Source organism: Dermacentor andersoni, chromosome 3 (genome assembly GCF_023375885.2).
Source record: "Dermacentor andersoni chromosome 3, qqDerAnde1_hic_scaffold, whole genome shotgun sequence".
Classification (NCBI taxonomy): Eukaryota; Metazoa; Arthropoda; class Arachnida; order Ixodida; family Ixodidae; genus Dermacentor; species Dermacentor andersoni.
Genome location: NC_092816.1, coordinates 162188905 through 162260277, shown reverse-complemented (window position 1 = coordinate 162260277; position 71373 = coordinate 162188905). Strand labels below are relative to the sequence as shown.

At 49.1% G+C, this 71373-nt stretch overlaps 3 protein-coding genes across 3 annotated transcripts; 1 reads left to right on the top strand and 2 right to left on the bottom strand.

The window, feature by feature from the left end:
* Window positions 1–24661: 24661 nt before the first annotated feature.
* Window positions 24662–49602, bottom strand: LOC126524537 (uncharacterized). Its single transcript, XM_050172836.3, has 4 exons — window positions 48624–49602; window positions 35937–36084; window positions 30833–30963; window positions 24662–27394 (listed from the first exon to the last, which is right to left on the bottom strand). The coding sequence occupies exons 1-4, from the start codon at window positions 49308–49310 to the stop codon at window positions 25337–25339; spliced, it is 3024 nt and encodes a 1007-aa protein (XP_050028793.3). The 5' UTR covers window positions 49311–49602; the 3' UTR covers window positions 24662–25336.
* On the top strand, window positions 40235–43189 carry LOC140216795 (putative nuclease HARBI1). Its single transcript, XM_072287345.1, has 3 exons — window positions 40235–41006; window positions 41097–41238; window positions 41750–43189. Exons 1-3 carry the CDS (start codon window positions 40461–40463, stop codon window positions 42247–42249), a joined length of 1188 nt encoding a protein of 395 aa, XP_072143446.1. The 5' UTR covers window positions 40235–40460; the 3' UTR covers window positions 42250–43189.
* On the bottom strand, window positions 43180–46516 carry LOC140216796 (uncharacterized). Its single transcript, XM_072287346.1, has 5 exons — window positions 46107–46516; window positions 45935–46043; window positions 45603–45720; window positions 44896–45239; window positions 43180–44500 (listed from the first exon to the last, which is right to left on the bottom strand). Exons 1-5 carry the CDS (start codon window positions 46370–46372, stop codon window positions 44252–44254), a joined length of 1086 nt encoding a protein of 361 aa, XP_072143447.1. The 5' UTR covers window positions 46373–46516; the 3' UTR covers window positions 43180–44251.
* Window positions 49603–71373: the final 21771 nt, after the last annotated feature.

The window sequence follows — 71373 nt, the reverse complement described above, 5'->3', positions numbered from 1 at the left end:
CCTGACAGCTGGATGGACGGACGGACACGTTTCCTCGTTGGGTGGGCACCTAAATGCTTACGCATTTAAAAGTCTCTGTGGTCGTTAGAGCGTGCGCATTCCGAACGTTCAATCTTTACGTCGCTAAATGTAGTCGGTGACAAACTACGAATTATAAACTCCAGCCACGAAAACGCAGTGCAACAGCCCTTGACCTTTCAAGGACAGCCGATCGCATATAGGGTCCGCTCAAAGCTTAATAACTTTGCTCTGCCAATGCAAATGCTGGGCTTATTGGAAAATAACACTTGGTTGTTTCAAGCTAAAACATTATCTTTGGCTGAGCTGTGACATCAGAATTGCCCATATAATATGCCCGAGATGCATGTTTCATTCTAAAATCAGTGACCCAATGACAATTCTGCAAGCAAAAATATATAAAGGAAAAGAAAAATAGAGCTGTTCTAAATACGCAATACGGTATTGCCTAAAGCCCCCTGAAGGGCTTTAGGCAATACCGCTTGACGTCAGCTAAACAAGTGAGCCTTCTTGAATTTATGTAGAACCTTTTTATGTTTATATTCAAAGCTCCCCAAAAACTTCTGGTTGAACCCTCTGGAATAGAAGTTGCAATAGCATATAAATACTACATAGAACTCACCAGCGGGTGCCAGTTTTGATGTACAGCGAGAATGTGTGATAGGAGACTTTTAAGCTAAGTAAAAAAAAAAAAACTCATGAGCTCAACGTATGGGATACGTTCCTAATATCTGAACTCATCAAGAACATGTGCCTATGGTATACTATAGGACAGAATACTTTTTTTCCTGGCTAACTTGATTGTCTAAATGCATGACCAGAACTTTACTTGGGGTGAGAAACTTCCTAAGCCTGTTCATGATCATGATCGAAACTGCCCAGGTTCTTCAAGGTGTGAATGATTATGCGTCATAATGAACACGCTGAACCTCTTCGATTATGCGTCCCTTAGAGTCCCGTACTGCCTGAGGCAGCGCTTTCAGCCAATGAGCGTTGTGCATGCATGCATCGTCTTGGGTAGTCCTGGGCAGTCCGGGACGACAAACGAAGTGGCCCGCTGCTGCCACAGGATGGATAGAAGGGTCTATGACTTCTGTATAATTGTGAGTGGACTCCTGCTGCCTCGGCTCTCTTGCAGAGGTGACGGTTAGGTACACTGTTCTTTTCCGGGCGGGGCTTGGCTGTAATATTTAGGTAGTCGTCCACTCTAGCCCTGTATATTGTCTACTAAAAAAAGACAAAAGGGAAAATATTGCAAGTATACTCCGAATATTTAGGCACTGAGAATGGCAGTCCATGGTGCCCCAAACACTTACACTTAAAGCTGCATTTTAGGCACCGTAGGGACCTGAATGAGCAATGCGTGTAGGTAAATGGTAAGCCGCCATCTATTCTGTGTGCGGACTGTGTGTAGCCAATTTTCGTGACAAGGAAATTTACCCTGTATGTCGCTGTTTACTGACGCAGCTCCTCATTCTTTTAGGCATCGTTATTGCTTTTTATAATCTTCCCGTTTCATATACTTTTCAGTCGAGTACCATCGGTGGGTTTTGTTTTCCTTGTCTTCGCTTATTTACTACTTCAGGGTCGTGGTTACCGGTGCAACATCCCCTTTTTAAGTCTTGTCTTTCTACATTTTTATTATTTGGTGGGTCAGCGCATGTGCTTCACGTATTTTTACAGGCAAGCGTTGTGCGGTACGTGAATCACTCTTGTCTCTATTCATCTTTGGTTTGCTGAGCTGCACGGTTCCGTCATGGTGCATGGCTATGATGTAGTTGTTTTGGGAAGGGGGGGGGGGGGGGGGGTCCTGGTGCGCTCAATATTTAGTTGCTTTGTCTTGAATGTGATAGCCCGTGCTGGTCTCGTGCTGTACTTTTAAGTATCACGTTTGTTCAATAAGGCTGAGTTGGAAGTAAGCGCCAGTTTTGTGCACTCGTCTCTTCCTTGTTTCTTTCTCGTTTTGGTTCTTCTTCTCAATGACGTGCCTTTCACTTGTGGGGTCCAAAATGCAACCACCATATGTGCAAGCCTTCACCTCACAGAACTTTCCCGGGCACACGAGAGGCCGCTTTTTGGTCAAATATTCCTTTTGACAGTATGAACACGTAGGGTACACTTAATAGCCAAACTATCCTGCATACAGTGGCGAAAACGTACGCCAGCGAAGTTACTAAATGGTTAATCACAGAAGCTAAACTCCATGCCTATTGGTTTCAAGTCAACCAAGGTTACAATTAAAATAGCAGCAATATATGATCATCACATCTAGGTTTAGGGCTTCGAGATTATGCCTCTGTGAAGGGTCCCAACATGAGCGGCGAATATTGTTCCTAGCGCTAGTGATGGTGATTGGCTAGCGTTCGTTGAGCTCCCTACAGTGACCCCCATGAACGGAAAGGAGCCGTCCTGGTGACCTAAGCGTTCCCCCTCGATGAGCGGGTCGTAGTAAGTCTTCAGGCGCTGCACATGACGGCGTGACTGGTTCGATGACGGTAATTCAAGGTAGATGGGTGCTCGATGATGCAGTAAGGGCCTTCGTACCAGGGCAGTAGTTTCGAAGAGAGACCAGCTGCGTTGGAAAGAACTGCGTCCATGGCAGGTTTGGAAAGATTTGCGTCGGTGGCAATACAGCAGACGGAGCTGTACATCCCTCGCCGGTAGTGCTACTGTCGAAGACGTTGATAAGTTTTGAAAACTCTCGAGTGCCCACACTGTGGATCACCAGGGAAGGATGCGAAGATTTCGGAACGCAGGCTTCGAGGTATTACCAATAACCATAGGTGTACGTCTGATAAATAATAACGTCGGTGAAGTATGTGATCGCGAATGGCGAAATGGTGAGCTTGGCGACGCAGCGTGCGAGTTGTCGGCTGTGTTGACGAATCGGACAGAAAGTCTATAAGGGAGGCAATCCAGTGGTCCTTGCGTTGCTCGTAAGCAATGGTTCCAATGTCAATGGACGAAATGCTAGATTAATGCGCAGAGAAACAGAAAATACTGTCGGGCAAGGGAGAGCGTAACAGGGCGTCGGCGTCAAAATGCTGGCGTCCATTTCGGTACACGACGCGACGCGGATGTCAAAGGCTTGTAGCCGAAGTGCCCACCGAGCAAGGCGGCCTGAACGATTTTTCAATGATGAGAGCCAAGGGAATGCATGATGGTCTGTAACGACATCGAATGGGCGCCCATAAATATAAGGAGGGAACTTAGTAATAGCCCAGCTGACGGCTAAGCATTATTTCTCAGTCACACTGTCGTTGGTTTCAGCTTTTGTCGGTGTTAGACTTGCGTACGCAATGACGTACTCACCGAATGCGGGTTTGCATTGCGCAAGTACAGCGCCGAGGCAACCCCCGCTGGTGTCCGTGTGCCCTTCCGTAGGGACTGCTGGGTCGTAATGACGCAAAATTGGGGATGAAGTAATAAGCTGGCGCACAGTCATGAAAGCGTCCTCGCACTCCGATGACCACGAGGAGAGAGTGCCATTGCTACCGAGCAGCTTCGTCAGGGGTGATATGATGGCGGCAAAAATTTCGGATGAGCCGTCTGAAGGAGGAACAGAGTCCAACGAAACGACGTAGTTCGTTTATCGACGTTGGTTCAGGGAATGCGGCGACGGCGCGAAGTTGGGTCGGATCGGAGAGGACGCCGCTCTTGGATAAAATATGACCGAGCTGTCTTGTTGTAAGCTGTGAGCTGTAAGCTGTCTTGCTGCAAAGCGGCACTTATTCAAGTTCAGCTGTAGGCCGACATTCGTTAAGCATGTCAGGACCCATCTGAACCGCTGAAGGTGGGTGGTGAAATCTGGAGCAAAGACAACACCGTGATGGCACAAGCATGTGTACCACTTCAAACCACGCAAAACTGCACCCATCATGCGTTTAAATGTTGCAAGCGCATTACAAAGTCTAAAAGGCATTACGTTGAATTTATACAAACCACCAGGCGTAACAAATGCCGTCTTCGGCCGGTCGACTTCTGCCACTGACACTTGCCAATAGCCTACCACCAATCTAATGAAGAAAATAATTCTGCGCCTTGTATACAGTCAATGGCGTCATCTATGCGTGGTAGGCGATAGACTTCCTTGAGAATGATCTTGTTAAGTCGGTAACCCACACAGAAGCGAGCAGAGCCATCCCCCTTCCTAACAAGGACAACAGGAGATGCCCACCGACTACATGAAAGTCGAACCGCCAGGCGGCGAAGCTAGTAGTAGACTTGCTCGTTGATGACATGACGCCCTGAAACAGATATGGGATACGGGGATTGTAGCAGCGGGTGGGAGCCGATGTCAATGGAATGCGTAACGGTGGAAGTGCTGTCCAAAGAACTTTGCGTGACATCGAAGGAACGAAGTTCGTCTAAGAAGCATAGAAGGTGTGAGCACTGAACCGCTGTAAGATAATTGGCGATGGTGGGACCAAACGCATCTGTGGAAAGTGCTGCAGACGTAGATAAAACACTCAAGGTAGGGCTGCAGGCAGAGGCTCTGTCATCCGATATGCCAACGACTTGATTGTCGTCAATGGCTTCCACACTGCCCAGGCATTTTCCTCGAAGTAGAGCCAGAGGATACAGAAGCGGGTTCAAAACAAAGAGGTTGCTGTTGCCTTGCGTAATGTCAACAGTAGCGCAAGGTAGCAGAAGGGCTTTTCCTTTAAGGAACAGGCCAGATGCAGACAACAGTGTGACTGCGTCGGAGAAACTGCTGCAGCCCACGGGCAGAAGCGCTGAGGCATTTGGTGGAATGTTTGTATCTTACGTCAGGAGCAGTTTACAGGGAATGGGCGGAACTTAGGCTAAGGCCACATTTATCATCGGTGATAGTTGAGCTTCAGCACGTGCGAAATGAATGATGCGTGATGGTGCGAAAGTCCCAACCGAGCATAACGTCATGAGTACCCGAAGAAATAGTAAGGTCAATGGTATGCCAGCCTCAATGACTACACGCGCTGTGCACGCCGCGAGAGCGTGAACATGCCTAGCCCTTGCTGTACGAAAGTGGCGTCGTAACTTTCCGAAGTGAGTGACAGAGTTTCGCATCCATAACAGAGACGCCGGCTCCAGTGCCCACGAGAGAAAATGCGCGTAGACCTTCAACACAAACTTCTATAACATTTGAGGGGCGCGGGCGAGGGCTTTTGTAGTTCGACAGTGACGCAGTCGTTGCCCCGTGGACTGCGACAATCAGTTTTCCTCTTCTCTAACCATTGAACGAGGTCACATCGGCTAAAGTGAACGGCGACGCGCAGAAGGTGAAAGGTGGGTAACGGGCATCGGACGAACAGCTGACGGGGCCGAAGATGAGTCGCAAAAGCTACAAAATGGCCTTGGCACGCCTGTACCACGGGACGTCACGGATGATGCGGTACCAGTCGATTGAGCGCGTCGACAAAAGCGAGCGATGTGTCCGGCGTAGCCACAGGCTAAGCGCATTGGCCGATCGTCGGACGTACGCCACGAGTTTGCGACGGCAGGTTCAGTCCAGGTCACAGGACGCGATAGACGTGGCGTCTGGTGAAACAACGGGATGGCGACTTGTGGTCGGGGCCTAGGCATCGGCGTGATTCAGGGGCGGAGCTGTAGCTGCAGGAGATGGTCTAGGCCTGGTGACGACTTCAGAATAACTGAGAGGCGCCACTGCAGGGATCTGTTGGCGCTGGAGAGGCAATTTCTCGCTCAATGGCGTGACGGAGTGAGGGTCCCACATCCGGAGCAGGCTGTTTAATATGCTGCGGCTGACCGAAGGGTACTAAAGAGAGCTGGCGGGCAAATTTCTCATGCACAAGCGCCTTTATCTCCGCGAGCAGCTTTGACTGGTCGGAAACGGCAGCCAATCCAGCCAGATGCTGGTCGTGTGAAGAAGGTCGTCGGGTCAACGACCGCTGTCTTCGCAGCTCCCGATAGCTTTGGCACAGAGTAATTACCTCTGCCGCAGTGCGCGGATTCTTCGCAAGCGGCATGCTGCAAACGCCATCCTCCACTCCCTTCATAATATTCTTGATTTCGTCTGACTCTGACATGGCCGTGTCATCTTTCTCGCACTAGTCTAGAATGCCTTCGAATTAACTCGTGAATAAGTCACCCAGCTGCTGAGCTCGTACCTGCAAACGCTGCCCTGCGCGCAGCTTGCGAACAGCAGCGCGGACAAACACGTCTACGAAAGAGGTCTCAAACGCTGACCACGTCTGGAGATCCCTCTCATGGTTGTTGTACCAGAGGATGGCTACACCGGCGGGGTATAAAATCACGTTGTTCAGTTTTGCGGCATCGTCCCATTTATTGTGGACGCTTACCCTCTCGTACGACGAGCGCCAATCATCCACGCCGTTTTCATCCGCGCCGCTGAATATAGCAGGGTCCCTTTGGCGAAGCACATTGGAGCACACGACTGATGGAGGAGGAGGCACCTGCGGGAATGCGTCGTCGCGCATGGTAGATGGTAGCACGCGGTATAGTAGTTCCAGCGTGGTAGTTTCCAAATTACCCAGCACCTTCCACCATTTGTGAAGAGGTTTATTGACTGCGAAATGAGAGGTCTATTCGATTCAGCCAAGTTTCTCTGCACCTTCTGCACCTATTCACGGTGCACTGCACCTAGACCCTCGATTCCCCGAGGTGCAGCAGTGCACCCTGCACCCCTATGCTCGATTGAACGGGGTGCAAGGCAAGGTGCCGCCGCGGTGCACTGCACCCTTGAACCTTGCAGCGAGTGGGTGCAGCCCGGCACCCCGTGCACCTTTTCATTTATGGTGCCGTGCACCTTTTTCTGAATCGAACAAACCTGAGAGCGACTAATGCGGCGGTCAAGCAGCAGCAAGAGTCCCAGCACTAGCGGCGAATCGCGTCCCCATCACTGCTGCTGCTGATTGGCCAGCGTTCGTCGTCTGCACGATTAGGTTATTAGCTTGTAGGCTGAAAACGAAGGCTCGCCATCCACATAGCTGAATGGAGTGTTCTTGTTTTTCCGTGTGTTTGACGGTTTTAAACGTTCGGAAATAATTAGGTGTTCATTTATAAGAACTTTTGAAACTTCATTGAGCTGAAAAAATACACGTTTTTTGTCGCAAGCTGCCATTTTATAGAAACACTTTCGGCAGCTGCGGCAACACGAACGGGAGACATTAAGCTTAAACTATGGTGCGGTAACGTTGTCACGACTCATCGACTGCTCACTAGATTTATTCCTCAAGCACATTTTGTATATCACTAGGAATTTATTCTTGACGTTGCGTTTTCTCATTTTACTAAACTCCGGAGCATAGGAGCATGTATCTCCTCACGCACAGTTGCTTAAATAAAAAGAGCAACTAAGTGCTTGCCGAGGGGCAGACTTGTTTGTTTTACGGGAGGAGCGGAGGCGTCCAAAAGGAGCACTGCACTAGCACAGCGAACAGCATTTCCACTGCAGGCTTCCCCCTAGCAGAGCACTCTACAGTCGACAATACTTACAGCCTACAGCCTACGGTAGACCTATCTCCAAGTGCTACGCCTTTATGAAATCCTTGCCTGCAGCGTAACACGGATTTGCGTGTCTATTGCAAAAAGAGGAAACATTTGGTTGCATTTTCTCTAGCATTGTTAAGCGGCGTCAGGCACATGGCGAGAGGCTATCAAAATCTCAACTGCGCACGCGCTCATTTGCGAGGTCACATTGCCAGGCGCGTTGCCATTAGCAGCAGCGTCTGCTAGCGTTGCCACCTCCTGTAAGGGCAGTAACCGAATCCGCTTTCGAAAGAGAATGAGCCTCCAAACAAAGCATTTTCCTTTGCTAAAAATAGTCATAGTCTATAGGCGTGAGAGACAAAAATAGGCATTTATAGGCAATGGAATATCAATACAAATTACTCCTTAACCTATAATTTCTGCTCATACAAAAAAATAGTGTGACCCTGACGTCGGAAAAAAAAAAGGAATCGGCCTTTAATCCGTTGTCCGGTTACTACAGATGTTTCCGTTTAGTGCGCGAAGGCCAGTGCAAGAAATTGAAGTATTGTGGTGAAAATGCGTGTTAGCAAACGACCGCAAGAGGGACCGATGCACAAGTGAACACAATGAACGCGCAAAGTGGAACACTGTCATGCCTAGATTGTGTTGCATGCACACACTCTATTTGATCATGCGGAAAGGTGGGCGCTAGCTTTCGCGTAGCCGTTTACGTCTTTCAATTTTCGATCCTCTTTAACGCGGAAAGACAAGGGCACGAGAGGCCGACAGAGACACGTGTTCCCCTTTCGGCAGAAAAATGTATTGAAACATAAGTGACCCAACTCACAAAAATATGCAAGTTGAAAGGGAATCATGTCTTTCAGGTGCCCTCAGTTCTTTCCACGCCCACCATAGTTAACTGACCACCACACCGGCCCTTCACATTTTGTTCGGTACATAAGAGAAAACGAAATCAACTGCGGAAGTGTCGCTCTCAAAACCTAACCTTATACTGCATAGAACGACATGAAAGGGAACGCCATTTATCACGTCCCAATTTTCTTTTTTTTTTCAGACTCTCATGAAATGTGACCAAGCCGCCGCGGCACCCACAAGGCGCTATTGGATGGTCGCCGTGTGTCTCTTCGTTTTCATCCTGGCCCTCGTTGCTGCAGGTTTGATCAGCTTTTTAGTGCACCGCAGCAGGGCAGGTGCGACGCCTGCTGGGGGGCAGCGCTTCTGCAGAAGCAGTGGTTGTCTCGACCACGCCGACACCGTCGGTCTGAGCGATATCACCAACGGCCTTCACAAGAGCAGCCCTTGCGAAGACTTTGGCCGCTTCATATGCTCATCCTGGGCGGCACGGCACGAAAGAAACAACGTGAGAAGGCGCATTACGCAGAGCGTCCTGGCCGACGCACTCACGGACCACGTCGTCAGTATGGCAGACTTTATCAGCCAGCAGCACGCGCTCTCTATCACGAAGCGGCCGGAGAGCATGATGAACGTGTGCTTCAAGAACCGACCTTCTGATGACACCAAAGTTCTCGATCAGCTCTCCGGCTTCATGAATAGAAGCGGTTTTGGCTATCCCGCCGAGAACGTCAGCGAAAGCGACTACTCGCAGCCGCTAACAGCACTGGCCGAGCTGGCGTACAACTGGGCGCTTCCCCTGTGGTTCTACGTGGATCTAGCCATCTCGCCAAGTGTAGAGAGTAGGACCTTGACATTAAGCCCTGCAGCCTTCGGCGACCTTTATGCCAGCATTCACGAAGCCATTACGGAGTACGAAGATGTGAATACGTGGTTCGTGAACACCCTCGTGGAGACTGTCTACCGAGGCAGTATTGGGGCGTCGTTTCACGAGTTCGCACGAGGGAGCAAGCTTTTGCAGAAAGCCGTCTTCGGAAACCTCAGTCAAGTGACCAGGTCCAAGTACCACATGCCTGCACTGCTGCGAATCAACAGAGTGCCACACTTCGTGGTGAACACCACAGTTGAACATTGGCTGGAAGCCTTGGGGCCCCTCTGGAGCGTCAACCCACCCATTAGCCAGGAAGATGTGGTGTACTTTCCAGACCGGAACTTGCTCACTTCCATGGATACGCTTTTCAAGACGTACACGGCACGAGACATATACCTACACGTCCACTGGTGGTTCGTGCAAATCCTCGGAGTACTAGCGAGCAACGTTCTGTTCGGCAGCTTTCGGAGAGATCCAGAGCGTGGCGAGTTCACTCAGAAGGTTATCTGCTCCATTCAGGCGGCTGTAAACTACAACGCCATATTTTCCAGTGAAAAGCGTGCCCGTCTCCATCCTTCCGAGCGCGCCGATATCATGAGGCGTCTAGGGAATATTCACGCCATTGCCGTTTCTAAAGTCAGTTCAGCCATGGGTGCTCGGTTTGCTTGGCTTCTGGAGCATATGAAGCCCGTATTTTGGCTTCCTGGTCCGTATGCCAGTGAAGAGCGCCTCCTCCGGCTGTACGGCACCGAGACAAACAACGCGACTACGGACGAAGACACCTTTGTAGGCCGGTGGCTGTCCAGAGCGGCGAGCTACCAACAGTCATCAAATTACTTGGATGAACGCTCTGCCGATTCCACGGTGTTCCGAACGGACAGCTCCGTAGTCTCCTCTCATCATGTCATGACGCGGGCGATCTCTTTGTCCCTCGCCCTGCTCAGAGTCCCGTTTTATTATCCGAACGCATCCAGTGCCGTTTTCTACGGTGGCCTCGGCTTCATATACGCCACTGAGCTCGTTCGCGCCCTCAACAGTCTATCTCTGCTACTGGACGGCGGCGAAACCATCGAACCCTCTCGGTCTGGTTTCTCCAAGGCCTATGTCTGGGCGGCCTATTCGTGCAGTGGAATGGACGTCGCGGAAATCTTTCCGCAGTACATGGCTTTGCAAATCGCCTATGACACGTACCGCCAGTTTCGCAGCGATGCCGAAGATGTCTCGCTATGGAATGCGCAAAGTTACAGCCCAGAGCAGGTTTTTTTCGCCACAGCCTGCTATATCATGTGCGACGTACACAGCGGACCCGGTGTTTGCACCAAGAACATGAAGCACTTTCCAGAGTTTGCAACAGCATTCTCCTGCCCATCTTCGTTCGCGAAGGAGCCGTGCGACATTTTAGATTAAGACATCGCTCCGTGTCGCCTTCTTTCCTTTTCCTTTTTGGCCTTTTCTCTGTTGGAACACTAATTCTGCCGGCAAGAAAACAACTCTTACCTGATGTGAAAGCGGTAAAGGTTTATAGGACTTCTGCAGCACCTGTGGTTACTAATGTTTCATCAGACTACAGACCATATCGTTGATACTTGCCGTGAACCGCCAGTGGCATCTACAAACACCGCGGGTCGCAGCGTCATATGAGACCATACCGAGCTTGTGTTGCGAATGCAAAGTAACCACGTCACGTCCGCGTTGTGCATCGGCGACTGGATTTGTCTTCACGCGCAAGTTATAGCGCGACTCTCACTTTGCGTTGCGCAGTACAATCGCTACACTTGTGTTACGCTCGTTTGTCTTCAACCGCTTGTGTTTCAGTGACGCTATCTAATAGTTTTTCGCTCCTGCTAGTATTTTTGCAGCATTTTAGACAGTGTTTTTGGCACCTAACTGACTACTTAGTAAATTTTTGTAGTTTATATTGAGCGCCGACACGTAGCACACACCGGTGATTGTACCTCCTATAAATAATATAGATTTTGGGCTTGTAGCATTATCGTAACTAAAGTGTGAGTTTGTTTGGTCTCCGAAATAAAGATTATTCACTCACTTATATTTTGCATTTCACAAGTGTGAGCTCATCTTGCCCATGACATTCACGATTATTGCGAAGTGTCGTTTGAACATGCATTATAGCGAGCGTTTAATCACGTCACTGCTCAGTTGTACCAAAAGGCAGCTGTAAAAACGTGGCTACAGAAGGATCGGCGTGCCTCTAATAAAATTGCGCTCTCCCCCAGCACGAGGGCTCTTTTCATGCTCGCTACGGTATTTGGGTTATTTTACCTAAAACAAGCTCTGCCTGAAGCCGGAGGGTGATTGAGCTTTGCGGAGATTGCAGCGGAGAGCGATTGCTCCGAGAGTGATACATCGGTGCGCCGATGCGATCTCGGGAGGTGTGCGAGGAAAGAGGGGAGTGGCAACTGAGCGCTGATTGGAATGGCTGGAGCAAAGACTGGCACTTCAAAAGCCTTTAGACTGTGTGACGTCCACCGGAAGGACGTACACGAGGGGTGACACATGACAAAACAGTATTTCCTTTTCAGTGAAGGATCCTTGAAGAAGGGGAGGGAAACTCGTTATGATTAGGGGTCCTTCAGAGAGGGGCTGACCTAAAATGTCTTCATTTACAGGTCTGCGCCAAATAGCAGTGAGGCAAGTAACTGAGGATAGGGTAGGATAGGATAGATAAAATAATGGTCCGCACCCCTAGTTCAGAGCTTCGCTGGCTCTTGCCATCTATCAGCTCTCTGGATCAACTTGAGCTGGTCGTCGAGGACCGAGCTGGACAGGTGTGCCTCCCATTGCTCCCTCGTGGTGTTCGTGTCATGGTGCTCTCTGTTGTATAGCGTGCACTTCCACGCAATGGGGTATTGGGTTGGTGTGGCTCCGCATCACGGTATGCGATGTAATATGTGTAGGTTCGCGTAAGTGCCTGTCTGGAGCCTACGCCAGGCTGCGGCATCATCTGTGTATTTCGATGGGGTGGTGGATATCGCAACCGACTCGGGCAGGGCAGGCCTTCAGCACATGGTTTGGTCGTGCCCCCTCGAACGTACTCAGATCCAACAGAAAGATCACTCTTCTTTAGAAATCAGGTCTGTGGAACAGTGGGAGACCGCGCTGCTCAGCTCCGACCCGGAAGTGCAAGTCCGACTCGTTTGGATGGCTGAAGATGCCGCCGGGGCCCAAGGGCTCCTGGCTGCCTCCTAAGGGGGGAAGAAGACGAGGATCTCCCACCTCTTCCCCTTCCCTTGACCCCATCCCGGGCAAACAATAAAGTTATCTCTCCCTCTCCCTTTGTGGTAATTCACGATGAGTAGGTCTGAGGTAGCTCGCCACATCGCTCGCTCAGTTTTCCAGCCGCGTGTTGTCTACCAGGCGCAATTGCACCGACTTGCTCCTCTGAACGTGTCAGTGGTTAGTCGGCTCCAGGGGTTGTTCCACAATGAGGGAGGGTCTCCTTAGTAGCCCTAGAGTAATAAACGCTAGTTACGCTCAAATGAATTGTAAACGCGCCAGACGTAGAGTTCCTTGTGCAAGCCATGTGTATATTGTAATGATGAGAGAAGCAGACAAGAGGTCGTCATCCCTTAAACTTGTTGTCGCCTTTACCATATGGCATGTACCCACGAGGAAGGATTGGCCAAGGTTCGCTATGGAATCGTAAGTCCCTGCTTTCCGAACGCGTCCAATTTACTTCTGCCCTATTCCTCTCTTTTCCTTTCAGCTTAGCCAAGCTGCTTTGTGCACTTCATCCTTTTCACTCGGCCACGCTGCAAGTTTCCGGTGCGGTTTGCTACCATGCAATTTAGCATGGGGAGTCGAATAGTTTAGGGAGCGCGGTCGTCTTTGGGGACCATCCAGCGCGTAGCCAGCTTCTCTGGCGGGCAGCACTGACTTGAGCAGGGTTTCCACACGATTACCGCATCGCTGTTGAAAAAGCACGGCAGGAAATTCTGCTCATTGAGCAACAGCTACCTGCGCTGAAGCGACGCGCAAACCTTGAAGCCGTCTGCTTAGTTGTCGGGTGCGACTTCACAGGGTTACCGCCGACGAATATCCAAGACTCGAAGAGATACCGCGTGCTGCCAAGCCGCCCATATCTGATGTTGAATTTAAGGGCATCTGCGTCGAAAGCGGTGGTCCTTTAGGAGTCTGATAGAGCTGGGCCGTAGGGCAGGCCTTTAATGATGGCGACGTCAGCTGTGCCAGTCACCTGGCCTTCCTTCGGAGAGACCTTACTCAGCGCGGGGTGAACAGCCACGCGTCAGGCAAAAACTACTGCCTTGGAATTCCAGGATGTGGCTCCGACGTGCCAGGAAGCATATCCTTGCTGGGATCCGTGGACAGGTCGAGTTCCAGAAGTGGTAGCGTGTCAAGTACAGGCGGAGCCGGCGCTTCCCTGTATATAGGCATTGGTGAGTTTGGGAGCCACTTCGCCAAAGGCTGTGAACGGGAGGTGGTCTCGACCTCTTGGGGAAGTGATGTTGTGTCTGTTACCGACGCAAAGTTCTAGACCCACGGCGGAAAATACGTATCTCGCATTCGGGGTCTATAGCGGGGCAGGCGGTGAGCCCATCTGCCAGAACGTTGTGGGGCACAGCTGCAGCGGCGAGATGATCATGATGGTTCCCGTCGTAGCTCAGCTTGTGTAGATTGCTCAGTCAAAGTAGCAGTGGTGATCTACTGCGTGTTTATGGGTTGGAGGGGGCCCGATGGTCTTGGTTCAGGATGTGCCGCTAGGTGTCGAGAAGTTTGGAGAGTTAAGTGGAGAGTTTTTAGAAAAACTCATCAAAACTGTCCGAAAGAAGTTTCGGGGAGGCGTCCTTATTCCAAGATGCCTTGAGCTCATGCCCCGTCCCGGGCCCTCGCAACCAGCCGTTGCTGATACGCGACGTCGGATGTTCGGTGGTGAGATTTAGGCACTCTAGTCGGAGTTCAACAACCTGGCCGGCGAAATAACCCTGACCTTCTTTACCTGACAACCCACAAGGGTCGCTTACTCCTCGAGCTCTCCTACAAGTCTGGCAGTCCACTCTACGGCGACAGACGTACGTGCACCCCCGCGTGCCTGCTTCCATCCCCGCCATTGAACACGCCGGTGTCGATGCGCTTCCTGGTGCCGTGTGGAGACGCCAAGCAAGTCGACAGCACACCGCACCATGCGGTTGAATACAACGCAATAGTTTTGCCTGATGGAAGCTGCTCATAGCTTAGAACCGGTTTAGGCTTCCTGTAGATTTGATATTTGCCGCCAAGGGGCTTTACGGTGAAGACAAAACAAGATGTAAACTTTGAGACCTATGGGAAACAATTTTATTATTTTTTCTCTTAAAACGAAAATTTGAATAAACTTTTGCAAGCCGGCAAAGCAGGCGCCATCAGATGTGATACCTGGCACATTTTCACAAGGACCACTTCAATCTTCAGCTGGTTTAAAAAGACGCCCTAAATGATTTTTTGGCACAAATTTTGTTACTCTCATGCCCTGCTGCCCAATGTATCTTTCTTTAATATATTGTTCGCACAATGTACAGTTCCTACGCACTCACCTGATATAAAATATAACTCGGTGCAGGTATCCATTAAAGAAAAATCACCGACGATTACAATACTCCTTAATGCGAAATTTGAGCGCAGCTCTATACATCTTTTCATTTTGCGATATATTGGCTAAAGCGGACAATCTGTCTCGTGCAGCACGTTTCAAACGGAGCGATGTGTGGCGCGACGGTCTCGCTAATCGGCAGATAGCGAGAGGCGGCGCGTGGGTGACGCAAGGGTGACGCAAGGGTGACGCGTGGGCGTGATTAACAGCAGATGCCGCACAGACCTCCGTTCGTGCATCGCTTTCTTTCCATGCAGACGACGCGCGCTGCTCTGGTGCCATCTTGTAGCCATCGCCGCCGCAAAGCTGTTTTGCGCGGCACTATGCTTTCTGTCGTTCTAAGCTATGCTTTTGTTCTCGCGCCTTCGCCATACCCTCCTCCTCCGCTTTCCGCCTCATGGTTCTGCTGCAACCTCCTCCTACGCTTTCCTTTCGCGCTCTCTTCGCCATCGCCGTCTTTCCTCGGCCGCTGCGTTCCACGTTAGCTTACGTCACTCGATTTGTTCGTTCGCTCGGTTATGAGGGACAATGTCGACGCTCGCCGCAGGAACGGGCGCCTAAACATTGCGTCCTAAAAAGGTGCGAATCCGACTCGAACCCGGGTCTGTAACAGAAGAATCAGAAATGCTACCGCTACGCCATTGCTCATTGATTTCTTTCAACTTTATTGCCTGTAAAGCATAATAAAATTTCACAATGCTGCATTTGCCTGCAGGTACGACACCTCTGAAGCTTGCCTACTCCGCCTTTTTTTCTTTCCCTGTGCTGCCCTCTGCCACACGCCGCTGGAAACGTTTTGGAAGGGTGCCGGGGCTTTGGCATGTTGATTTGTGTTGAGGCGCCCATATTGAGTGCGCGTCGGTTGTGCGTTTCGTAGACCACGATTAATTATTAATGGCCAGGCAGCACGTCTCTCCTGAGAGCCATGCAGCACTCACTGACTGCTCGGTGAGAAGGCCTGAGTGCGTGGTTATGCCAACAGCGAGGCCGGTAAAGGCACGCCGAGTTCCGTCTGCCAACGTGGCTGCCTTGGAATTTGTTGTTCCTGAGCACTTGCGGCTCGCTTTTCGTATTCGTTTTACGCATTTTTTTAGACATTTCGCACACTGAAGAAGCTTCCGAGTGTAGCCTTCCACGTTGGATTTACCAAAGCGGTGCATTTCTTTACGTCGACATCTATCAGCCACATATCGTTCTTAGCTTCAAATATTGTAGAAACGGCGCATCGCTGATACGAAATCACGTCAAAACAAAGAAAAACATACATATTTGCGCATATTAGCCGCGTTAATCAAACCTGAGACGACTCAATAGGAGTGGTCGAGCCCCTTAAATAAAGGCGACTGTGAACCAGATACATATATTACTGGCTGTTATTACTGATTCTCGCTTTTCTTTAACGTCATCGTACTTGCAGTTAGCTTGTTCCATAAAGTATTATTAGAGAGAACTATGCTCGCTGATTTGTAGGCCGTGTAGTTCTCTCGCGAAAACGCGGATGCCATCGCAGCTGACACGGCTGGTAAATGACAAATTAGTGCAGCGGTTGTTTATGCTTCTGTACCGAATGCACCTGTGTCTTTTGTTTCCCATTTAACATAGAGGTAAACAGTGCATCTCTGTAATTAATGTCGGCTTAGGAACCCGTACAGGCCCACCCATCTACGTAGTGAATGCGACTGGCAGCCTTCGCGAACGGTGACGTGTAGATGTTCGCATGCCGCCGTGTCACTGCTTGCTGCTTTGTGCGCGTCGTGCGAAGTTACGAGTGTTTAGATGATTTCAAATCGCTAAGGCCACAACTAAACTACAAAAGCAGCTTCCTTCGTGTCCTAGCTGTTTACTTTTCAGCTCACGCCCAGCGGTAGTGGGTGCACGAACTCGCCGGCTCCGTGAGGCCTCACCTTCGTTGCAAAGGACTAACATCGACCCAATCAGCTTCATGAGCGTGGCTTGAGGGGGCTGAAGTTTGTGCATTTCAACCTCGAAATCAAGTTTTGACTCTGCACTAGAAGAGAAACTTGGGCGACTTGGTGGTGACTCATGTTTCGGAAATTGACGGCGCAGAACAGACAAGGACGAAGGAAAAGAAGAACACGACACTGGCGCTGTTCTTTTTCTTCATCCTTCTCTGTTTTGCGCTGTTAATTTCCCAAGCATGAGTGTTTCGACTCATTTTGAGCACGATTAATTACATATATGAGCGAAGGCGCTTTGGCTATTGCGTTGTAGGTTCGGTAGCCGATTCCGCGGAGATCGGTCGAACAGTGGTCGCGGGACGCCCATGTTGACAGTGTTTCGTGATATTACTGTCCACTGGATGCAGGCACATAGTAATGACCACAGCGGTCACCCCGTAGGCTGCTGTGGTCACTCTAGATACACTAACTCACGGTAGGTAGCGGTAAGCCATCCTCTTTTGCTTCCCTCTGACCCTCGCTCTGTTCTCACTGCCCGAAAATTTATCCTCCAGCGGGACACACGTACCCTGCTGCCCTCGCATATCTGCTCCCTCCCCGACAATCATTCTCGGGTGGAGGAAGCCTCCGGAGACTTCGGACCGGGGCGGCTCTTATGCCTGCTGTTACTTGTGCTTGGGGTCAACCAAGTGCTCAGCTCCTGCGTCCGCCGCATTTGTTCGCCATATACTTTGCATGTGCCCTGGGACAAAGAAAGTCTGCGAAAATATACTCGAAGGGGTGCATTTCAACCGTAACCAACCTGGAGACTGTAAACTACGAAATATTGACAAGACATTCTATATTCTATTTTTAATTTCACACTGAAGTTAAGCCGCGTGGCAATACAAGCGAACAAAAAATACATAAAGAAGCATCAGCAAAGTGCCCACAGAAAGAGGATCTCTGGAAAAAGGTCAGGTAGAGCAATACTCGAAGAGGTAAGGTGGTACCCAAACGAATTTAAAATTTCAGGTGAAGGCACAGCAGAACTAAAAGATAGCATAAGAGAGACAAACAAAATGCTGCGGACGCTCCGGCGTCCGCCGCATTTGTTCGCCATATACTTTGAATGTGCCCTGGGACAAAGAAAGTCTGCGAAAATATACTTGGAGGGGTGCATTTCAACCGTAACCAACCTGGAGACTGTAAACTACGAAATATTGACAAGACATTCTATAGCTCACTGTTGCAGTATCTGCGTGAAACGGGTCTGCATGCTTATGTTTAATTTCACACTGAAGTTAAGCCGCGTGGCAATACAAGAGAATAAAATATACATAAATAAGCATCAGCAAGGTACCCACAGAGAGAGGATCTCTGGAACAAGGTCAGGTAGAGCAATACTCGAAGAGGTAAGGTTGTGCCCAAACGAATTTAAAATTTAAGGTGAGGACACAGTAGAACTAAAAGATAGCATAAGAGAGATAAACAAGACGACTCCTTTCCTCAGAAATATACACCCGCTGCACAACCAAGAAAGAAGAAAGACAAGGGCCAAAGCTCTCCTGCAAGAGATAGAACATGACAGAGAACATACAGCTTTTGTAGATGCTGCATGGGTCAGACGAAATAAAGCCTTTACGGCAGTTGTAGTAGATGCAGATGGACTCACTCGGGATGCTATTACAGTCACGACTAAAGACACGACAGTCGCGGAACAAGTAGCAATAGCACTGGCTTTAAGGAATAAAAAGTGGACGCGAGTTTACAGTGACTCTGAGATGGCTATTAGACACTTTACCAAAGGCTTTGTAACCAAAAGGGCTGCGCAGCCGATCGGTGAGATGGACAGCCAAGGGATCGAAATCCGCTGGTTTTCTGCGCACATCGGGTCTGTCGATCCATCTCGGAAGAACTTAAACGAGATGGCTAACGCAGCTGCACGAGGTCTTTACTATCCGTGAACTACGCGACCAGGACCATAATAATATACAGGAGGTGAATATGGACCAATTACTTGCATATAATGAAGTCACGAAGCATTACTACATGAACAGAAGGGAATTCCCAGTGCCACACGCTTAGCTCAATACAGCTCAAGGGGTGACTCTGAATTGTTACAGACAAGAACTTATCTGAGTCCAAAGTTTATTAACAAGCTATATCCAGAAAAAGCGGTACCAATAAATTGCGAGAAGTGTAATGACAGCATTACTCGGGATCATATGCTTTGGAGGTGTCCTGTGTCTTTCACAGACTATGACAAGGAAAGAGACTGGTGGCGACGGGTCCTTCACAGTGGAGTTCTTTTAGATCAAGTACAGGCCGTCCAGAAGGTCCACGATATGGCGGTAAGGTTAAACCTTAGGGTCCCGACGTGGGAGCCACCTGCGTAGTCCGGAGCCATAGTGCTATCGTTGTAATATCAACGAAATCAATTAATTATTAAGTATATTAGTTTCCGTCTAATTCTCTTTCTGCATGATTGCCGCGGCGGTAACTACATGAAAAGTCCATTTCAATTGAAATAGACGTCCGATTTATATCAGTCTTGTTCCTTGGCGAATCCCACACTGTGAGTTGATTCCATGTCTAGAAAGGTCAAGAAGAACAAAAAGTCAGGCAATCGTTCACAGCGCACACAAACTGCTGATTTATTATTCTAGGAAATTCCGATTTGAAGTCAATTGAAATTTATTACATTCAATTGGCTGTATTTTCGTAAAGCACACGTTTTCATCTCAGAAAAAGAAAATTCGGCAGAGACACTTAAGACTGCTTCCGTGTGGGAATGCGAAACCATTATATAGTCGCTTTGGTGTAATGCTTCTTTTTCTGCGCTTTCCTTATCCGCAAAAGCTCTAGCCTGCGTTTTAACTGCGCCTCGGTGAGGCCAAATCAAAACACGTCAAGCGTCTCAACCCACTCGCTTGCCCGCGAGGAGTAATAAGCCGATGGACCGCTTCAATCGGACATTAATGCTTCTTTATTTTATACACACATTTGGTACACTCATGCCGTGGCGGCACCTCATACCCATTGGCTGCGCCGTCGCGTGCCCAACGACGCCCGCACGAGGGCAGACTAAAGCCCCTCCATACACGTTTCCGCCGACCAGGTTGAGTACCGCCAACCTGCCCTCCTCCTGCACGCTCCTCTTCCACTCACCCCCTTAGCTTCCGGCGTCAAACGGAACTTACGTAGCTGCAGCTTCCTGTTCCGAGTGGAAGTGACGCTATGTTATTTAGCGTTGTTTACTTTCGCGTCGATGGAGAGGGTTTAATTGCACCAGCTGCGGTTGAAACTGTGAACGCGATACCATCCAAGAACCACCGCCTATTGTAACCAGCGATCTGGTCGTGTTCGCTGCTTCGCGTCAACCTGCGGCGGGTTGTGGCACGAGCGACAACGTACAGTGGAATGTAGTGCCTGGGCGCTTGGAGACCACTGCCGTTTTTCGTGCATTTGGAAAACAGCGACCGCGAACTACTACTTCAGCGGAATACAACAGCTTGTCCCCTTTGCATTCTTCTTATGGTGACTGTCACAGCTCTGCTAAGCACGCGCGGGCGTCTCACCATCGTCTAACAGCAGTCAAAGCGGAAATTCCCGCAGCGCAACTCCAGGAAGCGGAAACGCCGGAACCGGAAATTTTAAAACCGGAAATGCCGGAACCGGAATAGGTGTGAGGTGAAAAGGCGGCGCACAACAAAGGTTGTCGCCACTTAAGAAAGCGGCGGTGGCGCGTGGATGGAGGGGCTTTAGGTCAGACGTTTAGTCCGCCAGATGGCTGCGACGTGACGTGTGCAATGATGTACGCACTAGGCCCACATTTAATCGACCATGCAAGACTTTGGAGCCACCATGGCGTCGGAAAAGCATGCTCGTCTTGCACCCCGGAGGACCAGTTACGTTTCCCACTCAGACCGAAACTTACCTAATATTCTTTTTAAAGGGGCACTAATTTACTTTCTTGATAGGAACTCCCTCAGAAGCTTGACGTCAATTTGGATATCTTTTATGTGGTTTTACTCTTCGCCGTCGGCCATGTTTACTACCATCATTCGGTCAGGCTGCCGATGGAAACGCCGGATTTTCGCGTCATGAGGCATATAATGCTTTCGCATTAAAATATCTTTAACACTACTAGTTTGTCCGTCTTAATTCCTTGTATAACTTGACTATGCCCTGACATGTACTTTTTCTCTTAAAGTTTCTTTACCCTCATCCGTTTAACCGCCGGCTTCTTGCCTAATCCCCGTAGTGGGCACGTGCCGTAGCATAGCATAGCATAGCATAGCATAGCATAGCATAGCATAGCATAGCATATCATAGCATAGCATAGCATAGCACAGCACCACACAGCATAGAATAGTAAAGCAAAGCAAAGCAGTCTCGTCTTAGGTGACAGTAGTCATGAAAGCGAGGTCGTCCGACCATACCTTCTTCAAGATACAAGTCCGAAAGTTCCTTCATGTTGACCAAGCCGTCTTAATCACGGGTTGGTGATATCTCTGGCGCCGCTTGCGTGCCCGCTGTGACCAGGTCCAGAATGTCAATCAAGAAATCTAAGATGCGGAAGAAAGTTGACGTTCCTACCTCGAGCACGCGAATCCGCCCCCTCACATCGTAGGTCATGCCGCTACTACTACGTCGATGTTATAGTCGAACAAGGAACATGTTGAGTAGGAAAACCACGCTTTTAGTTCGGGCGTTCCTATCACGTCCACTGATCTAGATATATACGCTTCCAGTGTGGTGGTATCGCCTTGTACAGCGCTGGGTTAGACGACTGAAGGTCCGAAGGCCTGTACCGACAGCTCCGTCTTGTCCACTCAGGACCGGTGGGCAACGTCCTTGACGACCGGCACCTACCGGTGCCGCCTTCATCAGCGCAATCAACGACGATGAGGCCGTTGTCCAGGCGAGAACGGGGGCGGGAGCTCCCGTCCTTCTCCCGTCTTCGCTGCTGGTCCCGAGAATTCCGAACGAGCCAGTCTGGGAGCCATAGGTTCCTTCGTGACAAAACGACGACACCACTGGTTCCGTTGTCTCCAGGATAACGCCGTTGGTTTTGTGTTTTCACAATTTCACAGCACGCATTCTACAGCTTGCGTGTGCAGTGAGCACTGGTGGACAGCACTCAATCGACGGTGCTACGCAACGCTCGAACACCGTCGCTAGACGCTCGGCTATCTCACTGCTGACAATGATCGTTCACGCTAAGTTGACGGCGACAAATCCTTGCGTTGAAGGCTTCTTCTGCAAATATTTTTTTGTTGAGACACTCGTAGGTTTGTTTCATGCGCGCACACTTTTCTGATTTCTCCTGAGAATAGTTTTGCTCCATCACTTCACCCCGTCCGACGAAAAACGCAGCGACACAGTACACGAACACACCCGCCGCTAACAGCAGGCACCAGTCTTTGGAAAACCTCGTCGTAACGTCACTCGGGAGCGAAATAAAACAACATGGAACAAACACGCAGGATGTGTGTTCATAGCGGTGGCCGCGGGATCCTGTTTTCAGGCAAAGCGTAGCGCAACGCCAGCGATGCTCGCTGCAATGTTCCTTCACTGGATCACGGCTCAGAATAAACGCACGCGGCACAAATGCCGCATCGTAAGCTCGCAGTAGTATTTCCGGCGTAACAGAACATCACAAACAGTTCTGGAATGCACTCTGACGAGGGGCTGAAGCACACAGCTGACGCAACCTCGCCCAGTTCGAAGCGCGGGCGGCCATCTTCTCCGTCGGCGGCCTCACCCAACGCCACCTAGATAGCACAAGGCCTGTTCACTCCGATCCATGACGTCACGATAACTGGCCCGAAATTTCCATTGACAAGGCTGGCGTGATGAAAGCGGTGACGTCAAAATCACTGTTGCCTACTCGGGAGCATCCCCATTATATTCTATGGCAATCGGGCCAAGTAACATGACGTCATGTATTGGAGTGAAAAGGCCTTGTGCTATCAAGTTGGCGTTGCCTCACCAGCCGTCCGGCTGATGACGTTAGTCCAGAGTAGAGCTGTGCACGGGCTCGGGCCGGCCCAAAAGCCCGGACCCGGCCCGGCCCGCTTGCCGGGCTCGGGCCATTTGGAGATTCTCCCACTCGGGCTTGGGCCGGGCCCGGGCCAGGCTTTTCATGTCTCGGACGGACCGGTCGAGCTCCCCGATCTCGACTGCGTACCTTATGCGAAAGTATGCTTGTCGTCTCGCATGTAGGTACGGAAGGAAGTGCAATGTATTTATTCATCAAAAATGGAATCTACAGGCACGGCAGAAAAGTACAAACGCTAACAAAAGGCGAACGAAAGCTAGCGGAGGCTCGGAATGCGTTTTCGGTTCTACAAAGTACCGGCGCTGTGGAAAAGCCGCCGCTTGCAGGCGCCTCCCAGTAAAACGGCTGAGAAGGGAAGCGTTTGGGAAGCGAAGATAAGTCTGTGTACGGCGCACGCGTTTGCCACACATACAAGTTAGCCAAGCGGCGGCGTACAGGGGGCGTTTCCGATGGACAGTGGTATTGCTTGAAGACTGATCATTGACCGAAGTCAACAGGAAGCACACGTCGTCACTGCCAATGCTAGAAAGGTCATATTTTTCTTTCAGCAGCACCTTAGAAACGGGTGAACTTTTTCAACTCGCCGCTGTCGGCACCCAAAAAAGGGGACGATTGAGTGTTTTGTGGCATTCTCAGGACGAGGCGTCACAAAGCTCCGAAGACGCGCACCCGGAAGCGCTTGCCTTAACCCTTCATCAATGGACAACTTGTTTTTGCACAATAACTTAGAATAACAATTGTATGCGCGCGCTGCACCTGTATATATTCACGATTTTGTCATGTGGAATGCAAGAGTTCAACATTATAAGGTCATTTAAGTAAACTGATTTTCCCGATATTCTTTCTTTTTGTGTCGGCGTCGCTTTAGTGCAGGTCGGGCCGGGTCCGGGCCGGGTCCGGGCCGGGTCCGGGCCGGGCCTTAACCCGGCCTAAGGCCGAGCCGGGCCGGGCCTTAACCCGGCCTAAGGCCGAGCCGGGCCGGGCCGGGTGAACTCAGGCTTCTTTAGCGTCGGGCCGCCTGTGGTAGTGTAGGGCCCGGGCCGGGCACGGGCTCAGAATTGCTGCCCGTGCACTGCTCTAGTCCAGAGTGCGCGCCCATTGGTGGGTGCTCGTGCGCCTCCGCCTCGGAGAAGTGAACGCGCCCTTTTTTCTAAAGTTGTATCCGACTGTATATATACAAAACTTATTTGCCGATGAAGTATCTATACGTGCGCTTGTAATGCGTTACCGGTCCATTTTATCCAATGGAAAATAAAGCGCCGAACTGAGAAACTCCACGCGATAGCCAGCGAGCTTGCTTTCTGCATTCAATCCAATCCTTTCTGACGCCAACGCTAGCCAAAGCGCTGCCCAGCACGCTCCGCTCAGGTAGCTTCTATGCGGACCGTGTTCCTCGCTCCGCTAGTCCACTTACGGCTAAGCGGACGGCGCACGCACATTCGCACTTCCGCTCCGTTCAGCTGCATAGCGGAGCGTAAACACGCTCAACTAAAACCTACTACTTCCTTTCGTGCGACGCTTCGCTGCCGTCTCCGCTCGCCCGCTCGCCCGTAAACACGTTCAGGTATAACTCTAGTTTTATGGAGCGAGCGAAGCAATCTTCGTTCCAATGCCGACATGAGCGTTGTGCGCAAGCGCACGAGTGGTCCCGCCAAGTGATTGTGTGGAAAATGCCAGCGTAAGCCGGTCGGAGCGGAGCAGACCAGAAGCGCTTAAATGTGTCTTGCGTACTGTTAAACGCGGGATCCAGCTGCAGCTGTTACACCAACTTAGCCCATTCCGGATTATACCGAACATACCCAATACTTATACCGGACTGGTTTCGGGCCGCAGCTCCCAATATACGCATTCCCCAAAGTTTATGAGAAGTTTGCATTTTGAAACGTTTATTCCGCGATCAGCTTCGATTTTTCAATTTTATTTCATTACGGCGACTTTATGAAGCCAAACATATGCACAATGAGTGACGTGGCGACACACCAATGTTTGCATTGACGCGCGACATCGCCATATGTATTCGGCACTTATAGGAAAACGGCGCAAGCACTTCAGGTCACTAATCATACGCAAATGACCTCGTGTCCTCTTGGTGTGCTTCGAGAGGTGGCGATGAAGTTTCGTTAGCTAATCGCTGAACACGCACACAAATGTTTTTGAAAAAGGTGAACAATATTTTTTTTTTTCACACACCAGCTAAATCCACGCAATTAGCCTACTGTGACTATACACACGCTCACAACACAGATACCATCGCTGATCGATTCCACGTTTCCCGTGGCTCATGCCCTCGCACGCAACGTTGCTTAGAGAGGCCACGCTTGTTGAACTGAATAAATGCAGCGATTTGGACCCGTCTAGCGAATCAACTCTGAAACGATGTCAGGACGCTGTGGTTATTAAATGCAGTCAGAAAATCCCAGAGGAGGCGTGCGAGATATTGCTTGAATTTCAGGGCAATTCAGTTTCAGTCATTTTCATGTAAGGTCTCCATTGTTTACTGTCGGGAACTAAAGGTGTTACCGCCACGTAGCAGAATTGCGCGCCGTAGACGGTGAAAGTGAAGTATACTAGTGCAAAATATCGCACGACTCCCCTACGAGACACGGCGGACAGGAGAATGCAGTCGCGAACTCTGGAAAGTGCCTCATCTGCGCGCTGCAGGCGTCCGCTCCGTTGTCCACGTCGCACATGAGGTAGCACACCGTGGCGAAAAAAACCTGCTCCGGGCTGTATTCCTTGGCGTTCCAGAGGGGCATGTCTTCGGCGTCGCTGCGGAACTGGCGGTACGTGGCATACGCGAGCTCCAAAGCCACGTAATGCGGAAAGATGTCCTGAATGGCCATCCCACTGCAGGAATACGGTGCCGACAAATAGGATTGGGAGAAACCCGCCTCGGACGGCGCGATGCTATCGCGGCCGTCCAGCAGCAGAGACAGGCTGTTAAGGACGTTGACGAGCTCAGTGGCGTAGATGAAACCGACGCCGCCGTATACGATGGCACTAGTGGCGTCCGGGTAGTAGAACGGTGCCCTGAGCGCGGCAAGTGACAGTGCGACCGTCTTCAGTACGACGTGGTGAGAGGCCACCCCAGAGCTGTCCACTCTAAAGAGGGATGCGTCGGATGAGAGCTCGTCCAGGGAAGCCCACGATTGCTGATAGCTGGCCGCTCTGGACAGCCAGAGCTGGACGAAGTTTTGTTCCGTACTGTCCGTGGTGGCGTTTCCGTAAAGCCGCAGGAGACGCTCTTCACTGGCGTGCCGTTCTGAAGGCCAGAGGGAGGGTCTCATTTCCTCCAGAAGCAAAGCCAAGCGCGCACCCATGGCGGAACTGACTTTGGAAACGGCGACGCTGTGTACATTGTTCAAAGCAGCTCCTATATTTGCGCGTGTCGAGGGCTCCTGGAGGGCGCGCTGTTCGCTGGCCAATATAACGTTGTAATTAAAAGCCACCTGAACGGAACAAATTATATGCTGAAGACGAACGCCACGTTCAGGATCTCTTTTGAATCCCTCGAATATGTCATTGCTCGCTAAGGCTCCGAGAATCTGCACAAACCACCAGTTAATGTGTAGATAAATATCTCGTGCCGAATAAGCTTGAAAGAGGGCATTCATGACAACGAGCATCTCCCTGTCCGTTATGTACACCCCAGCTTGCTCGCTGATGGGCGGATTTAAAGGGCTCAGGGCTTCGAGCCAATGTTCAACAGACGTGTTTACAACGAAAGACGGCAAACTTTTCACAGTCAGCAGTATTGGGTAGTGGTATTTTGCCCTGGACAAGCGACTGAGGTTTGCGAAGACGTACGTCTGCAGAAGCTTGCTTCCGCGAGTGAATTGCTGGAACGATTCTCTTATGGTGCCTCTGTAGACAGCAGCAGCAAGCGTATCCACATACCACAAATACACATCTTGATACGTCACGAGAGCTTCGTGCAGGCTGTTATAAAGATCTCCGAGGGACGAATGACTCAGCGAGATGGTCATGTGCGCCGCTGTGCTGTTGCGAGGAATGACGAGGTCGACATAGAACCAAAGGGGAAGGGCCCAATTGTAAGCGAGCTCAGTCAGCGCACGCAGCGGGCGAGAATAGTTGCTTACGTCGATGCTCTCGTCGGGAAAGCCGAAGCTGGTGTTGTGCATGAAGTCCAGGAGCTGCATCAGGGCCTTCTCATCATCCGAGGGACGGTCTGTGAGACAGGCGTCCATCATGTCTGCGGGCCTTTGCGAGATGGCTAACGCATGTCGCTGGCTGCTGAACTTTGCCAGGCTGACGATCTGGTCCATGACGGCGTCCATCACGACGCTTCGCGCGATGCGCTTGTTAACGTCGTTCTTTGTGTGACGCGTCTCCCAGACGGAGCAGACGAAGTGGCCAAAGTCCTCGCAAGGGCTGCTCTTGTGCGCACCTTTGCTGTCGTCGCTCAGACCGATGATGTCCGCGTGATCGACGCAACCGCCAGTGATGCAGAAGTGTTGGTCGGTCGTCTTCCTGTCCATCCGATGCCGAGTCATCACCAAGTAAGCGATCAAGGCCACAATAGCGACAACCAGGAGCGAAACACCCGGAAGCATGGACGATAATCTTCTGGATTTATTCACGGCCCGGTCGGGTCGATGACTCGACTGGAATGAAATACAAGAAGGTTGAGATGTTGCAGACGTTTACGTCCTCTGCGTGCATGTTTCTAATCATGACTTTTCTCTGCATGGTCCCAACATAAAAATGAACGCTCTGGTGTTTGGGAAGCGAACAGAACCTTGTTTGCATGAGAGCATGCCATTGATAACTTATGTTTGGCCTTTGAAAAGAATAGGAAATTAGCAGTTTCCGTTTGTGCAAATTGCCTACAGTATATGTTTGAAAAGTCGGCTGGCAACAGTGGCCAAGTATACTGACACGACTTTGACATCTTATGTATATCGTCCCTGACAAGAGTGCCTAGCACAGACATATGTGGTTAAATGGCTACAACGTTCCGCAGCTAAGCACGACACCGCGGGATCGCGTCCCAGCCGCTGCAGTCGCATTCCAATTGCTACAGCAAATGCACAGAATATTTGTCCTCAGCGTGGGATTCGTGCGCGCGGGAGGGAACGGTTGTGGGGTGTACCGCAGGTCACACGTTCGAGGCAACTTGCTCTAAGCATGCACATGCTAAACAGGGAAACTCAAGACAGGAATGTAGAAAAAGGCTCTTGGTTTGGAATTTTCACAGGTTCTTCTTTATTAACTAGAGTGCCAAGAACCGTCCAGTTGTAGGCTGATGCCGCCCCAATGATCGCTTCGCATTGTCTGTTCAACGCGGCAGCTGGAGGGAGTGCACAAGAGCAGCCGGCGGTGTCCTGGCCAATCAGGATACCATTATTTTAGAAGCGAATCACGCCGCAGGAATTTCCGGCATGCGATCAAAAAAATGCATTATATCGCATACAGTCCCCGCACATCCCACGTGTTTCTGCCGGTCCTGTGATTTATGTAAAGCACGTGTTGATGGGCGAGTTGGTTATACATGATTACAACGAAGGCGCCAAATAACACAACGGACGAAGGAAGGGAGATACTGGGAAGCTCTTGAGATCAAGAAGCGTGGTGATGCTTGTATCAGTGAACCCTCAGTTTCTCTATCGACAAGGGAGCTGGCGTATCTTGGGAGCAGCGCGTAGAAGCTGTTCTGTATAGTGTTTTCGTTGTGCGATGCAGATGACGGCACTGTTTTTCTTGTTGTTTTGATTCTTGGCAGCAGCCATTTATTCCTGCGTCAAGAAATAAAACACTCAGTTGTTAGTGCACCTACGTGGTTGTCCCGTGTCGCCTTCCTTCGTCCGTTGTGTTATTTGGCGCCTTCGTTGTAATCATGTAAAACGACAAAGGAATCAATGCGCCCTTATGGTGACTATCCATGTGCTACTTGGTATTCACTACGTTAACCCACTTGTTCAAAATCATGCCAAGTTAACAGGAAGCTTTAGCGCAGTGCCGACTACGTTTTGCTACTCAAATACATATAACACGCAGTAAAGATTTGGTAAGATAACGGTCCGACTAATTTCAACGGCATTTGTAGCGCTTCAGAAAGAACGTCCAATACTAGGAACTCTAGCAAACAGTGTTTTGAGCTAAACTTCAAGGTCATTAGAAAAATGTGCTGTAGATATGTTAGAGGTCCAAGGAGATAGATGCATGAAGTTAACAAATCCTTAACTCTGAATAAAAAAAAGATATTGCAGTTCTTTAAACTGTTCTTCTTAGAACATCTCGAACGGAAAAAATGTGATATGAATTTCCAGCTCAGGGCAAATTGTTACAATGGTTACGAAAGTTTGGCAAAGGTGAAATTCACAAATGAACGGTAAGCGGTACGTGATGCATCAGCTTTGTCTATCTTAGATCCATAATTAAAGTGCAGTTTACAGAACTCTGATGTGGTTTTTTTATATCGCAGCGTTAAGCGTCCCGTGTCGCAGGAAATGCGGTTGGCGTCCGCCATCGGCGACATTGTCCAGCTTGCAAAAAAATAATCCCAAACCGCAACCACGCAGGCCCCCCGCGTGGCGCAGAGGCGTTACTGAACTAATTGAATTTGTCAAAATAACATGCGTCAGAAAATTCGTTAAGTCCGACTTACACACAAACTTCAGACATGATAGCGTCGAACTGTAATTTGAACACACGAGAAAACAATTTCAATATAAGGAAAAACATGGTTGTTTCACGCGGAAACTCAAACACAAACACCTCTTTCCTTGCTTACGGGGGTATGAGCCATTGCTCTGCCCGGCACTGCCGCCGGGATCGGCCCACTATTGTTTTCTGTCGAGCTCCGTGTCGCTGAATATCCGGTGTCGGTGGCGGTGTCGGCGTCAGCGGTGCCCGATAATGCTGTCGCATTCTACTCTTAAAGGCGAAACTTAAGCGTCCGACAAGTTATTTTATTGCCTTGTTAGAGTTGTAAGCTTCGTGTATGGAACTACAGTTTACAGCATTGTGAAATATATTTCCAATAAACAATAGGAATATATAAATACGGAGTTCCGTCTGGCAGGCGAAGCACTGATTGCGATAGAAAATTAGTAGATAGCTGTACGAAGCAATGATAGTAGTTTCGCTTACTAACTAAATTGTCACCCGGAAAAGATAAACAATTACACGTATCAATAGAATGCGTAAGCGTGATTCAACGAGGACGTAGAAAGAAACAGACCCCCAGACACAGCTCTTTGTGTGTCTGCTTCTTTCTACGTCCTTGTTCAGTCACGCTAACACATTCTATGATGCATTCAAACCAACTAGCCCGCCAACGTATTTTAACTAAATTACCCAGTACGGTGTCACGCACACACAGGTAAACATGAAGACATCTCGCTCGATGAGCGTAGAAACTCGCTGTCAAAGTTCTAGAGTGAGGAATCGCGGCAGCAGCAAGCGAATTGACCTTCATGCATCTCTCGCTTCAACGCGAATGAAGCGTCGAAAACCCAGCGCATACGAAGCTACCGGCACAACGCGCAACTCTGCAAACATCGCAACTCGCGTTGAATACGACGACCGCGCGTGCGCGCACTTTGGCCCTGTCGCATATCGCTTTCAAGACACACGAGGGCCGGCAACGCACCCCTACGGCGTCCAACAAAGGCGTCTACTACGGCGTCGGCGTTTGACGTGGCCAACGCCGTAGTAGACGCCGCGGTTGTGTCCACTCTGTACGGAGCACGGGCGAGGAGGGCATCGAGGCACCGTAGCAGCCGCCAGAGAAGAACGACCCTCCTCCCTGGCCTGATACCCCTGCCTTTCACGCCACCACGTTCTCGACCTGAAGCCCGCGGTTTGAGTGGCGTATGCGTAGAGGTAACGGCTCCGATGGTTTCGATGTGCGCCACCTGTAGATCTGAGCTACGAAACGCCACAGCCGTTGGGACAACCAGAGCAGGTTTTCATGGATGCAGAAAGACGCCGTTCTCAAGCTACGAAGCCGGCTGAGACAGAGTTCTACAATGAAAGGAGGAACTGTCCTTATACATATTCTGGCAAATACGCCTGAGCGAGTGTTTGGCGTAACCCACCAGTTGGCGCAGTTTCTCCATGGCCGTCGCGCCCTCGCTGGATTTGCACGGGAGCCCTTGCTCGCGCTGTTCTCGTTGCGGGTTCGGCGGGCTCGGCGTGAGGATGACCTCGAGGCGCACACTGGACTGACCTGCGTGCGCAGGTCGCAATGCCCTTTCGTTGGCCAAGCACGAAAGCAAGTCGGTTTGTCTCACAAAGCCCTCTGCAGTTCCCGGATCGTATTCGGGTGAGTGGCACCGGAACAAAATAGGAAAGGTAAGAAAGCGTCAAAGTTTTAAAGAAATATGAGAATGTATCAGTCCCCTCAAAGTATTCTGAGAGCAGCGGTAACAATTACTGGGTCGGTGCATCAGAACATTTCATAAAAAGTGCAACTGCAACAATGTCTGTGAGGGTATACACTCTGCAGAAGTGAAGAAACACGCCTGTGACTATACGGCCATGTCACGTTCCGTGAGGATATGTTGCTGAAGTGTCACCTAATGAGTGTCCCGATTTCAAGTGCGCGGAGCTTTCGTTGCTCGAAGGTAGCAAGTATATCGGTATATCAGTAGATAAAGCATTCTTGATTGCACCTAGCGGTAAAGAAAATGCCGGACCAGACAAACACACGCAGGACAGGGCACCACAGCAGCGACACTGCGTTTGTTTAGCGTTATGTACAGTTACCCCAGTCATGGTATAAACGCAGACTACCACTTCTCTACCTGCGCTTTGATATACTACTAATTATGTTGCGTCATCTATGCGAAGTCCTCAAGGAATTATAGCCCTACTTTATCCATGGACTCGTCATTGACAGGTAATCACCACCTCCAGGAGCTAAAATCAGAGCATTGCAGCGGCCTCTATTTACTATTACGGCACATGAAAGGGTGCAGGATTCACACGTGGTTAAATACACTCTGTAGGGGCTCACGCCTGATAAGCGCACACATTGGGCTTTGGATATTGAAACCTAGATGTGTGCTCCATGGATGGAGCCTGCTGATACTACACAAACAGGTTCCGTTATTAGGCTCCAACGAGAGCCCCAGCATTGTGTTGCCCGCTGAAATCGTAGCCCGGCGAAGTTCGACGTACGTGAGTATCTATTCGTGCACCGAAGGCTGCGCATGCTTAAGCTGGTTTGACTGCTGGTCCCTCAAGGTTCTTACCCATACGCACGACGCATTTTCCACTATGACTTCCAAGAGTAGTCGGTCATGCGTCGCCAGTAGTCAACGTGCGTAAGTATTTCTTGTTTTTATAATATAGTTTTTATGATAACTATGTTTGGAAACATAGTTATTACAAAAGTGGCGTGGATTAACACATATACAGAGATGAAGTGAACAGAACGAGGCCCTCGTCGTGTAGTTCGTAGTGTATGTCTTCATGTAGACAGTTTGCAGTTATAGTAAATGTTCGGCCGAATTTAGAAAACATTTCCTTCACGAAAACAGCTCGTGATTGGTCGAATGCTTTCGGGAATAATATGACTGGTACTTCTTCCTACGAAGGGCTTTAATGTAAAAACTACGTATTGAATGTTGGTTTAACCTATTCGTGAATCAAAGTACCTTTATATTTACTTGGTCCAAACTTCCGCAGTAGCCCTGTAGCTACTCCCTTTCGAGCAACACTTTATTGCCCGATGTGTGCTAATTCCCTCCATACATCCCAACGAAGAAGCCGCAGTGCTATAGACCAGCAGTCAGCTGATCTATATTAGGGTATATAGCTGGTCTATAGCTGGGTATAGTAAGCTGGTCAGCAGCACCCAATGTGCGGTATCCCTAGCGTCACGGATTTCATATTTGCTGGTGCGAATTTCTGAAGACATTTAGTGTTCGGCATTTCGACCACAACGACCACCTTAATTTTTTTATTTCGAGGCTGAGGCGAGCTTGGGACTCACCTGAGCTGGAGCGTCACCGTGTCATTAAACTATAGGAGGGGCATATGTCTTGTTGTGAACATAATTAGGCTGTTATCAACGGCTAATTATCCAGTAGGTTCCTTAGGAAAGGGAGCGAATGGGATGGAAATAAATGACAGTGCCACAGAGGTTTCAAAAGCAACTGCACTTTTAATTGTCCATAATAATGCAACCGATGTAATTGAGCAAGGAAAACATGTTTCAGTGAATGAAAGGTACTATGGCCAGCACGCAGTCATAATAAAAACATAATTATGGGGTTTTACGTGCCAAAACCACTTTCTGATTATGAGGCACGCCGTAGTGGAGGACTCTGGAAATTTCGACCACCTGGGGTTCTTTAACCTGCACCTAAATCTAAGTACACGGGTGTTTTCGCATTTCGCCCCCACCGAAATGCGGCCGCCGTGCCCGGGATGCGATCCCGCGACCTCGTGCTCAGCAGCCCAACACCATAGCCACTGAACAACCAGGGCGGGTGCAGTCGTAATGTATAGCCAGATATGCGAAATCTTTTCACGGAATCATTCGCAATTCCGTACGACGCCATGTATTCATAGCCAACATTTATTAGGCAAGACAACATTGCCCCGCATTATCATTGAGAAAACGTTCGATTTAATAATTTTACTGCTCGTCGGACGCTCAGAGCTTGCCCTACGGAGAGTGAACGAGCATAGCGCGACGTTTCTTTGCAGAGCGTTGCGCATTTATCGTCCCGATGAGAGACAGCGCGTCGGATGCCGCAGCGTGAACTTGCACGATAACAAAAAGCCTTCACCCACACCTTTCGCCAATGAATGCAGTGCGCTAGGTCGCGCAAGATTTGGAGTGAAGCGCACGCCACGCTTTGAGCAAACACGCAAGGCAATGAAAAAAAAAAATCGGATGAAATCGCCGCGTCCAAGTGAGTAACGCCATTCCGCAGGAGACAATAACCTGTTTGCGCGGTATAGCCAAGTCTTGCGCCAGAATCACGGGTTGGTAAGGGTCACCAAGAACGAACTAATAAATCGTGAAACAGAAAAAAGAATTGCATTTGTTGTTTTAGTACACCCGGCCACGGCGGCCGCATTTCGATCGGGGCGAAATGCGACAACACCCGTGGTACTTAGATTTAGGTGTACGTTAAAGAACCCCAGGTGGCCGAAATTTCGGGAAGCCCCCACTGCGGCGTGCCTCATAATCAGAAAATGGTCTTGGCACGTAAAATGTCATAATTTAATGTTCTTTAAATATTTGAAACAGAATATTTACTCGTATGACAGTATTCTGATTAAAAATTTTCAAACATTGTTTTTTTTTACATAGGTTTTCTAGTTTCAGCGTGTCTCCCCTTCACCTAGTCGCGCTTCAATCATGCACAACTAACCAATACCTCTGGTGATAGGTTTTGCTACGCTTTTCATTACAAGCTTCGCGACCTATTTATAGATGGACGTTGACTGTGCTCTGAACGAATACTGCACGGTAGTCCATAGAAGCCCATCACTACTGGGACCTAGAGGAAAGAGCACAAACACGTATGGATGAAGTACCGATTTATCGAACTTCTAAGCAGCCTTTATCTACACGCAATACTCTCATATCAAAATAATCAGAACACAGGCAGACATTGGGGACTTGGCAGCCTTCTGTTCCTGAGAGCGTAAAGACGCAGGTACGAAGTGCAACAAAATCAGCCGTGAGCGAGTTCCACGTGCGTTTGTAGAATGCGCCGCTGTATACGCCTGGCAGTGTTCATAGCGTTGTACCAAGCTCACTGTCTTCGCGAGCGTCCGGTGGCGAGTAGCGCGAAATCACGCGAAAGTGATCGCATTCCCCGAAAGATATTGCTCGAAAATACCGCCCCTGTATTCGCCCCAGTCGCACTGTGTTCCCACAAACACGAACCAACTCGTCCAGTTCAAGGTTTTATACGTTAGTACTGATTACTTAAGCAGGATCTTGTTGCGCGCAATTTAGGCGTTCATGTCGACGGTAAACAAGTAGTACAAAACGACGATAATTGGGATCATGGGTAAATATATGGAACACGAGAGCGGCTGCCGAACTGCACCCCCGTGCCCTCTAGCAGCCTCGAGGGTCAGCTAAAAATCGGACCACGCGTGCGCGCAGGCCTGAGCCCATACCCAGTTCAGACCTCTGGCTCTGTTTCTTTACCCGTGGCTCGGAGTGTCCTTACCAGCGTCTGCGGCTGAACACACGCTACAGCGAGACGTCGCTGTTATCGCGGCTACACCTGCCTTTGCCACAGGGCTGAGTCCAGCGCGTGCTAACTACAGAAACAGAAGCCGAGTGCTCCGCTTCGACCTATGGGAAAATAAACAAATCGAGAGGTGTGAATTGGCCTGCGCGCCTGCGTGATCCAATTTCTAGCTTCCCCTTGAGACTGCTAGAGGGCGCTGGGCCACAGTTCCTGTATATTGCGCGTACATGACAATTTCGGGCAGCTGTTGAGGGAGACATATAGGGACAATCGAGTGCAAGTCGTATGGGAAGGCAAGAAATGCAATGAAGCTTGAAAATTCAGGATGGACTGAAGCAAGGATTTCATGTCTGAACTCTTGTTCACACTCTATGCTAAGGTAATATAAAGACGATTGGGAAGTAGTGAATTGTTATTATCTTACATCCCTAGCGGGCAAAAGGTGCATCCGATGGTCTCAGGGCTGATGCATGCGGACGACATCATGCTACTAGCAGACAAAGGAAGACTTGCGAATATAAGTGGCAATGTAGCGACTAATCTGGGCCTGAACCATCATCATCATCATCATCATCATCATCATCATCATCATCATCATCATCATCACCACGTGTTTCAATTACTTCTGTTGGCACGTAACTGCGTGCCATACGTGCAGTGCTCGGCGATATTTTGCGCCACCGGTGAATGCCGCGTGATCGCTAAGGGGACCGATTGCTGCCGTAATCAGTCACAATGGCACTTGCTTTGATTTGATATAATTCATCAGATTCCACAGACTCACCCAGCGCCCACCTGTAGCTGAAAAAAATTGCGGCAGCTACGCCCTCCCAGTATCGCGTTTCAATCGCTAAGCCCCGTGCGCGTTGTCCCCCTGTGTTCCATTCATCGTCGCCTTGCGCCTCTCGTGCCACTTCGAAGCCGATTGTTACGCCATCAGCACGCGTTGTTCCTAATGCGGTACATCACTCACCACTCTGTGAGCCCGGAGTGGACGTGGCGGTCGGTTTCCTGTGGAGCCGCAACAGCGCCGAAACGTCGGCCATGGAAGAACCGACAGGTGCCGGCGAAGGGCACAGCGAGGACTTGCGAGGTGCGCCTGCGCTGCTCATCGGAGACAGCTGGACGGAAAGCGAGACAGATAAATAACACGGATTTATAGTTCAGGGAATGTACCAGCGCGTCTTGTGCAGGTAGATTAAAGGTAACGAACCAAGGTGAGAAACGCAGGTGCGCTCTTGACAGGCATGTTCTCAGCGATTGTTGCAGGTTCGATGACAGATTTTGGCTTCCGCATTCAAGAAAAGCGAAATGTACATAAAAGGTCGGGTGTGCCCTTTTCCGTGACGCAACCGTAGTGGGGTACGCGGAACACCTTGTGCCTGCTGCAGAGGGTGTATGGGTACTAACGTACAGAAATTACGCAACAAGATACACAAGTTATATTTATTCACGCTTTAGAAAGCTTAAATGATTAACTTATGTTACAGCTAATGGGCATTTTATACTCTTATTTTTGCACTTGCGCACCCTCCTTGTTCGCAGTGGGCCCGTTTGTTTCGCAGAGGCTGTTTGGGCCCTAGGGTAAATTATCGAAACTCGATTAACAAAAAACCTATTTAAGGAAGTTTTTCTAGAAATAAATGAGTAGAAAAAGCAGCGTTTTCTTTTAAAATTTTGACACAGGCGGATTTTTCTTCGAGCCTGCGTTCTAATGCTATTGCGTTAAAACATCTCGGCGCCCTAGTCACGGCCGCAGCTTTATTTTGGCGAGGCGGCACGGTGTGCCCATGCACGGAACTACGGACTCCAGCAGTGAATAGCGCTCTTACGTACCAAATGGCGCTAGGGGCGGCGGTGGTTGTTTTCGTTATTTCTTCGTTTATGTGACAGATGACACTGATAATCCCCTCGCAACGTTCTGCCTTAATAAAGTTGCTTCCTCCTCCTCCTTGGTCGGCCTGCTCGCACAATCACTGCATTCGTTCTGCGCCTCTTTGCCTATCGGCAGCTTGTCACAACTACATGTGACTGTCTACCTGGCCCTGCGTCGCCCGCACATGGAGCCTCCCTAGAAGTGCTCAACCTCGAAAGCAGACATAAGACATAATTCACGCTGTCACAAGTGGACGCCATAAATTCGATGGTTAGAGGCAAATACAATGCCGCGGTAGCTTATGAGTGTCGCTACGTTGCAATTTCACATTTTGAAGGACTGAGAAATTCCTTTCTAAATTTTACGAACTTCCAGATTTAAAGAAATAATCCGAGTGAGATAGTTACTTCGTTAAATCGAGTTTGAACTGTAGATAACTGCAGGCTGGCGGTGCTGGCACACTACTCCAACTTACAATTGCCCTTCCTGCCCCGTCAGCTTAGTAGGATATGCCCGTGGGCAGAATCAGAACCATTTCAGAGCCTCTGTAAACGGCAAGGCCTACAGGACGGCAGGTAGCAAGAGGTGGAGGCGATTGCAAACAGAGTACACCGCTCCATCTATCAATAGGAGCTCCGAACATACAATGTGCTGCACCCAGGGTGCGAATGAGGGAACACGGACTCAGAGAAGCCGCGCGATATTCACCTTATCTTCACACGTGGCTTCAGTGCACGATGGCGAGTGAACCAAAGCGTTGCACGGTCCTTCATCAAGGGCTAGAGGACGAGTGTTTAAGACGTGATCTAAGATGGGCGCATCTTACGCTAAAGTTGCATTCGCCAGTCAGAACTAAGGAGCAACACATTTAGGGTGGAATGTAAGGGCGAGTAGTTTAGCGTGCAAGCTCACCTTTCTTCTATGCGGCATTTGTGACCGACACATTTGTTCATTGTGTATCCTTTACCACCATACTAGCTTCACTACAGGAAGCACGTTTCCCGCAGAGGTCCCTATGAAGGCTTAGTCATGATTCCTGTCAAAGGTGTACCGTAAACCTACGTTACATAGAGTTCTTCAAAAAGATATCTCTTGATAACTGCCATCGCTGCCTTCACTGTTATCAATAATTTGTTTCTACACATTCTACAGCTGCATAATCACCTACAATAACTTACTCGCACGATCCCCATAAATATCAGCACAATTACTCGCACTCCATTTCAACTTAAGCATACTCTTCGTAATCAGAATAGTTGGGATGCTGTGCAACAACTGGTATGTATTACCTGAGAGAGTGAAGCTCTTAGTGTGCAACTCACTTCTTTCCGCCCAAGTATATTACTGTTCGTTAGTGTGGGGTACGAAGTTACAAATAAATATACAGAAGGTTCACAAATTACAGAAGAAAGCTCTCCGTCAAATTGCAAACGTTCCCTGGATTCACGGTCACATGAATTCCTTACGTACAGGATCTTACCTTTTGAACAGTCCCACAAGTACCGATTATTGTTCCGTAACAAAATGAGCCTAAAGCATATTAACACGTCATTTATGTGACTGTACAACCTAAGGAGCGCTTCAGAAAAAGCGTAGAGTTTTCGGAGCAAGACAACTTGGCTAGTGCCTTTCTGTACGACAAATCATGGCTCTAACAGCATACAACGTCAATTAAGCAGACCATTGAATGAATTAATTTCTCGTGGTTTAAATGCCCTCTAGATGAGGAACACTGAATTGAAATTTTATATTCTAAGCACTTTTGGTAGTTTTGCTAATACATTATCATGTGCCCCAACTGATTTGTTCTGAATTAGCTAAATGTGGTAAGCTTTTCTTTCTTTCGTACTTCACATATATGTATGTTCCTTACCCGTTGAGACTGTTTTTGCCTTACACAAGCAATGATTATTGCATTCTCGCTAGAATCGAAGTCTTCATTGGATAGCGTTAAGGGCTCCGTGTCGCAGAAAATCCGGCATCGAGGTCCAGCGTCCCGCGTCCTGCATCGGCTGTCGTTCTGGGAATATTCGTTCCTAACCGCGCGCACCAGACCATGCAGTCTCTCCGTGTGGCGCAAGGAAGTTACTGAACTAATTGAGTTTCTCAAAGTAAGACGCTTCAGAAAAATTGTGAAGTACGACTTACAACCTACAGACATGATAGCGTCGGATTGTAGTTCGAATATAGGGGAAAACAAAATTCTGTTAAGCGGAAACTCAAACACAAAGCCCTCTTAACGCGATAGAGCTTTCCAGCTGCCGTTTGAGGTCTGTGTTATGGCATCTCCGGCTGGTCGTTTCCGAGCGCTTTAGAGCGCTCCCGCGAGCGGCGTTGTCTTCGGCTATGCGAAAGAGGGTGCGCGCCCTGCGTTCCATAGAGTTTCCTACAAAATTACTAGAGGGAACTCTGGCGCTGCAGTCGTTGTCCTACCATGGGAATGATGGGAAGTACATGGATTTGTCTGATCTTCGCGCTTGTGGATTCAGACGTTCTTGTGGCTTTGTATATTACGCTATATAAATATTACTGTCGTATATTTCGGCGCAATCTATATTCTTCGAAGTGCAGAAGACGCCGGGAACGCGTACAGTTTCTATTAATTGCAACGACTGAGCTTGTCCTGGTGGCCAAATCGAAACGCGCCAAGCGTCTCAAGGCACTGGCATGCCCGCGATAAATTCATAAGGGCGTTTCACTCGCTTGTCGATACGTGCGTCCGTGGCTTAATGGTTTCAATATCAGGCCTCTGTGCTAGAGTCCCTGTGTTCGAATCTTGCCGTCGGGCAATTTTAATGATGTTTATTTAATTATTTATTCCGCAATATACTGTTGAAAATGACGAGTTAACAAAGTCACAATGCCGTTTGAAGCCAAAAGAACGAAGTTTAGGCAAATCCATGTGCTTCCCATAATTCCCATGCTGGGACAACCACTCCCATTGCAGCTCCCGTAGACACTAGCGCCAGAGTTCCCTCTAGTAATTTTTGTAGGAAACTCTATGCTGCGTTCGGCTGGTTCTTCTCGATCCTCCATCTTCGAGCGCTCTGAGGCCTTCCGAGCCACGTCGTCGGAGCAGTCGTCGAGACTATAGCGTCGCTGCTGCTGGCGACGGTGCACCGTAACCAAGGCATGCTGGCGTTTCGGTGAACGGTCATTCCACGGCGCGTCCGCCGGTTCTCCCAACAGCGCCGGGAGCTTTTGAAAGGCGAAACATCGGACGTTGGCAGTAGTCACGTGGTTTCGGATCTGCCATTTCTTCCTCCGAGAGTGAGTCACACCATAGAGTTTCTCACTACATTACCTAGAGGGAAATCTGGCGCTGCTGCGCTGTGGTATGCATGGGAATGCCGGTATATTGTGGATTCGGATTGGCATCGTTTTCGTAGAGACAGGGGTGCGATTTTGTAGCAATTCTATTACTTTTTCCATGCCTTTTGCCGCCATCACTGAGCAGCCATTGGTCGAAAATGACCGGGCCGCGCCCATTTTGTCTGTCAATCACGCGACGTCAGGAACCCGCAAAAACTGTAATCGTCATCGTGACGTTGAGGCACTCATTATGCGGAGCAAAAGGCACGGATTTTTGGAACGGCCAGAGGCAGGGTCGTTTCCGAAGGCATGAAAAAAATGGCCGCCCCTCTGATCGCTATGGCCGTGGCTCTTCGCCGTCGCCGACGTGAACAGGGAGAGCCAGACGACGCGTTTGACATGCCGGATGACCATTTTCGACGGCGTTTTCGCCTCTCGAAGGGAACGGTGCGGTTGTTGTGCGAGGAACTGGCGGGGGAACTAGAAGCTGAGCGAGCGACGGGACTGTCGGTGGAGCGGAAAGTGTTGTGTGCGCTGCGCTTCTTTGCTACCGGGAGCTTCCAAGCGTCCGTTGGGAGCGAGGAGACGATCCGTGTGTCGCAGTCGACGGTGAGCGAGTGCGTGCGACGTGTGGCAGAGGCTGTCGTGAACGCAGGGGCCCGCAACAAGTGGGTCCATTTTCCAAAGACAGCCGAGGAAAAGGCAGCCGTGAAGGAGGGTTTCCTTCGGCGCGGCGTTATCCCCGGCGTCATCGGATGCGTAGACGGCAGCCTCATAGCCATCATCGCACCCAAGGGTGAGCGCAAGGCTGTGTTCATGTGCCGCAAGGGATACTACGCCCTCAACTGCATGTTCGTAAGTAAAACTCACGTTTTCTGCGATCCTTTTTGAAAGTTACGTTGCTCTTGCCAACGGGCACTTTCTCTGGTTTACGTTTTACCTCAGATCTGCGACGCGGACATGAAAATCTTGGCCTTGGACCCTATGCGACCGGGGTCGGACCACGACGCTTTTGTCTGGCGGACGACATGGTTGCGCCGGCGGTTCCAAGCGGGGCGCATCGTGAATGCCGGGGAATACCTCCTCGGTGAGAAAAAACATTTTTTTTTGGCGCAGTCACGCTTCAGCAGCGCAGAACGCCGTGTCCGCTCCAACCCAAACTTTTAACCAAACCACAAGAACATCAGTAATTCCGGAGTAAAAAAAGAAAATTAAGACATTGACTGCCACCATTGGCAATGTTCGAAGTGTTAAGTTACAAGCACATTATGTGTCTGCGAGGAGCTGACGAAAGCAACACGTATTAGTGCTTTCTGCACCCAGTGACTGCCAGAAGCAGAAGAAATGAACACACATTACTGCTACTACTGTCATTGATAGCACCAACAAGTGTTGATTTCTTGTTTGTGGCAGGCACCGCGTACACTTGTAAATTGGTTAAGAGTTTGTGACGGGTATGGACATGCTCAACTCATGCTTTTACTTGGGACTTGCAACCCTGAAGTCTACCTTTGTTGAATGATGCTGTAGCTTTCCTCAGTTGACAACTTGCCTCTCGTCAGCGGAGTACTCAATGTACTATTTCCATCTTTGTGCAGGTGACAGTGGCTACCCCTTGGAGCCGTGGCTCCTTACCCCGGTTCCTGGCCATCCTCCAGTGCACACAGCCGAGGGGCAGTACAACACAGCACATGCCGCCATGCGTTCCGTAGTGGAGAGGTGCATTGGGCTCTTAAAGAGCCGTTTCCGCTGTCTTCAGCGATATCGCACCCTCCTCTACGAGCCGGAACGTGCAGCCAACATTGTCGCGGCATGTGCTGTGTTGCACAACCTTCGCCTTTCTGAAGGCGACGAGTCAGGCGATGACAGTGATGACGACAGCAGCAGCGGCAGTAGTAGTAGTGAGCTTGACAATAACGGCGACCCCATGCCACACAGTCTGCCCCGTAACACGGGCTCTAGAATGCACTACTTGAGAGGGCGGGCTGTTCGCGACAATGTCATTGGCATGTTTGGAACAACCCGTGCGCAGCACATGCGTTATTTGAGGAGCGTGCGGCGCCAGCTGCGACGTCAACAGCAGCGTCAGCATCGTTAGGTGCATGCACACAGTTTTAAGTAATTGCATTGTGCATTTCATGCTGTGAAATTGCAGATACATTTCCCGTGCTAAGTTGTAGTTGATGTCTGCGTAATGCAAAGCATTCATGATTTGTTGAGAAATGTAAAAGTTGTTAAAAAAATTAAATTATGGGGTTTTACGTGGCAAAACCACTTTCCGATTATGAGGCACGCCGTAGTGGAGGGCTCCGGAAATGTCGACCACCTGGGGTTCTTTGACGTGCACCTAAATCTAAGTACACGGGTGTTTTCGCAATGCAGCCGCCGTGGCCGGGATTCGATCCCTCGTGCTCAGCAGCCTAACACCATAGCCACTGAGTAACCACGGTGGGTACATAAAAGTTGTGTAGTGAAGGGTTATGTAAAGCCTGCACTTATAGTAAGTAAAACAGTATCGTTAGAGGTGACATATGAGATTGAAAGCAAGCTAAAAATAAGTGCATATTCAAAGTGTCTGCCACAATTTGCTTGCTGCTGCTGTCGTCATCTAGATGCATGTAGCCCGATTCTTACTCGTATCCCCTTACGCATTGATGGACATAAGCACCTGTCTCCTCACTTTCTACTAGCACAGAGAAGCTCACAGAAGCCAAGATGTACAGTGCACGTCACACCTTCCGCTCCATGGAACGTGCTGTTGCACGCGCAGCTTCTAGGTCCTCCACCATTTTGTCTCGCAACAACGGCAAAGTTCCTTTCGAGTGACGAAAATGCCGTCCAACTGGTCATCCGACATGTCAAACGCTGTGGCTCCCGTGAAGTGTGTGCACGCACGAGCAGTTGATAGATTTTAACAAAGTGACCTCACTTGTATATAGCAGAACTCAGCAATGTTAATCAGTAATATTTGTACAGTGCAAGCTAGCACTAGAAATGTGGTTGCGATGTGTAAATAAAAGCACTAGAGGAAAACTGCACCTTTCTGTATTTCAGTCTTCAACATACACTTGTTTATGCACACATCACATGCGACAGTCTCTACATTGAAGAAGTGTGAGAATCATGAGTACTCAGTAGTAGAGACATTATGCAACATATCACAGACACGTTGGAATAAATATCGGATCACATTGTTCTTGCATCGTAATATATCACAGGTAACGGCATGCATCGTTTAAGAAAACTGTTGTACACTGCACAAGTACACAGTAATAACAACTGGCTTAAACTGCACCAGAAACAGAAATGAGCAGGTGCTTAAATCACATGCCAACCGAATATTTATCACAGCGAAATGTATAGGTACATCACTACATGTGAAAGGAACATGCTGTTGTGGCGCTCAAACTGAAAGAGCCATAGCACCATATTATGATATTCAGTAAGACAAACTGCATAAATATTACACACAAATTGCACCACAAGGGCTAAAATACAATGTATCACAACCTGAAAGATTACTGAATGACAACAAATTGTTTGATAATGAGACAGATGTGCAAGAAAAGAGACATTCCAGCTCAGTACGTAGTGACACAAACAAATATGCATATGCAACAAACAAAAAATAAACATTACAAATGAAAAGAAGGAGCATAGGCAAGGAATTTTCATAACTTTTTTCTTTTTTGCTGTGTATATTGACAGGTTGCTTTCGACATTATAGTAAGGCCTGAAAATTTCACCATTCGATGACAAGGATTAAATTGTAGAACACTTGCAGTGTGGCGTCGTGCTTAAATTGACATGACAATAACTAGGCACCTCAAAATTGCAGCGCCACAGTCGGAATGCCCGCACACACCAGGCCTACAGGCACTTTTGCAGGTGAGCCTGATGGTGTGCACGCTCTTATGGCTGAAGTAAACCTTGAAGAAAAAATTCATGCTGCAACGGCTATGCTACTTATGGTTGCATTAAAGGGTGACTTCAGCAATTATTTATTTGCAAACTAGCAATATTTGCCCTTCATATCATTAATACATCAGCAAATTTTAAGATAAGTTACAAATTCCTTGCCTATGCTACCTTTGCATCCTTTAATTATGTGGGGCCTGAGAGGGGGGAGGGGCTTGGCTGCCACCATGCCCCAGTGCAGCCAGCAGCAGCTGAAGCAGGCGCTCGTTGGTCTCGTGCGACCGACGCGCCACTTCGAGGCGTTGCCGCTGCACTTCAAGGCGCTGAGACTCCACTTCCCGCATTGCCGCCACCTCCTCCCCGAGGTGCCGCAGGCTCTCCATGTGGGCCTCGTGGTGCTGCCGCAGGCTCTGCAGGTGGGCCTCGTGGTGCTGTTAGCAAAGATGTGTAATTAGTTTAATTACAGAAGCTCAGTAATAGGGCCTTTGTGTGTTGCATTCATCCCCATTTGCAGGCTATTGTCTTGTCATTGTATATTCAAACACTGGAAATATCTTTCTGGCCCATCAAACTTGTGCCGTCGCATTCCATTAAGATGTGTTACATTGCTATACCTGCTTCCTTGAATTCAACGCCACTTTTTTCTTTTTGCCACATAATTGCGTAGATATTTACACATGTTATATCACGCGAATGTGTACAAGATATCACCACAGGACTACACGTATACATTATGCTTGTTCACTGATTAATATAATTTTTAGAGAGGTCATATGCTCATCAATTTCATACGCAGAAAAATATACATCTGTGGCCTTGCACATACCTGCCGGTTTTGCTCCAGCAGTTGTTGGCGGAAGCGAGTGTCCTCTTGAACTCTGGCTTCCTCCAACTGGCTCTGGCGAACGTATGCGGCAGTAGCCGTCATCACAGCACCATCAAGTTCCTGCTGCCTGGGCTGTCTACGGGGAGCCCGTGGCTCTCGAGGGGTAGGCTGCGGCACCTGGGGGGTAGGCTGTGGCACCTGCGGGGTTGGTTGCGGCACCTGCGGGGTTGGCTGCGGCAGCTGCGGGGTTGGCTGCGGCACCTGCGGGGTTGGCTGCGGCACCTGCGGGGTTGGCTGAGGCACCTGGGTGGTAGGCCGCAGCACCTGGGGCGTAGCCGGTGGCTCTTCATGCAAAGCAAAAGCAAAGACTGCTCATTCACTGTTATCCGACCTACACAGATTGATTGTCCTAACCAGTCACTTTGAAATGTCATTATAGCTGCATAGCTACAAAAATGATACACAAAACAGGTAGTTAGAGCAAAAGATGCCACAGAAAGTTGCTGGTAGCAGTAACCCTTAAGAAGCACAAGGAATCTCTATTACAACATGATGTCATTTGTAGTGTTGCATTTCTCCTCCATGAATGAGAGCTGGATGTTCGACACAACGGTAATAACAGCAGAGTGACGTACTTTACTTCATAGCAACATCATACAGCAACTGCAAACAACAATGCTACTACAAAAGCTAGGTCACTGCCGTACGTGTAAGGCCACTTGGCCCAGCAACAGCTGCAGGGCCCGACACCACGAAAGCAGTTGTCGCTGGTAGATTTCTGCGGGAACCGCTGGGCCCTGCAGCTTCCTCTGAACTTGCCTCGTCCTGCAATCAGAGTAGTGTTCAGACATTGCGAGCAGTGTGTGCAATGCGCATCATGTACACAAGTTGCTGCTCAGAGTACATAACCTATATTGTCACTTGCACAAAAAAAAAGGGCTTAAAAATTTTGCAATATTGTGTTACAATGTAATGCTGAAAATTTGTGAGGTCACAGCAGGTCACACAAACAACACTTCTTTAAATCCAATGTACGCACCTCGCTATCGGGGAAGTACTCAGGGGGGGAAACAAGGACCCCTCCTGTCCTCATAAGGACGTCGAGGACGCGGCCGTCCACGCCACCCACTTTGCCACCTCCAGTAGCCCTGCAAACACGGCAACAACGACAACGTGAAACTACGTTACTGTCAGCATCATTAGAAGCTCACCTCTTCTCGCTCGCGGCCCTGGCCGCTTCTTTTTTCGCTTTATGGGCCATCTTGGCCCAATGGTTCCGCCAACGGCTGGTGGCCTTTACGGCTGGCCCCTGTGCGTTAAGCACCGCCGCCACCTCCTCCCACAGTTCGTTTTTTCGAGCAGCAGTCATACGTGGCGAGAACTCTGTAGAAGCTCTCGCCAGGTATGGGTGCTGCTCGATGAACTGCACGAGAATAGCCGCCTGCTCTTTGGACACCCGCGGCCCTTTTGCTGCCATTTTCTCTTTGTCAAATTGGGAATTTCAGCCGGCCCGCAGCACAGTAAGAAATTTAGAGGCAAACATTCTGTCTAAGCTAAGCGCCTGCATAAAGTGCTCACTACGACTTATTTCTGCCTTTTTATACCACTAATGTAAAAAAAAGGTGAAGTCACTACTCACATTTAATGTTGTAGCAGCTTCTTTCTCGGAGCGTATCAGTGCAGGAAGTATTACCGATGCAGCGATAACTTTAAGGAAGCTATCGTTATGTCATGGCGGTGCCCTATGGAAAATGCCTTGACAGTTCTCGATCCACTATGTTGCAAAGTTTCACCTCGGGGGCTACGGATAATTCTTCTTGGCTCTTCCTAAAGAAGAAATTATCACACGTCAGACATGCAGCGAAAACCACACGACAATGCAAGCACTACACGAGCAATAATTACTCACCTCAATCAGTATCTGACGGGGGCGGGGCCGCAATTACGGGCACGCAAGGGGCTGTCAGCTGTTCAGACAGACACGCTAGGGGCTGTCAGCTGTTCACAGGTAAACAAAGGCTGCCATTTTGCTTGCGCTCAACGGCATGGATTGGATGCACATCCGACTACTATGTGGCTACGACTTCAAAAATAGAGCACTTGCGTTTGCATTTCTTTGGACTGCGGCAGCTTTTGCGTTGTACTGTAACAAAATGAATTTGCTTTACGCAGCATGGAAGTCCGCTTTTATTAAGTGCCGTTTTACAAAACAAATTTGCTATACAGTCCCGGAAAAAGAGAAGAGAATACGAAAGAAACATCCGGCCAATGAAGGGAGCTTCTGATTGGACGATCCAAGAAAACGTCGTGCCTACGTACACACAATTTCCAAAATCGGTGACGTCACGCGAGAAGGCATTGGCATGAAAAAAGTCATTTCTACAAAATCGCACCCCAGGACACCTTGAAGACGCACTTGGCAAGTACCGTTCCGTCTGTCACAATGATTCATTTTCTACTAGAACAGCACGTGAAAAGCTGTTTTAGCTTTATTATTACGCGAAAACATGTTTTGTTTAACTATGAGAACTTGTTATTGTGTGTACGACTACATGTTACGTGAAAACTACCAGCGGGCCGCTAAAGTTGGAGAACAGACGACAAGGTTCGCGCTCGCTTTGAAACAGTTGGTCGTCTGTTCTTGCTTTTCTTCGCTTGGTCATACATCGTGGGTGAGTAAAGATGTAATATGTGTGAATGGAAACATTTTATGTAGATTTTACTTTGAGAACGCGTTATTTGCGTAGCCATATCCACGTTTTAGACGAAGCCTCTTACAACACCAACCAACACGAGCCTCGCAGACACATATACCGTCATTCCCATGACGGCACGGTGCCCCCTTAAGAAACTCCCATAGACGGTGGCGCCAGATTACCCTCTAGGCGTTATAGTGAGAAACTCTATGAGTCACACGTTAGGCTAGCGCGCTTGTCCTCTACCCATACTCTACCTCCGAGTTCGGGGAACGCCGGACCTGCCGGACTCTGCTTCGAGGGATGGAGGAGGCGACCAGTCGAAGATACCATTAGTACCAGCTGCGCGGCCCCCTAGGTTCCTTGCATACCATAAAAACAACCACAAAGCTCGCCTTCGTGCATAGCGTTCGCCGCCAGCGTTTCCCGGTAAACATTACGGTTACATAAGCTGCAGTTGCCGGGAAGCGTGCCGGAAAGCTGTCAGGGTTCTTTGAATGCTATCGCGTTCCACTCTTAAAGACGAAACTTAAGCGTCCTGAAAATTTTTGTATAATGCTCTACTACTGATAACAACCACTGTCGCACTGCCAATGACTGTCTGCAAGGGCACAAAGATCCCCTCAAGCTTGTCGATTGACAATGCGTTCTGTCCCTGTTCCGTGGATTTGTGATGTTTGAAGTGCTGAAATAAATTCAAACAAAGAAAGAATCAGTGCCCTTCCACTCTGTGGAGCAGGATAACCGGCGAAGCTGTGTATGTGGGCCCCTTAATGGCGAACTGCACCTCCGCCGCGGGTCGGCCCGGCATTGCAGCACCTTCGGGATCGGCCCACGTATGGTGTGTGCTTAACGCCTACTTCACCATCGCCGCGTGTCGGCCAGGCATCGCACTACATTTAAGATCGGCCCACGTATTGGGAGTTTTGTGTCTACACACGAACACGAGCCTGGGGGACCTCGACCTCATTAACTTCGCTGTAGAAATGAAAATGTGCACTGCGAGTAGCTTGCTGAAATTTGTTTACGTACCGGCGACGAGTTTGAGCTTCCTCCAGGTGACGTCACCGATTCGCCGCTGTCCACACTGCATACGACCGGATCACAGGCGCCCTCAGGGCTGCTTAGGCCCCTCATGACGCTACCAGGAGTTGCGAATCCCTCGAGTTTTGAGCTGCGTCGAGAGCTCGTCGCCTGAGCTGTGGCCGGGTCGACGCTAACCGCGGCCGCGGGGCCAACGGCAGCAAGGTCTTCGCCGAGGTTGGGAGGGCTCGCAGAGTGGGCCGCGACTCCTTCCTGGGGTGCCGCGTCTGAAACGCCTGCGCGTGCCGTGCGATACTCGGTGGCCTCCTGGACCACCGTGGTGGCAGAAGACGGAGGCGCGACGCGTGAATCGGACAGACCAGCTGTCAAGCTAGGGGTCCTCAAACAAGAATGGTACGTGGGCCCAGGCGCGACTGCTTTCTTGGTAGGCTGCTTCTTGGGCCGAGCCTTAGCACCTGCGCGCGAGACGCGGGAGCTGGGCTCTACCGAGGACGCGAGTGAGATGCTCGGGTCAATGGCGTCGGCCTCCCTGGACCTGGTAGCAATGGCCTCATCGGCGACGCTGCGCCCACGGACGGAGGCCTTCCGGCCGCCCTGTCTAGACGGGCTAGCCGAGGCGTCCGGCTCAGTGGTCGCTCTGCTGGACTGGTTGTCTTCGGTCGACTTTTCGTCCATGAGTGCTGCCTTCGAAGAGCAGGATGCGGGAACTGGGCCTCGTGGAAAGCTTACTGGGCTTCTTCTGGGCGTGCGGCGCGTGCTAAGCAGGCACCTCGTCGTCTGCCTTTACTGTCACTATTCACCCACTCTGGCGAGCAACGTTAATCCTGTTTCACAAAGGCTTTCTCAAAATAAATTAAATTGTAATTGAATTGCCCATATCCAAGATTTGCGGTGTTAAAACCAGCAAACTGTGCTCAAAAGAAAGTATACAACCAGCCTCGGTGGATCATAGGTAAACGAGGAATCATTTTACGGCGTGAAGAAGACGCTGATGATGTTGACGGTAGTTAGTTTCTTGGTAATGACAGAAACGCACCGTCTGCGATAGACCAAGGATCTAGAGGTATTACAATAAAAGAAAGAGATTAAACGAAAATGGAAAAGATACCAATCGTAAATAAAATAAAATATTGATTGATTGATTGATTGATTGATTGATTGATTGTGTTTAACTTCCAAAAGCAAATCTCAGGCTATGAGAGACGCCGAAGTGCAGGGATTTGGATTAATTTTGATCATCTGTGTTTTCTCAACGTGCTACCAACTCCAAGTACACGTAAGTGCACGAGCTTTTCTGCATTTCACCCCCAGCGATATTGAGCCCCCGAAGCCGGGAAATAAAGCCACCACCTCGTGCACAGCAGCAAAACCTCATGACCACTTCACCACCACGGAGGGTGAAGTAAAGTAGTGCGCAGTATAAAATTAAGACAGCATTGCGAGAAGCGTAAGTAAAACAAAGAAAAGCAAAATACTATTACTAATAATTAAGAGAAGCAGAGGTGTGCGCGAAAGGATATCAGAGATGCTGAAATTCATTTCTTAGAATTTGAATTTGTTTTTAAATTTCAATGGATGTTTTCATGGCGTTGAAATAAATTGGGGAGATATGTTAATTCTTACGATACAGAAACATTAACAGGGTGGTCTTTTTTGTTTCGCATAGGACACCACAGACGGCTCCGCAAAGGTTGATATGATTGTAGCCCATATAGCCTCATTGCTCCAAGGGAGAGTACAACAGTATTACGTAAACTCAGTCAAGGATACGAGACGAACTTCCAAAAGGTGTTTTCATGAAGTTGAACACTGGCGGCAGGACAAAAAATGTTGCAAGTCGACTGAACCTTGAGTTGAAGTTGGCGATGTATTCCTGAGCAAGTTGGAGGTGACAATGGGACGGAGGATCAACGCGCAAGGCGCTCTATGGCGTCGCCTATCCACGTGAGGGGAGTAGAAGTTGGAGTGCACTACCTTCGTGAACGGCCCATCTTCTTACACAGCACATAACCACGGGAACTGTCCACATATTTATGCTGGACTACCTTCGCGAACAGTCTACGTTTTTAGAATACAAATAACCACGGGAACACTCAACATATTTACAGGACGCGTAGACGGGAAAGACACATATATTTAGACAGCACGGCGTCGGTTAACGGCCCACATTTTTAGGTTGAACTTCCTTCAGGAACGGCCAGCATTTTGAGAATGCACATAACCACTGCAACGCCCGGCAGTTTTATACTGCACTACCTTCGAGAACACCCCACATTTTTATAATGCACATAATCCCGGAAACAGCTCACATTTTGAAACAGCACATACCGATGGGAACAACCCGCAATTTTAGGCATCGATACCTTCGGGAACGATATGTCTAGAGCGCACTATAACCACAGGAACGCCCCAGATTCTTACGCTGCACTACCTCCGGGAAAGGCCACATTTTTAGGCTACACTACCTTCGGCAAGGACCACATACTTAGAAGCCACATAACCACACGAACGACTAGCATTTTTATGCTGCATTACATTGGGGATCAGCTCTCCCTTTTAGAATGCACTATCTTTGGAATCGGTTTGCGAAACAAAGCAAGAAACCCAGATAACCGATGCAGAAAAAAAAGGGGAGGCTAACTCGCTAAGGAAGACACTGTCTTCACAAAGAGATGAATCGTCTTCAGAAAGAGATGAATAGATTTCAGCCCATCGCAGATATGTCGCACGGATAGATCAGGTCTGTGCCAGTTAAACTTGAGCGGAGGGATACGACAGCCCAACCTTGTTAATGAAACTTCGAATCGTCAGGTAAGGTACCATTCTCAGCTCCAAGAATACTGCAGGTGGAGAAATTCTGTAAGTGTTCTAACGATAGTTTTGTAGAGCGCAGCCCTTAAGCGCCCATTCCTGCGTTGCGCGTCAGCGTGCCTCGGCGTCGTCGTCGTAGGCGTAACCGAGTGAACGCAGAGCGCAGCGGGGGATGAAAAGCGAAGAGAGCGCAAGGAGGAAAGCGGAGGAGGAGGCCACAGTGAAAGCATAAGGCGGAAAGTGGAGGAGGAGGGTATGGCGAAAGCGTGAGAAGCATAGTGTAGCTCTGCGACGATGGTAACGACATGGCGCCAGAGTAGCGCGCGTCGTCTGCTCACCGATGACATGCGGCGAGCGCGTCCAACGATGCTATATATGAAAAGAAAGTGCTGCATTAGCGCAGGTCCGTTTGCGGCGGCTGCTGTGAATCGCGCCCATGCGTCAGCCCCGCGCTGTCTGACGCGAGCTCCCGATTAGCGAGGCAGTCGCGCACACTTCGCTACGTTTGTGACGTGCCGCACGAGAGTTTCTCCTCGCCAGCCAATGTATCACGAAATGAAAATACGTATAGAGTTCCGCTCAAATTTCTCATTAGGGAGTATCGCAATCGTCGGTGAATTTTTTCTGTCCTCAGCAAAATAGAACAATCGCATAAAATCAACAGATTTATGGTCCACGCTATAGACCACTAATGGATTTTATTGAACAGAAACACCTCTAATATCTGTACATAAAAGATGCACCATTTGTTGTTTTTTCTAGAGGGGCTGTTGAAAAAAAAAAAGAAAGGTCAGGTAAGCATATGGAAGCCACTCATCAATCACAGGCAAACGCTTTCACATAATCCTGTTCGGCAGGGTTAAACAAAGCTGTTTTCCATTCGGCACCCCGCCACAGTGGCGCAGCACGAACGTGCCATTTTACTGTTAGTTAAGGCTGCTTAACGGGCTAGTTGATTGCTCGAAAATTGATTCATGTTACCTGCGCGACAACAAACGACACGCAAAGTGAAGACGCAGACACTAGCGTTAATGGTGTCTGAATGTTAACTTTGTGTCCCGTCTATTGCTGCGTTGGTAAAATCACTCGGGAATTCTAAGCACAAGGTCACGGGCGCGGAGTAAAATATACAGGAGCGCCGACTCGCCTATGCTGCAATGCATTTGGCGCGGCCAACTGATGTACCAGCGATAACAGGCGCCCAGTAATCTGCCGCGCTCTGTGCCTCAGCTCATCTCCTCACGTCATCGTGGCTTTCGAAGGCACTCTCCTCCATTTCCTTTTCCGCTAGCTCTGCGTGTCAAATATGCGCGCTGTGCGGCAGTCAGTCAAGTTGAGAAAAGAACGTCTCGACAACCTATTCAACTATCAAAATATTAAGTGACCGGATGGCGCACTTCTGGCGCCGTCGCCGCTTGAAGCGGTACATCATTGCGGCGCATTTTTCGATTGATACGAGCAAGGATACGAGCAAAGATATGATCAGCCGATTTTCCCAGAGCGAAAAATTATTGTGTGGCAGATGAGACTCGTCGCTTGTATACTAGCAGGGATAACGGCGAGAGCAGCGCACCGCTTGAGTGGAACAGTGGCGTCGTATTGACTTCTGATGACGGGCTTACGGGCACTCAGCTAATGTAAATTGAAAATAGTAAGAAATGCTTTGTTCGTCACGGCCAGTCTGATACTACATTAGCGACCGTCACTTGAATAGAGCTACAGTTACCTTAAGCAGAGTTATAGCAGAAAATTAAAGTGTACTGATGTTCCTGAGGGCCTGCGGTGTGCCGCTTCCAGTTTTAGGGCACTGCTGCCACCATTCGACGAATGAGTGGTGTGTGTAAAACACACCTGAAAGCTCTTTTTTTTTGTCGCTGGAGATGTTACCATGGTTGCAGGACTCGTATGTCAGCTGAAGCATGCCGTCAATTGAAGTTCATGAACACCGACACGATACAAAACGCGCTTAAATAAGCAAAGTTATGCATGAGATTTTCACTCGGAGATGTACTGAACGCACGCAGACGTAAGACAGTTTACAGACTTTCATTTCAGTCGTTTATTAACGGATGTAACTTAAGTAAAGGCATACCAACATACGCAATCGCATAGTTTAGCAGCCGCTGCCATAAGAGGGGAGGTGGGGGAGGGACCCACTTGCAGTAGTAAGTTTTGGTGCATTTAAAAGCGACAGATTATCCAGCGAACTTCGGCAGGGGACAGCGGTATTCTCTAGCGCGACCGTAAACGCACGCAGCGCCACGCGGGCAGTCTCTGGCCGCGTGGCGCATATCTGTGCAATAAACGAACTAGTAAAAAAATGCTAGCATATCTCTGCACTTGAACTAGTCCACAAACACAAGGCCTACTATGGCTCCCCACACACCCTGCCGCGCGTGCGTCGCTGCAAGCGACGTAGCTCCGTGTTCTGGTAATAGCATACCTCAATAACATGCCCGGCTTTCAGGGTATACGGACATGGTCTACGCCGCCGCCATATTGGTTCTCATTTCACCGCGCCGCCTCGGAGCGCGTAAGATTTTTGCAATGTCGTCCGCGTAATTGCGTGGGAAAAGCGAGCCATAATTCGAAATTTGCTTAAAGGAAGTGCTCCGTTCGCCAATATATTCGAAAGACAATTTTTAACATAAATTTAGGCATTTAAGGGGAAGGCTAATTCAGGAGCTGCTATATAAATGTGCGTGAACGGAAAAATCGTTTTCGTTTGCAACTACGGCTACAATTTTCGTGATGTTTGTTGCATGTAAACTGCTGACTATATGCACTTATGACTATATACTTATGCACACACACACAAACACGTGCACAAGCACACAGAAGCACAAATGCACAGAGAGGAGACGCAGACACACACGCGCATACAAACACGCCCACGCGCACCCACCCAGAATTACACTGACAAGCACGCACACACACACAAAGAAACCCGCACTGGTACGTACGTATACAAGCACACACGGACGCACTTACAACACACACACACATATAAAAACGCACGCATGCACAAACACGCAAACAGACCACAAACACGCAAGGATACACATGCACGCACACAAACACGCATGTGCACACCCAAGTTTACGCACACGCACTGACAACGAATCCACGCAAACACACACACACGCATAAACGAACATACCCATGCACATACACGCGACCACGCACGTGCACACTGTGCATTTGTACACGTAGACACACACGCAGACACACAGGCACCAGTACACACGCACATAAGCACACACATACACAAGACGCACCCACAAATAAACGGGCGCCCGCACGCGTGCATATTCACAGACAGGTATACGTACACACTGCGTATGTGTACATGCAGACAGATAGACACACGCACCAAGACGAGCGCACACATGAATCAACGCGCAATAAAAGTGCTCACACACAAGCTCGCTCAAAGGACACGTGCATAGACGCTCACACGCGCACACACAACAAGCTAGCTAAGAGTGGAACGCAATAGCATTCAAAGACCCCTGGCTACTTCTCACGCATCCCGGCCACTGGAGCTGATGTAACAGTAATCTTTACCGGGAAACACTGGCAACGAATACTATGCACGAAGGCGAGCTTCCTGGTGAGAAACGTGGCCCCTTGCGTGGGCCAATCCTGGGAGGTAGTGCACAGCCGCGCCAAAAAGATCTGAAAATTTTCAGCTTTCTTTATTGTTTCACACTTTAATATTTAACTCTGACAAAATTTAGCATAAAAGGCATGAGCTGTCTGTGTTTTATTTCATGACATTTGTTTGCGGGTTGTCATTCTCAAAATTCCCGAGGACTTACGTTGTCAAGAATCTGAGACAAGGTATGACCAACTTTAGTGATAAAATGATGTGGCTATATAATCCGCATATACCGCATGTCATATACCAAGGCGTGGCATATAATACCTAATATACACGGCAATTTGCGCTCATTGAAAACTTCGCCGACGCCGGATTTTCTGCGACATGGGGCCCTTAACGTAATCGCGTTAAACAAATTCAGAGCCCTTCCTCTATGTGAAGATAGAAGACAGCGAAGCTGTTTAGCGCACGACGCAGAGCTGACCCAAAATATTGAAGAAAGGTACAAAGATATTTATTGTCCTAATCTGTGGTCATGGTGGCCATATAGGTATGCACACACATTCGCGTATCACTCCTGTTATTAAATGTATCCGTCATGTAAGACAATGAATGGCTCATACCCACTTAAGCAATGGCTCCATAGCCCCGTAAACGCGGCCTACCCATTACAGCGACAGGAGTGACATTCTACGCTCGAATGATGAGCGGCAACGGAGCCAACTATGGAAGAGGACGACGACGAAAGCGCGAGCATTGGCACTATAGGGCGTTTGCGCGCTTGGAGCCGAGCATTTTTTAAGAGTCCTTTTTGAAAAAGTTGTACAAAACAACTTGTTCAAAAGCATCTGTTCTTACCCTTGCGCCTAGTACCTCTTTGGGTCCCACGTATGACAAGGGTAGTTTAAGGGCGCCTACATGTACCCGAGCCAACAGGGGTATGTGCCATTCAGCTTGGACCGTTTCGGCACTATCACCAAGATCGGTCCACATGATGATGTGTTTTTGTCAACACTTCGGACCCTTTCTTTTCCAGATCCTAGCCGTAAACAGCCTCGCTGTAAAAGTGTCCAATGAATACCGCGCTCCCTGATGCGAAATGTGAGCGCAGCTCGATACGTGTTTTCATTTAGCGATATATTTAGGCAAATAACTTGAGACCGAAATCACCGCACTATATAACTCCTAACTGGCGTCATTCTGAAAGTTCATTCCAAGTGCATACGCTTTGCAAAGTCACCGGCTACAATTCATGAATTGCAATACGTGCCGTAATGTGATTAATTATAAAGACAATTAACGGCTCTTTGTTAATGAGTTGAATATGTGTTGCGGTATGTCGTGTAAGTTTTGTACTCTTCGCTGAATAATCCAGCTCAAAGACCAGAATTGTGTTAACTGCAACAGGTTTTTTTTTTAAAATTCCCTAAAACTTCAAACTGATCACCCTGTGTACTCTGTGGTCACGGCATCGAGAACAGGCTTCAATGGCCGCATTCCTGTAGGCGGCTAATCATATATAAACGCTCCTGGAACTGCAAATAGGCAAACGGGCAACTTAAATGGATCCAGGTGATCAACCCAAACCGACACGCCCCCTCTACGGCGTCCTATACGCTTTGAGGCGCTAAACGCCATCAGTTATTGTGAACGAGAAAGAAGGAAACCAAGTGCCTCGATTTTCGTTAGTCAGAATCCCACGAAGCCAACAGATAATGAAGGCAAAAAAAGCGTTGGGGAAATTGTTTGCTTTCTATCGTTTTTATCTGAAGTGTAGAAACGATAAGTTATTACAGTATTCCTCTTCATCCTGCTAGAACCTGTTCACCCCGAATTGTTCTTTCGTTTCAAACCTCCTTGATTACCCGCGCTTCGGTTGGCATTAATTGTCGGAAAGGCTGGGACTGAATTTTCCTGGAAGCGAAATGAAAGAGCGCGCGAATGATGGTTAAAAGCGAGTTCGCGGAAAAAAGAAGAAGGACGTTGGCGAGAAAGAAGTGTGCTTTCTTTTTACTTTAGTGTCAAAGCATCTGTCGCCCACCGAAGAATCGCCATAATATAGAATCAACTCGGAGACTGGACGTAGTATGCATTAACAGCCCTCTCTATAGTAAAGCACATTTACTCATAATTTATCTTCCATTAATACATTTTTTAACCATTGCAGGTGCCAGATGATTCCCGCGTTTCCAAAAGTAACAAAGAAAAAAAAAACAGCACTACGTTTGTCTGTTTCTTGGATACGAAAACACACAAAAACGGGAAGGGCAGGAAACCTCAAAAAACTTGCAAGTCATTTATATAGCTTTACGTAGTTACAGCTGCCGCTGACCACCGCGTGACGTGGCCGTGTGCTGCGCCTTTTCCATTGGATGTGGTCGAAGAAATCGAATAAATGTGGACCAGCTCGATAAATCATTGCGCAGCCAAATGAGGCGCACCACCGCCCCTGCATTAGAGAATGGCCAAGCCCGGCCTCCAAGGGCAGCAGCCTTCTAGCGTGAAAGTGGAAATGCGAAACGATAAGAGAGAGAAAAAAAAAGAAAAGTGCTCGACCACCACCGAAACCCTGCTGTGTCATCAAGAACTTGTGGCGTTTTTTCCTTGTACTTTTATTTTTTCGGGAATGTAGCAATCAAACCAGTTTGGTTATCTCTGCAAACCATCCCGCTTTGAAACGCGACAGAAACTGAGTAATTAAGAACGCAGGGGACGAGAGTACGGAGAAATGAGTACCTGTCTGTCTAATTTTATCTCGCCGTGAGTTTTAGATAAAGTTCAGTTGAAGCACAGAAGGGAGAAGCGTGGTTATTGTGGAAAACCTGATTAATTACGGCGAAGAATAACTTCGTTAAATTTTACGAAGCTCATCCACGTTCTTGCATTGTCATGATCCACAGGAGGTTTCTTTAATTCAGTGTTCTGATTGTGCGTATGAGAAATCCTACTGCATCGCGTTTAATTGGCTGCGAACAGATTTAGATATAGCACCCGCTCTACCGCACTAAGAATATTTAGGATATTTAGTGAACCGTGGGGATAGCGCACACTCAGTCACGTGGTGCTTGTACAATTGCTCCACAATGACGTTGGCACATTTGATTGTTGAGTTCCGCAGTACGCGATGGTCATTATGCAACTTCAGTTGTTCTACCACGAACTAATATGTCCGCACAGTCAGTGTCTAATGCTTAGGGAATGTAGGTGTCGCGAGGGTACATTTCTACCCAGTTTTAGCACGCAACATCTGACTGAATAGCATATCGCATTGTTAACCTCGATGCGGGGGCACATCGCTGCATTGAATTGTATATAAGATGCCAATGTTTTGAGGAAACTACTCTTTTTCTTTTTTTTTGCAAATCCTCTATCTCGTAAGCTGTTGATTTATTTGCGTACGCTCTCAAACTGACGAATATGACATGGTAAGAAAAAAGAAACAAGGAATGAGCGGCAGCAGGAAACTAATTTGTTTTACTTACTTTTCTTACTTTTCGTTTTATATTCGCTGCATAAGCCTTGCGGCACCCGAATTTCGCTACGGCAGAGTCCCCTGGATAGTCTAATCTATTGCGGCAGCACCTAGTTCGTCCATCCCCTACACCGCACCGTATTCCCTATATATAGCCTCGTTTAGGGCAACACCATGCCTTGCAACTCGGGAAGCAGAGGGAGTCTCGAATAGCGAGGGAGTCCTTATTTAAGACTGCTTATCCCGGTAATTCACTTACCCGGTGTGTTTGGTAAAACGATGAGAAATGAGGAGTCATATGAGAGAAGAAAAAAAAAACGAACACATGGAAAATTGACAGCTAATTTCTCCTGCTGGATCACGATATTTTTGGACGGCACGTTGGACATTTATCTGGAGCAAGTCCAAAGCGACTTCTTGACGGGGGCAGCGCAATTTACTGTCGGTTTCTTGTCTATACGAAGATAAGAACCTTCTCTGGGCGCTGGGGCTTTCGTACATAATCCAAGGGGTCGACGGACAAAGGGTCGCGTTCAATATGAACTGCGACACGGTGCCCGTGCTTGAAATGGCTCCGAGAATGCACGGCGGCGCCGACTTACGGAAGATTGAATAATTAAATACCGGTAGTTGCAATTGTGTCTAGCTGTGCAGTTTGGCGTATGCCGGCGTCGTTATGCGCTCTTGGGGCATTTCGACCACGAGCAGCGTGTTATAGCTATATTTAAAGCGAACTTGTGCCTTCGTCGCATATGAAAACGGCGTGAGCCTGGGTTGCTGTCTCTGCGTTGGCATTACGATGACATGGTTTTATATAACCTACTGTTAGGCGGCTGGATGAAACATCCTTAAATTAAAATAAAAATAGCCTAGGATATTACGTGCCAATACCCTGGTCTGATTATGAGACACGCCATAGTGGGGGGAGGGGGGAGGAGCTCCGGAATAATTTTGACTATCTGGGATTTTTTAACTTGCACCCAACGCAAGGCACACGAGCGTTTTTTGGGTTTCGCCCCCATCGAGCTGTGGCCACAGTGGTCGGGAAATGAATCTGCGACCTTGTGCTAAACATGCTTAAGTGTTACGAGTAATGACGCTGGTAATAATTCAAACCTATAAACGATGCTTTGCAGCGGCCTGTCAGAGCCCGTCACTTGCGCGTCACTTCCCGACCAGGCAGACTGTCTACATCTTGAGCGGTCCGAAGTTTCACATCGATTGCGCTATATTATATGGCACAAACGCATCATACTCATCTACAGGATTAAGGAAAGTTCTCCCCGAGGAGCTTGAGTTTGCCTGAGAAGAAAATTCATGCTATCCTACTTAATTATGTATTTCCTTTCTTTCTTTTCTTTTTCTATTTCCCGCTCTGAATGAACCGACAGCGCCACTGCATCTTCATGACGTCACGCTCTGCAGCTTGTCTTTATATGCGTTCTTCACGTGCGACGTTGGACCCTTGCTTCTATGAGCCATCGTTCTTCGACACTCCAAGGATGATGCCACCGCACCCAGGTTTGTCCTTACCGAAGGTATGGGTGATATTTTATCTCTTTATCACCACCACACCTGACAACAACGCTGTTCATGCAGGTTCTCTGCGCATGCCTTTGTCTCATCGCTGGAGGCGCTGCGAAACCCTTCGACGCTGGAAACATCATGCTTCGCTACGATGCTGGCCAGCCGCGACACTTCTGCGTAGGCGGATACTTCGGCCAGTTTGCTGACCTCACCAGTATCCAGGGGCATCGACACGTGAATGGCCTTTTCGACTCACCATCTGGGGGCACGATGACGTCAGGACGCATGCCCAGAAGGGATCAGCTGTATGCTATAAAAGCATGCCCTTCGCCTACCAGCTTCAGTGGACACGGCAGCGCCGCCGTGACGATGTCGCCTAACGTGCCGCTGTTCATGCAGGTTGGTGACCGAAAAAATGGCTTCCGTAGTGATGTTCTTCGTCTTATAGTGCTTCCGTGTCCACAGGCTGTCGTTGACTGTATAAGCGACTGTTTTTCTATTGCGGCCCTGTTGTTGAGTCTCTCTGGGGACGTGGAGAAAAATCCAGGTCCAATAACAGAAGTAATGTGCAGGGAAATGCTCCAAAACCAGAAAGACATTTTGTCTAAACTCACTGCGGTTCAAGACAAGCAAGACTCGTTTGAAACAAGAATCCTAGACATGCAGAGTCGGATTCTTCTTAGCGAGAGTAAGGTACAAAGCTTAGACGAGACTCGGAACAGGCTCGCAACTCTTGAGGGAATTGTAGCTGACCACAGCGTTGAAACATCTACTCTGGTCAAACATCTGGATGATCTGGATAATCGTTCACGACGAAATAATCTTATCATTAGAGGAATTAAAGAAGAGGACCCCGAAAACGAAGAGACCCTATTAAGCAAAGTAAAGGACGAAATCTTCAGCGCTACTCTGAAAGTGAATGTATCTTCTATTGAACGAATTCATAGGTTAGGCAGGAGAATTTCTGGTAGAACTCGACCAGTTATCCTGAGGGTGGCAGACTATAGGGATAAAATGACAGTTTTGCAGAACTGCACAAAACTGAGAGACACAGATTACAGCGTAAGCGAAGATTTCTCTAAAAGAGTACAGGGAATAAGAAAAAAGCTATGGGCCTCGGCGAGTAAGGAGAAGAAGGCAGGAAAGAAGGTAAAGCTGCTTTTTGATAAAATAAAGTAAACAATACGCTGTACAGCTGGAATGAAGAACGTGAGGAAAGGTGCAAACTACGAACTGATGCAAGAGCAAGTGATAATTGACACATGCAGGGCCAACACGCTGGTTTTAAAATAATCAACGTAAATGCAAGAAGCCTGATAAACAAAGCGCATGCGCTTGAAGCTCTAGTTATTGATCACGCTCCTGACATTGCTGTAATCACTGAAACCTGGTTGCATAAAAATATTCTCGATAGCGATATCGCGCCACCCGGATATTCGCTGGTTAGGAGGGATCGAGATGGAAGAGGCGGAGGCGTGGCCGTTTTGGTGAAACGAAATATCATATTTTCCACTTTAGAAGTACCAGGAAATATTGAGGCTGTATGGATCACTACAAAATTGAATAATCGCACTGTATTCATCGGAGCGGTATACAGGCCTCCGAACTCCCCAGTGGAACACATTATGCTGCTAAGAGAATTCATGGAAACACACGTGAAAGAGCAAGATAGCATACTGTTACTAGGTGATTTTAATCTCCCGGCTATTGATTGGGATTCATATGTAGCCGGTGACACAGATGTTACATCTTCTGAGTTGTTCTTGGATTTAATATTGACACGTGTACTTATATTTATCGGGCGACCACGTTTCGCCGTCTAACAAATCTTATCGCACAGCGCGGGACGCGCTTGCATGTATCCGAAGTTTCTGAAAAGTTATCGATGCTTCTATCCGCAGTCTGTTGTCGCGGAACCTTGTGTTATCTGATTTATTCGCCTGACGCGAATGGTGTAGAACTTTGTGGAAGGCACGCGGGTCCCAACGATTAGTCTGGAACATTCGACGATTCTGTATAAAAAGCCGACGCGCTTGACCCGCTGATCAGATTTTCGACGATCGCCGACTGTGTTCGCCGCTTTCGTTGTGCTATAAGTGTAGCCTGTTTTGTGGGCACAGGTTCGCCCAATAAAATCTAGTTTTGCCTTTCACAGTATCGCCACTGTGTTCTTAACGTCACCACCACGTGACATCTGGTGGAGGTGCTTTTCGTTCATGTACCGGACGCCCCCGACAAGCCGTGATCCAAGCCCGGACCGCAAAGAGAACACCAACGTAGTCCCGGAGCATCGAGCAAGCCGCCGTCTTCAACAGCTGCCCCCGGAGCACGGACTTCTACCTGAGAAGACCAAGAAGATTGTGGACAAGGCAACCCCAATGGCAGCCCCAGCGTCCCCCATCGTGCTGCAGCAGCCCAGGGAACCTCCGACGTTCCGCGGATCAACATTTGAGGACCCGGAAACCTGGCTCGAGACGTATGAGAGGGTCGCTAGGTTTAACAGTTGGGACAGCGACGACAAGCTGCGGCATGTCTATTTCGCACTGGAAGACGCCGCCAGGACCTGGTTCGAGAATCGAGAAGCCACCTTAACGACGTGGGACCTGTTCCGAAGCGGCTTCTTGCAAACGTTTACAAGCGTCGTGCGAAAAGAGCGAGCTCAAGCACTACTAGAAACCAGAGTGCAGCTGCCAAACGAGACGATCGCGATCTTCACGGAAGAGATGGCCCGTCTTTTCCGGCACGCCGACCCGGAAATGTCAGAAGAGAAAAAAGTCCGCTTCCTGATGCGGGGCGTCAAACAAGAACTTTTCGCAGGACTTATTCGTAACCCGCCGAAGACCGTGGCTGAGTTTTCGGCAGAGGCATCGACGATCGAGAAAACTCTGGAGATGCGCACCCGGCAATATAACCGCCAGGGGCTCACGCCGCAGTACGCCATCCAAGGACTGGATTCCGGCGACCTTCAGGAGACCATCAGGGCCATTGTGCGCGAAGAACTGCGCAAGGTCCTGCCTTCGTCGCAGCCCCAAGTGGCTTCGATCGCCGACATCGTCAAAGAAGAGGTGCACCGATCGCTTGGAGTTCCCGAGCTGCAACCACAATTACCGCAGCCCCAGCCAGAAGCGATGACATACGCCGCCGTCACACGCCGTCAAGGTCCCCCTCCGCGATCACGCCAGGGCCCTGCAACGACGCAATTCCGTCGTCCGCCGCCAGCACGCCCACCCGTCGCCCAGCGTACCTACGCGAGGAAGACGGACATTTGGCGAGCCCCCGACCACCGCCCGCTCTGCTATCACTGCGGAGAAGCCGGCCATGTGTATCGCCGATGCCCATACCGCGACCTGGGATTGCGAGGGTTCGCCGTCGACGCACCGCGCCCTCGGGAAGGTCAACGCCCTCGTGACATCGCCGACTACCTCGCCGCTACTCAGTGGAGCCCTCGACGACCGTCCCGTTCGCCGTCACCAGGCCGCTACCTGTCGCCACAGCGCCGACCATACACTGGCCCAGCCCGGGGTCGGTCCGTCAGCCCATATCCGGAAAACTAAAAGCAGCAACCGATGGAGGTGCGGTTGCTGTTCGTCGAACTGACGAAGATCCTCCGCCGCCGACGAAGACGCCGAAAAGACTACCTCGACGACATAACAACGACGTCACACCGCCGTCCCGACGAAGTCTGGCAGGAAAGAACACGCCGACGAAAGACCACTTGACGATGCCACGTACCAACCACAGGTCAACTCGACGCAGCCGTGATCCGACGCTGAGGCCTAACTGTAACGCAAGACAAAGAACCACCGACCTCGACGTGCTTCTCGACGGCCACGCAGTTACCGCCTTAGTAGACACAGGAGCCGATTACTCCGTCATGAGTGGACCCATCGCAGCCCAATTGAAGAAAGTTAAGACTGCATGGGAAGGCCCGTTAATTCGGACCGCTGGAGGACACCTCATCACGCCGAGTGGAATCTGCACGGCAAGAATTACCATTCATGACCGGACTTACCCTGCCACCTTCGTTATCCTGCAACAGTGTTCACGAGACGTCATTCTCGGCATGGACTTCCTGAACCAACACGGCGCAATCATCGACCTGAAGTCGAAGTCAATAACGCTGTCGGAAGATCAAGCGATACCGCCGGAGAGCCCTCGTAGTCACCACGCCTTGAGTGTGCTCGAAGATCAAGTGAGCATCCCGCCTCGCTCCAGCATTGTTATTTCGGTCGGCACCGAAACACCCACTGACGTAGAAGGCGTCATCGAAGGCGACCAACGTTTGCTGCTTGACCGTGAAATTTGCGTCGCAAGAGGGATCGCTCGACTGCACGGAGGAAACACGAAAGTGTTGCTGACAAACTTCAGCCAGGAGTTCAAGCACATCAACAAGGGCACGACGATCGCATACATCGAGGAAATTCAGGAAACCAGTGATGCCTTTGTCCTCTCGGATTCTGTTGCATCTACCCCGACGACCGTGGTTCCCGAGTTAGACTTCGACATAAATCCAAGTCTCCCCGTGATTAAGCAGCAACAGCTCAGAAGTCTGCTTCGACGATACAAAGACTGCTTTTCGACGTCATCGAGGATTCGACAAACACCAGTCGCAAAGCATCGCATAATAACCGAAGAGTGCGCTCGACCACTACGCCAGAGCCCTTACCGAGTTTCGACGCGAGAACGCGAAGCTATACGACAAGAAGTCGACGAAATGCTGCGCGACGACATCATCCAGCCGTCGAAAAGCCCGTGGGCGTCTCCAGTTGTTTTAGTGAAGAAAAAGGACGGAACCCTACGTTTCTGCGTCGATTATCGTCGACTGAACAAAATCACGAAGAAAGACGTATACCCCCTCCCACGGATAGACGACGCATTGGATCGGCTCTGCAATGCTAAATACTTCTCATCGATGGACCTCAAGTCTGGCTACTGGCAAATAGAAGTCGACGAAAGGGATCGCGAAAAGACCGCCTTCATCACGCCAGACGGCCTCTATGAATTCAAGGTTATGCCATTTGGACTGTGCTCGGCGCCTGCAACGTTCCAGCGCGTGATGGACACGGTGTTAGCAGGATTGAAGTGGCAGACGTGTCTTGTTTACTTGGATGACGTCGTTGTCTTCGCCGGAAATTTCGACGATCACCTTAAGCGGCTTGCGACGGTATTAGAGGCCATCAAGTCATCAGGGCTCACTCTGAAGCCGGAAAAGTGTCGCTTCGCTTACGATGAGCTTCTATTCCTAGGCCACGTCATCAGCAAATCTGGAGTACGCCCTGACCCGCAGAAGACAGCTGCCATTGCAAAGTTCCCGCAGCCAATCGACAAGAAGGCAGGTAATATACAAGTCCGGAAGAAAACACTCCGACGCCGACTGCTTATCACGTGCCCCCATCGATCCCCCGCCGGAAGACGACGAGGACGACGACGCCTTCCTTGGAATAATAAGCGCGGAAGACTTCACTAAACAGCAGCGAGCAGACCCGGAGTTAAAAGGCCTCGTCGAATACCTGGAAGGGAACACCGACGTTGTCCCTAGGGCATTTAAGCGCGGGTTGTCTTCGTTCACGCTACAAAACAACCTGCTCGTGAAGAACTTCTCACCAGTCCGCGCCAGCTACCTTCTTGTTGTACCGTCAGCACTGCGTCCAGAAGTACTGCACGCCCTACACGACGACCCAACCGCTGGGCACCTCGGATTCTCCCGGACGCTGTCGAGGATACAGGAAAGGTATTACTGGCCGCGTCTGACCGCCGACGTCGCCCGTTACGTCAAGACATGCCGAGACTGTCAGCGGCGCAAGACACCACCGACAAGGCCAGCAGGGTTACTACAGCCGATCGAACCTCCTCGTCGACCATTCCAGCAGATTGGGATGGATTTCTTGGGGCCGTTTCCGACGTCAACATCCGGGAATAAGTGGATCGTCGTGGCGACGGACTATCTCACCCGCTTTGCTGAAACTAAAGCTCTACCGAAAGGCAGCGCAGCCGAAGTGGCGAAATTTTTCGTCGAGAACATCCTGCTGCGACATGGTGCCCCAGAAATCCTCATCACCGACAGAGGAACGGCTTTTACAGCAGAGCTCACCCAAGCCATTCTGCAGTACAGCCAGACAAGTCACAGGAGGACAACTGCCTACCATCCGCAGACGAATGGTCTCACGGAGCGCCTGAACAAGACCCTCGCCGACATGCTAGCAATGTACGTCGACGTCGAACACAAGACCTGGGATGCCGTCCTGCCGTACGTAACATTCGCTTACAACACGGCGGTGCAAGAAACAACACAGATCACGCCGTTTAAGCTGGTTTACGGCAGGAATCCGACGACGACGCTCGACGCCATGCTGCCGCACGTCACTGACGAGGTAAATCTTGACGTCGCTAGCTATCTCCAGCGCGCCGAAGAAGCCCGACAGCTCGCCCGCCTGCGGATCAAGAACAAGCAGAGGACCGACAGCCGACACTACAACCTCCGACGACGCTTTGTCGAGTACCAGCCCGGTGACCGTGTTTGGGTTTGGACCCCTATACGCCGACGAGGACTGAGCGAGAAGCTCTTGCGTCGCTATTTCGGACCGTACAAGATCATCCGACGTATCGGCGCACTGGACTATGAGGTCGTGCCAGACGGCATTTCGCTGTCCCAGCGACGCCGCTCACGACCTGAAGTTGTCCACGTTGTGCGACTCAAGCCGTACGTACCACCAGCGTTGACGAACTTTGGGACTTCGCGTAACTGACCTTTGGACTTGCTTTCTTTTCGTTGTTTTGTTAATTATGTTTAATAGGTTTCCTTTTGTGTTTCGCTCTTATATTTGTAGCATCGGGACGATGCTTTTTAAGAGGGGGGTATTGACACGTGTACTTATATTTATCGGGCGACCACGTTTCGCCGTCTAACAAATCTTATCGCACAGCGCGGGACGCGCTTGCATGTATCCGAAGTTTCTGAAAAGTTATCGATGCTTCTATCCGCAGTCTGTTGTCGCGGAACCTTGTGTTATCTGATTTATTCGCCTGACGCGAATGGTGTAGAACTTTGTGGAAGGCACGCGGGTCCCAACGATTAGTCTGGAACATTCGACGATTCTGTATAAAAAGCCGACGCGCTTGACCCGCTGATCAGATTTTCGACGATCGCCGACTGTGTTCGCCGCTTTCGTTGTGCTATAAGTGTAGCCTGTTTTGTGGGCACAGGTTCGCCCAATAAAATCTAGTTTTGCCTTTCACAGTATCGCCACTGTGTTCTTAACGTCATCACCACGTGACAATATATTGATACAATTTAACCCAGCTTGTTAACCAATATACTAGGGAGTGTGCAACAAGGTCATCTGTACTTGATCTTATACTAATATCAAATGCTTTGACACCGCATGTGATTGACTGTCTTGTTGATGAAGGGCTATCTGACCACAAAATGATTATTCTGTCCATGAACATGTCATCGTACCCTTTGCACCAGGATTCAAGCATCCAATATCTAAACTTTCAAGCTGCTGATGATGTTAGCATCTTGGATTACCTTGAAAGGTCGTTTGATAACTTTGTGTCTGTTTATGAATCCAATGGTGGCACTGACGATCTCTGGGACTTTTTTTCCAAGGTTACGATGCATTGCATTACGCGATTTATCCCTATAAGCGTGAAAAAATGTAAACGAAATAATCCATGGATTACAAGGGAAATCATACATGTCAAACAGAGGATAAAAAGGAAACGAAAAGCTTGTTCTCGAGATCCTAGCGCCCAAAACAAGACTTTGCTTCATAACATGAAGCTCGACTTAAACCGTCTGATCAAGGAATCCAAGGAGAGATTCTTTAATGTAACACTGAAAAATTTCCTTCATAACGCACCTAGTAAATTTTGGAGATATGTGAACCCTTCTAAAAAACAACACAAAGACGAGGATGAAAGGATTAACCAAGAACGCACAGAAAATTTTTATTCTTTTTTTTCCTCCGTGTTCACCAATGATGATGGCACAATTCCGTACTTTCGTGACACCTCTGACCGCCCTTCAGCATCTGACCTTCTCATCAACGAGGCAGGAGTCCTGAACCTTCTTCTGAGCATTAACATTAAGAAATCCCCCGGCCCCGATGGCATCCCGAATGAGTTCCTATATAGATATGCTCCATGGGTTGCTAAATATCTTACCATAGTCTTTCAATCTTCGCTCACCCAGGGAACATTTCCTACAGCCTGGAAGCAAGCTAAAATAATTCCAGTTCACAAAAGTGGGAGCACATCTGAGGTAGGAAACTACAGGCCTATTTCTCTTACGAGTACCTGCTCCAAGCTACTTGAGCATATAGTTTGTAAACATCTGTCAAATTACCTGGAAGCTTACGAGTTATTATCACCAGCACAACATGGCTTTCGCAAGAGGTTGTCTACAATAACGCAGCTTGTTCAAACCGTTCACGATCTTTCACAAACTTTAAATTGCCGAGGACAGGTCGACCTAATTTTTTTAGACTTCGCCAAAGCGTTCGACAAAGTATCACATCCTAAACTTCTCTTAAAAACGAATGAAATATTTAGAAATCCAAATATTACTAAGTGGCTTAAATCCTACCTTCAGTCTCGTGAGCAGTATGTTGAAATAAACAAAATTAAATCCATGCCCAAGCCAGTTTTGTCTGGAGTACCCCAAGGCAGTGTCCTGGGTCCCCTTTTATTTCTTATATTTATTAATGATTTGCCTTCCGATATAACTGTTCCACTAAGGTTGTTTGCAGACGACTGCGTCATTTACAATAGGATCGGATCTTTAAGTGACCAGTTAGAACTTAACAACAATTTACAAAGAATATTAAAATGGTGTAATGAATGGCAAATGTCACTGAACCCAGTAAAATCAGTTTGTATGTCCATAACAAGAAAGAAGGTGCCTTTGCGGTACAAATACAGCATAGGTCCACAGGAACTAAAAAGAGTAACAGAATATAAATATCTAGGACTAATATTTACTCAAGATTTGAGATGGAATGCGCATATCAATCAGGTGTGTAGCAGAGCAAATAAAGTCTTATGGGGTCTCAGGCGAAGACTGTACAGCGCAACTCCTGAAGTAAAAAGCTTGGTATATAATGTATTAGTAAGGCCAATTATTGAATACGCTAACATTGTATGGGACCCACACACTGTAACCAACCGTCATAAATTGGACAGAGTCCAACGACTCGCCTCCAGATTCATATTTAATAAGTATCAGCGCGTGCACTCTCCTACTGAACTATGCAGACGCGCAAACCTCTCCGCTTTAGAACTAAGGACTAAGTCTGACCGGCTGAAATTTTTCTACCTAATTGTTCATAACCAGGTTAAACTTAATTTCACTGATTTCTGTATAATTTCACCAGATCAACGCTCCAGACACAAGCACAGTTTATACATACACCCGCCAGTTACACGGAATGATATATTCAAGTATAGTTTCTTTCCTAGGGTGGTCAAGGAATGGAACGAATTACCCAATCCACTTGTCACATGTTCCTCTGTCAGTGCTTTTACTGCTGGTTTAGAGAATCTTATTTTTCCGGATATGACGGCATCATAGCATTTGTTTCTGATGCGCATATTACGAGTGTTTTGTCTTTGATCACTGCATGTCACTTTTTACAGATACTGCTATTGCATTGTTCTTTGTTCAACATGTACCGATATTTTGTATGTGTTGTTGTATTTCTATCCACTCTTGTAATGGTCCATCCTTGGACTGACAGTATAAATAAACAAACAAACAAAAAACATCAAGAAAACATTATTGCCCCACCCTTGGGCCTTTTCCTTCCTTTTCCCTGCCCGAGATAGTTATCACTTCATATCACTTCGTGCTAACTCATTATCCTGCATGTACTCGGGAAGGCCATTACTTCCGTATGAATACCAGCCACAGTATAAGACATGCCTTCGTGTAAACTGAAACTGGTTGTCGTTAACGCGTGGCCCGTGGTGAAGTGCGACGCCCTTCGCACGTTGGACTCGCGTCCAGCAAGAGCGGCACAAAGCGGTCGACGCTATTACCGCCGCCCCTGCTGTCCGACACGAGCACGCCGGTGTGGTCGCTCCCGCGTCCACCCTCTTCTCTGCACACGTCCCCCCCTCCCGCTGCGTTATCAATTTTCCCGGCGTTCGCACCTCTTGCATCTTTTAAGGTGCGACTGGGGACCGCATTCGGCGGTTAAAAGGAGGCAACGAGTGATTTATCGCGTCTGTCGCACATGGCGGTGCGCTCAAAGGCATGGACCCGGTACATCTCTCTCGCTGATCACTTCAATAAGGATTTTATTGCTTATTATAGGGGCACGCAGACCTCCTCTCTCTCTCTCTCTATCTGTCGTGTTTCGTGACTCGAGACACGGGAAAGGGCACACGTGATTGCGTACACGGAGGCGCACGGATGTCTAGCGTCCATCTGACGAAACACAGCATTTTCGTCGCAGCACAACGGCCAGGAGGGGTTCACTCCGAACGCGGGAAATTTGTTGCGCTTCACCACACGTGCGGCCTATCGGCAACACGAATTGAACGCCGCTGCAGTTTATTCTGCGGCGTGCAGGGACACATCTAATGGCTTCGCGATGAAGCAACACCTTGCGTGATCGTTTCGAAGCAAACGCGCACTGACAACGACCGCATAGCGGTGTTTCCTGCTCTCAGAAAGATGGCTCAGCGTCGCCTTGGTGTAGGCGCGCGCTTATATGCTCGCATAGGACCACGTTAGGTGGCCTACGTGCGGGCACCTGAATGGCGAAGTTGCACATGTGTTCTCGCGTCCTCTTCTTTCCTCGTGTCGGTCAAGTTTAGAGTGTCAAGGTTAAGCGCTTACTGTAGCTGGGGACGATGGTGAATAATCGAGGTATATCCATCGCCCGCCGGACAGCTGAACGCGTCTCGCATCCACCTTCTGTGTTATCGGTTCCGGAATCACACGCAGCAACTTTCAACAATGCTCACCGTTGCATCACTGCCGCAAGAGAGAGAACGGAAGAAGGAAAGGCACGGAGGTTGACCAGACTGAGCCCAGTTTGCTACCCTACACGAAGGCTTTAGCCTTCGGGCGAATGAATAAAAGCAACAGGTTGAGGTTAGTCGGCCGAAATATGGAGTCACCGCTGTCCTTGATATATATACGTTCAAACGTGGATAAATGAAACAACTGACTCAAATAGTTCCACAATCTGGGCATTAAAAAACAACAGTGAGAACGACCGATGAATTCTTGAATGTGACTTCGTGGGCCTCATGGTTTGGTATTGTCGCACTCACTGTGTATACAGTGTCGAGGTGGCCGAGAACTCCCGGGC

What these genes read in the sequence shown, in the direction of transcription:
- LOC140216795 (XM_072287345.1), top strand. Translation starts at nt 40,461, where the DNA reads ATGAAAAAAATGGCCGCCCCTCTGATCGCTATGGCCGTGGCTCTTCGC. An exon ending in ACGCCCTCAACTGCATGTTC is followed by an intron (nt 41,007 to 41,096) that starts GTAAGTAAAACT and finishes GTTTTACCTCAG; the next exon opens with ATCTGCGACGCGGACATGAA. An exon ending in TGCCGGGGAATACCTCCTCG is followed by an intron (nt 41,239 to 41,749) that starts GTGAGAAAAAAC and finishes ATCTTTGTGCAG; the next exon opens with GTGACAGTGGCTACCCCTTG.
- LOC140216796 (XM_072287346.1), bottom strand. Translation starts at nt 46,372, where the DNA reads ATGGCAGCAAAAGGGCCGCGGGTGTCCAAAGAGCAGGCGGCTATTCTC. An exon ending in AGGGCCGCGAGCGAGAAGAG is followed by an intron (nt 46,044 to 46,106) that starts GTGAGCTTCTAA and finishes CCGTGTTTGCAG; the next exon opens with GGCTACTGGAGGTGGCAAAG. An exon ending in AGTACTTCCCCGATAGCGAG is followed by an intron (nt 45,721 to 45,934) that starts GTGCGTACATTG and finishes CTCTGATTGCAG; the next exon opens with GACGAGGCAAGTTCAGAGGA.
- LOC126524537 (XM_050172836.3), bottom strand. Translation starts at nt 49,310, where the DNA reads ATGGACGAAAAGTCGACCGAAGACAACCAGTCCAGCAGAGCGACCACT. An exon ending in CACTCCGGGCTCACAGAGTG is followed by an intron (nt 30,964 to 35,936) that starts GTGAGTGATGTA and finishes CTGCGCACGCAG; the next exon opens with GTCAGTCCAGTGTGCGCCTC. An exon ending in TGGAGAAACTGCGCCAACTG is followed by an intron (nt 27,395 to 30,832) that starts GTGGGTTACGCC and finishes ATTTCATTCCAG; the next exon opens with TCGAGTCATCGACCCGACCG.